The sequence below is a fragment of the Nyctereutes procyonoides genome, unplaced genomic scaffold (genome assembly GCF_905146905.1).
Source record: "Nyctereutes procyonoides isolate TBG_1078 unplaced genomic scaffold, NYPRO_anot_genome, whole genome shotgun sequence".
NCBI lineage: Eukaryota > Metazoa > Chordata > Mammalia > Carnivora > Canidae > Nyctereutes > Nyctereutes procyonoides.
Genome location: NW_026575125.1, coordinates 1601070 through 1673158, shown reverse-complemented (window position 1 = coordinate 1673158; position 72089 = coordinate 1601070). Strand labels below are relative to the sequence as shown.

Below are 72089 nucleotides of genomic sequence, written 5' to 3'. Positions count from 1 at the left end.
TTCGCGGTGTCACCTACCAGAATCGCACATCTGTCAACCTTCTCTACATAACCACCTGATATTCACCTTGGAAAGCCAGAGCCACAGCCCTACCCTGATAAGCCACTTGCAATCGCACCCAGTGCAAAGCAGACAACTCCATAGAGACAAGACAGGTCTCGTCTTGCAGGCTCTGACATTGATCACGTTTGCGTTAAAAAAAAAAAAAAAAAAAAAAAAAGTCCTGTTTGTTCTCAAACGGTCCAACGGTTGCAAATCATGTGTATCATACTCCACAGAAACGCATTTCGGAAGTTTATCACTTGCCTTCCTAAAAGCCGCAGGCAGGCCGGCCGTGAGGTGAGGTCTGTTTGGAAGGAAATCTGCTCTCTGCTGGACGTCATCGCTGTCGCTGGTGTGGGAAACGCAGATGCTCCTTATCATGAACCGGGATCAGGTGGGGGCGGGTGAGGTGGGGGTGGCAGTCATGCATTTCCCAATCCCTCCACGAAAAGTAAATTGAAGCCTCCCCAAGGTTCCTTCCGCTAGACTTAAATGCAAACAGATGTGCGGATGCCAGTAAGCAAAGGAGATAAATCAGCAGAAAAATATGAAAAGCAAAGGCCAGTTCTGCGTGGCCGTGCGCTTCAAGGTTTCTGCTCATAGTGTTGAATTCCAGGAATCCCGAAATGTTTTTATTAGAACCTCATTAGACAGAGCCAACCCGTGTGTCTCTCTCATACACACACACACACACACACACACACACACACACGAACAAAAATAGAACAGGTTTTGCTGTGACGAACCCCAAGGTGGTAAGCCGCCTCCAAGAGCTACGATCCATTGGTTCTAAGACAGGCTGGGTGTAAGAGGGACCCAACGTGCCATCAGAGGGAACCATTTCTGGTAGATCCCCCTCACTTCTGACACCAGCTGCAGGTTGGGAGGCTCCTGAGGTCACCCTCAGTCTTGGTAATTCACTAGAGGGACCCCAGGACTCCCTGACAGCTGTCGTACTCGTGGTTTCAGTGCATATACCTCGAGCACAGGACAAAAGAGGCAGATTAAAATCAGCCCCAGGAAGAGGAGCATGGACCTGGGTCTGGGAAAGTCCCAAAGGCAGAGCTCCTGTGGACCCGTCCACGTGGAGCGGGGATAGTAGGAGCTCCCCAGCAATGACGTGTGACCAGGTGCATGAAGCACAGCCAACCAGAGAAGCTCCCCTCCACCCATGTCTCTACCGGGTGACTCCACGGTCAACCACTTGAGTGGTGGACCTCAGTCTCCAGCCCTTTCTGAGGCCTGAGCTGCTGCCGCACAAGCCAAAGCCCCCACGCAACATCGCTGCATCTAGCGTGCACAGCCGCCACCCGAAAACTGTCTGCTATGACCAGCCAGCCAGTCCCCCCACCCAAAATCACATTTAAAGATCCAGTGGTCCAAGTCCCCAGCCAGAAAAAAGATACTCCTATCAGGCAGGACTTTGCACAGGTGTAGAGGTCACCTCACCAGAGTGAGGGCAGAGGTCAGGCCTCTCGTTAAACAGGTGAGGGTCCTAACTGACAAAGCAGGGCTCACGGCACACAGGGCTTGTGCACTTTATGGGAAAAGACTTCTGATCCCCGAGCACTGTGTGTATATGTGTGTGCAATTAAAAATCATGTGCTTCGGCTGTTGGATTTACTCATTTATACCACCTGAAGCTTTGTGCCAACATGGTTGCGTCTCCCACTTTATCCTAGCTGAGCCCTGGCCACCACGCTCAGTTAGAAAAATAAAAAAAATAATACATATGTATGTACATGTGTTACAATCGCATGTATAGGTTCATATGTTATATTTATATATACACATATGTATATAGTAAGTTTTAGCTCATTTAAAATATATGTTTTTGGGCAGCCCTGGTGGCGCAGCGGTTTGGCGCCGCCTGCAGCCTGGGGTGTGATCCTGGAGACCGGGGATCAAGTCCCACATCGGGCTCCCTGCGTGGAGCCTGCTTCTCCCTCTCCCTGTGTCTCTGCCTCTCTCTCTCTGTGTCTATGAATAAATAAATAAAATATTTTTAAAAAATAAAATAAAATAAAATATGTTTTTATATGAATACAAGTTTATACACATAATAATCATGAACATATATGCATATATGTGTATATATATAACTAGTTAAAATTATATCCGTGTACATGCATAGATATTACATTATATATGTATGCATTATACATGTGTATACGTGTGCACATCTGTATATTATGCACCTGTTTAAATATTATATATAAATATATATCTACCCATATATGTCAAATATTTTGATACAATTAGCAAACTGTGGTTAATATAATGTATATTATATGTCATACACATTAAAGTCTATATATTCAAAATTATATATGCATATGGGCATGTGTGTATATGTGCAAATACATGTGTATATGTATACACATATACCTAGACACATATAATATACAACCAGGGAAGCTATATAATATATAATATGCAATTCTATATATAATTATACATGTATAAAATTATATATACACATATGTTTATATGTTCATGCATATATATAACATTAAGTCAGCCGTGGCATCCAAAAATCCAATTTCATGCAATATTATAATAAGACAAATGCCCCTCAAAATCCATGATGAGCAAACTATCATATTTTTTTTAAAGATTTTATTTATTTATTCATGAGACACACACGAGAGAGAGAGAGGCAGAGACACAGGCAGAGGGAGAAACAGGCTCCATGAAGGAAGCCCGACGTGGGATGCGATTGCGGGTCTCCAGGATCATGCCCTGGGCTGCAGGTGGCCCTAAACCGCTGAGCCACCCAGGCTGCCCTATCATAATTTTTGGTAGAGAGAAGTTCCCTTGTTCTGAAGGAGGCTATTTTCATGCCTACCCTGAAGGCTCGATCAATACCTACAGTGCCCGGAAACTGACATACCTTTCCCCTGGATGGCCTCAGGACCGTCACTGGGCTTGGACACAAGGAACCTGTAATTGGATTAATACACTGAGTACTTAAGAAAGGCTTCAGTTGGGTCCAACTGCACAGAAAACCAGGGTGAGCTGGCATTGAAACGACCACATTAATTTCCACTTTCCATGGCCACTTACAGATACCGTGAACATGGATACCACCAGGACCATTGTCTGGGGTTCACTTCCTGCAGAAAGCCAGTGTCTAGTGTGCAGTCCACGGGAGTTGGTTGAGTCACACCAACCCAGGAAGGGACGCTACTTTGGGAGCCAAGTTTGCAGAGATAAGATCAGACAGTGGGGAAGCATGCATCTCCCATTAGGAGTCTTGGAAATAAAAAATCTCTCTGGGAGCTTCACGAATGAATCCAGAGAAACCACCAACGGCCGCCATGTTCCCCAGAAAGCTTCCAGGAGGGTCATGTAAATGAAAAACCACGGGGAACAGCAGAACTAAGCAGATGGCCACTTGTAAGTCCTCGCAATTTAAGAATGTGGGGGAAATTAGCCTGTTTCGGCAGGCGGTGTGTTAGAATTTTGCCAACCGAGTCTTCTGCTCAGAAACTTCGGACAGACCAATGCCATGTGTCTACGTTGTGTGTGCAAATGTATAGTTTGTATGCTGAGATTTACTTGGGAGTGTGTGACGTCCTTGCACATGATCTGTGACAGGAACCCACCACAGAGACACTTCACAGCAGGACATAGACCATAATGAGATCCCTGCAGTTCCCCCCCCAACCAAAGGGGCACCACGAAAAGACCCCATATGCACACAGTACCCCCATCTCCTTCCATTGACCATTTTCATGGAAACGAGAGGAGGAGGAAGAGTGGAAGGAAGGCACTCCAGGCAAAAGAAGAGAACGTCCTGCTGTCAGGTGGCCTCTATAGGGAGGGCCGACCCCATATTTTCAGTGGCCAAGTGGATACCACCCTTGTTCATGGATCGGTACAAGGGCACCTGTGCTGTAAGCCTCACCCCATGACATGGCCAACACCGTGCAGGCAGGCTCTCCTTCCTTTGCAGAAACAACAATTTCTCAGTTACTGTGAAGTACCTGGCAATAGTCCTGAGTTTGAATAATTAATTCCCCAAAAGAATTCTAAAAAAAGAACACAGCAGAATATCTGTCCTCTAGTACCCTTTCCAGTAAATTCTTACAGCCTACCGGGCTTTTCAGTTGGCAAATAGCAACCACATGGAAATCTCTCTGCCAAAGGGAACTCTCTTTGAGAATATGTGTTTACTTATTTGTGGTTCTTTTTATTTAATAAACTACGAGAAAGCCAAGTTTTTTTTCCCCCAACCACAACCTAATGCACTCTGAACAGTCATGTTTAATTATGAACGCCATTTATAAAGGTATCCCATTCACCTCTTGCCTTTAAAAAAAAAAATCAACCAAAAGCCAATATTTACAGAAATCTAATGCATCACTTTGAGTTTGATCCATTGGTTTGGCTCCTAATGATACCCAGGAGTGATTCTTAGGTAATTTTTAAAAATGCATAATGGCTCGTCTTTGGGTCTTATGCAATTTTGCTCAGAAGGCTGAGTCACTGACTGTATTGTTCGCTTGAATACAGACAACACGGGTTATGCCCACAGAACGAGGCTACTGGTTAATGACGGTGCGGTCTACGAAGAGTTGACCTTCGGGAGGACAAACCCCTCAGCCTCCTGGGAGGACAAGATGGTACCCAGGCGAGGAAATCTGAGATGTCTCCTTCGCCCTCTGAATGGACGAACAGCGGGATTTCTTAGGCATCTATTCACGGCCAACTGACCATCTTTCAGCTTTGAAGCCACATCCATGCTTATTTTACAGAAAGCGAACAGACTTTTTTGTTTAAAAAGTATTTGTGGGAGGAAAAAAAAAAAAAAAACTTTTCTGGCCGGTTTTGTTACTTTGCTCTGAAATGCTCCCCCGAGCCATCAACCACCAGTAAAATCCCCACAAATAATTGATCCAATGGAAGCGTCCTTGTTGAGTTCAGAGCTCTGGGGGGTGGAAAAAAAAACAAAACAAAACACGTGCAGTGTGCATGTGAGCTGCTGCATGGAGATGGAAGGCTCTCTGCATCGGCTGAATCTGGGAGGTTCAAACAGAAGGGGCAACCACCCACTCGGGCTACCTTGTCACCCCGAGTCCCTGCGTTAATACAAAAGAGGTGGAATTTTGAATCCCGTGCTCTTGTCCTCTGAAAACAAAACAAAATGAAACTCTCTAGAGGGATCCACATGGGCATCTGGTTTCAATCGACCCAAACATAAGTGTAAGTTTTTGCATTGACCTTTTTTTCTTCTTCTTTTTTTTTTTTTTTTTTTTTTTTTTTGGCCATTGCAAGGCTAGGGCCCCTATAAAAACAGCCTTGGGCATGTGGTTATGGCTCCTTCCTCCATATATGTATTTTAAATTTTGATCGAAAATTGATATGAACCCCAAAGATAAGCAAGAGGTCTGAAGTATGGATCTGTAGGATAGTCCCCAAAAGAGGGAGTTTACTCAAATAGCCACGAATGATTATCTAAATACAGAGGGGGGGAAATGCCAGCCACTGGCATTTCACATTGTCTGTTTTGTGTTTCCTGTTCTCCTTTCTCCCGTGGGGGAAACAACTATAAAAAGGATGACCACAAAGGCACTTCTAACAGTTCTGTGGGCGCCATGTTTTCCGAGCACTGAATGTTTTCGGCTCTGGGCTTCCAGGCACACGGCGTGAGTCCCCCTGTAGCTGAGAGGGGGCCCTGCTGCAAATTCTGATCCGCCTGCTGTGAGCCAGGAGCATGAAGCTCATAAGCACTGGTGTGAGGCAGCCGGGAGCTTCTTTTCCCTTTTGGTGAGGGGTCTGCCAAGGACGAAGAAGGAAACGTTCTATCAGATGCAACTGGAAGTGACTCCTGTGAGCAAGAACCCCTGGAGATACTCCATGGGCACTGGGGGGCATGAGGGAAATGAACCTTTGCTGGCTTACACGTTGGCATTTGGGGGATTTTGTCACTTAACCCGTCTGGGTGGACATGGCTGGTCATGAGACAGGTGTTTCCATCTTGACCTGAGAAGATATCAAAGCTCCAAGAGCCAAAATGACTTAACGTAGGTCACAAACCCAGTGTTGATAGAGACAGAAATCAAACTCCGTTGGTTTCTGATACACCCTTTACGTGATTATGTAGTTTTATCTTCTGTGACCAGGGTCCGTGACGAGGGCAGGGTCAGACCAGGGAATGTGTTTTCCTTGCGCTCAACAACATGCCTGCCCCGCTCAGGTGGAGACGGTGATCTTCCTCTTGCAGGGAGTGAGCAGCGATTGAATGTAGATGCAAATCTCCCTGGCGCTAGAAACACACGGGCTCAAGTTCAAATGCACCCAGTCCTTGTTGGAAAGCAGAGTCTCCACCAGGGAGGTGCGGAGGGCGCCACAAGATTTGGATAGAGGTCAGAGCCCATCATGCTCCACTTGCTTTCGGGACAAAGTGTTATGTGAGTTGTGTAGACCGTTCATTCCAGACTGCAATTCCATGTGGAAGACACTTGAGGGTGAGCAAGGATGGTGAATGTACACAGTGTGGCACGAGCCAAAGACCTCTCTCCTCCGTCTCAAGGCAGCTAATCCTACAGACCAAATATTTTTCCTTAACTGACTGAACATACGAGAATTGAAGACATGTCTCGACAATGGCAGGAGGATACAGAAAATATTTCATATCCTAATAAGGAACCATATTAAAATTTTAACTTGGGATATTTTTAATAGATTATCTCTCTCTCAATCTCTTTCTCTGTCTATCAAGCAGCTGATCTATTGATCTATCTCTCCATCCATCCATCCATCCATATATCCATCATCTATCTATCCATCATCCATCCATCCATCATCCATCTATCCATCCATCATCCATCCATCCATCCATCCATTCATCCATCATCCATCCAACCATCATCCATCCATCATCCATACATCCATCATCTATCTATCCATCATCCATCCATCCATCCATCTATCCATCCATCCATCCATCCATCCATCTATCCATCCATCCATCCATCAATCATCCATCTATCCACTCATCCATCATCCATCCAAGCATCATCCATACATCATCTATACATCCATCAATCATCCACCTATCCATCATCCATCCATACATCCATACATCCATCATCTATCTATCCATTATCCATCCATCATCCATCTATCCATCGTCTATCCATCCATCAGGCATCCATCATTTATCTCTTCTATCTACCTTACACCCATATACTCTCCCATCATCTATCTATTTACGTATCTAATTATCTCTCATCCACATATCATCTATGTTTCTTATCTATCTATCATCTTACTATCAATTCATTTACCATCTGGGACAACCTGCTTTGTGTCCCCTGCATACCTTGTTGAAATGAATAAAGTAATTTTGAAAGCTCAGTTGTGCATCAATGTATAGAATCATCTAAAGATTATACATATATATGTAAATATGCATTATCTAAATATATAAAAATACATATTATATATCCAAATACATTTACGTATCTGAATATATATTTATTTACATATATAAATACATTTAAAGGTTGTATACACACATATATATTATCATAAACACATATACACATGTTGTCTATATTGCTAATATATTGTTTGGCATTCAATTCATCCCAACATACATGTCTAATTTTTTCCCACTTAGAGAGTTTATTCCCCAAAGCAAGAGGGGAAAAGAAAAAAAAATAGATTATCCCTCCCTCATCCTTTTATTTAACCATTTGCTTCCCAAATTTTTTTCTTTATAACCAATTTTGTGTTTTTTTTAAATAATAAATTTATTTTTTATTGGTGTTCAATTTGCCAACATACAGAATAACACCCAGCGCTCATCCCGTCAAGTGCCCCCCTCAGTGCCCGTCACCCATTCACCCCCACCCCCCGCCCTCCTCCCCTTCCACTACCCCTAGTTCCTTTCCCAGAGTTAGGAGTCTTTATAACCAATTTTGAAAGTCTATTTGATCTTACTCTTTCCGGAAGCCCACCTCCCTCAACAGTATCAAAATCCTGTTGCACACGACATCTTCCCACAAGTTCACAGAGGTGGGGAAAGCACAGAGAAGATTCATCTAGAGAAAAGCATTATCTTATGTTTTTCAAACTCATCCTATATGAGTAATTTTAGAAAATATTCTGGGGCAGCCGTAGCACGGTGCATGAATGTCATTTAGACAATTGGACAAAAGTAACTTTTGTTTCCTGTAGTTAAACAGCCATTGCTGCAAACCTGATATGCAACCCCGGGTCGGGCAATTCCAAACCAGTGGCTTCTTGTATTCTAGTCTATTCTAGTCGAGGCTCAGGCTTCATGAGTGAGTTTCCTTAACTGAGTTGCAAATCAAACGCCAGTTCCAGAGGTCAGCCCTAAAAACGCAAGAGCCCAGGCTCTGTAAATGGGCTTAGCATTCCGCACTATGACTGTATTATCCCTACAGGACGTTTAATCAATGGCAGCAGAGCGCGGGCTTTCCCGCATCCTGCCTCCACTGTTCTCAACAATGCGGCTACCAGTTAGCTACCGTAAAATTCACTGAAGTGTATGAGTTAATGATTTTTTTTTAGTGAGTTTACCAAGTTCTGCCCTTGTTAACCAATTTTACATTTCCATCCCGCCTGTCAACCCCCCTGAGTTCACTTAGAGTTAAGGCCTCCCCACCAGCTCGGCCCCAGGCACCCTGCTGTCCCCGTGGATCTGCCTTCGCTGAGCACTCCATACCGTGGAATCTGCAGTGTGTGGTCCCCCCTCTCTGTCCGCAGAAGGACATGCACAACCTCCCCCTGTTATCAGCATCCCCGCCAGAGGCGATGACGAACCTGCGACTGACGAACCTGACGAACACCTGACGAACCTCCATCCACACATCATCAACACCCAGGTGCCTAACTTAATGTCATTACAGTTGGGCTTTTTTAGGATTTTATTTATTTATTCATGAGAAACATAGGCAGAGGGAAAAGCAGGCTTCCTGTGGAGAGCCCGATGTGGGACTTGACCCCAGGACCCCGGGATCACTACCTGAGCTGAAGGCAGATGCTCAACCACTGAGCCACCCAGGTGCCCCTGTACACTAGTGTTTATCCTTGAGGGCACACCTGTATGGGTTTGGGCAAATACACAATGACGTGTATGCATCATTATGGCGTCATACAGAGTAGAATCACTACCCTAAAAACCCTCCACGCCGCATCTGTTCATCCCTCCCTCCCCCAACCCCATGCAACCCTCAACCTTTTTAGCATCTCTGTAGTTTTGCATTTTCCAGAGTATCCTAGAGCTGGAATCATAGGGTATGAAACCTTTTTAGATTATCTTCTTCCACTTAGTGGCATGCATTTAAGTTTCTTCCACATCTTTTCATGGTGTGATCACTCGGTTATTCCTAACACTGAGTAATACGGCATCATCTGGGTGGATTGCAGTTTATTTATGCATTCACCTGCTGAAGGATTTCACGGCTGCCTCTCGTGCATTCCCGGTGTTTGCTGTGCACACCTGCCCTCTGCTTACACACCATATCAGGTATGCCTACTCACCCAACAAGCCCCTAGTGCTTGTTGCACATGGTCTGTGGCCCTCACATCTGCAGCAAGCTCAGGACATGCCTCAAGTGAAAATTTCATTCTCTGTAGCACCGTGTCTGCATGTCAGGAATCACTTTTAACCCTGTGGCCTTTTTATCCCGAGCCATCTTTCCTCCTTCCTGCTGGCTTGGGACACAGGGAAGCAGATTGCAGCCAGAGTATCACAACACAGCCGGTGCCATGGAAACCTTGGGGACCTACTGGTTTTTTCCTAATTCCTCCTTAAGGGTCTGGCGGACAGAACCCAATGGAGCCTGCCCCCACATCAAAGCCCTTCCGCTCGGTGTAATCCTGTCTCCCCGACCCTCCTCCTCTGTGGCTTTTGCGATCCCTTCGACATTGCCTTTTGTTTCTCCCCAAGTATACAAAGCAACTGTCATCACCCCGCCTGCCCCTTGGGACCACTTGCTCAGCCCTCTGAGCTGTGTGATCGCTGGAGCTCTCAGGGGGCCAGGCCCACTTGTGGGATTTTAAGATACTGGGCAGGAAACTCCCATTCTAAACAAACTGAGCCCAAGTGAATTCCTTTGCAACCATATCAGCGCTTTGTTGCTGGTGATCTCACTGACTTTAAGAGTGAGACATTCCCAAGAGATCATGCAGGCTATAGGAGGGGAACGTTTGCTTCCACGGGGGAGGAGATGGCGATTTACCTCTCCAGGGGAGCCCCTCCAACCGGCCACCTCTCCTTCCACATCTCCTCTGCATCTCCGTAAGGGCTAGGGAGTGGCTTGTTCTATTGTTGAAGGTGGGATCATATGGAGCATGCCCCTGCTCGTTCTGCATGGCCTCCAGGAAAGGGCATGCACTTCCCCCCTCTGCATTAATCCCCTTCACCACCAGGTCTGTGGCTTCACAGGGCAGCCCACAGCAGAGACAAGCACACCCAAGCTGGTGGTGTGTGCAAGGTTGCTCTGAAGTCCACTATGAGACCATCCTCAGCGTGCAAAGAACACCCATGAAAGAAAACACCACACAGTCCACGTATCAGCTTCCTCATCCAAAAACACAGAATAAGGAAGACCATCTTGACAGCGCAGACACAGTGAGCATCTCACATGGGCAGGTAGGTGCCAGAAGGATGTCCTTTGGGGGCCACAAGCTTGCAGGAGGCGGGACTACTGGACCCCCCAGAGCACGTTTGACATTGTCTCTACTCAGCTTTTCCCAAGAGCCCACTCTGCCAGGAAATCTTGAGCCTCATAGACAGAGATGCATTCTTGGACCAGAGACAAATGTAGAAAATCCTACACTCCACACCCCTGTTTTAATAAAACTTTGAATAAGATGATTACAACCCACCATCTTGGTCATTGAGTGTTTCCCCTGGACAGAGACAATCACAGAGAGACAATCAGAGGTCACCATCTTGGTCATAGATTGTTTTCCCTAGACATAGGTGATCAGGAGTATGACCTATCAGTCATAGATTTTTCTCTCTGAACAGATGATCACATCCACATCCACCACCAATCAGTCGTAGTCTGTTCTCCATGGACACAAGTGACCATGACCACCACCCATCAGTCATAGACTGTCCTCCTTGGACAGAGATGGTCACATCCACCACTAATCAATCACAGCTTATTCTTCCAACAGATGGCCACAGAAATCACCAAGGGATAGACTGTCTTCCCTAAACAGATGACCACAACCACCAGGAGTGTCAGCATTTAGGATCAAATGAGCATTCATATGCTTATTTGTTCTTCTGGAAGTTGTACTGTGGGCAAAGTACATGTGTTACTTGCAAAGGAAATGTTGCAAGAGAGAAAATGTAAACCGTAATAAATCAGAGCAGAAAGAGGTAGAGATCTTCACTGCGAGGAGACAGAGTGACTCATAGAGCACAGCCAGACTTGAAGGAAGGTATGAACACACCCAGAAAGACAGAATGTGTCATCCAAAGAGTCTAGTGAAATGGAAGAAAGAAGAAGCAATCTGTCAAGGCCTGGTCGGTGGTTCATGCAAAATCCTGACCAGAGGAGGGCACAGCCTGCCCACTGAGGTCAAGTCTATGCCTCCAAGGGTGTGCACTACTTTTTTATAGAGTTTGGCTCTATCCCTGTTGCCTCTTGCTTCAGGAAGCATTCAAATCGCTTCAGGTTTATAACACAGGGAACACTCGTTACGAACCATCACACCACTTCTCCAGGTGTTCACGTGTCAGGCACGTTACCGTGCAAAAGTCTTGAAGACTTACATTCATTGGTCAAACCAAGGACGGAACGGTTGCTGGAATCACCTGCTAGGGTAAACAGCGAGGGGGCAGAGGCAGATATCATGCCATGACTCAGTTTAAGGGACAGAGGAGGAACAGACAACACAACTACCAAAATGGACCTCTTAAAAGTGTCCCTTCTCCAAGAGCCTTTGGATGTCCTTGTACTGATGTTCTGGGTGAAATGGCAATGTGGTGAGGGACAAACGCGAATTTCAACCTCATGAAAAATTACTCCATCAGACGAGGGCAGATAGGTTAAAAAAAGAAGAAGAAGAACAATAATGAATACTTGGCAGGTGTATGAAATATTCCTATTTCTATTTTTCCTATCTTCCCTCAATAATGACTTTGGAATGGAGCAATTAGCAGCTATTGAAGATAACACCTACTGTCATATTTCAAGGCAAGAATGAGGTCAGGCCACAGGGTAATTGGGGCCAAGATAAAGTCACAGGAGTAAAGAGATAATAATTCATAAAATATGGAATATATTAGAATATTTCTCATTCCTTTTATTCATTAACACAGATCAAGCCAAGCCAGCAGCCGAGCCGGAATTGTGTCTTATTTATTTATGGCCAGAGGCTCGATTTGGGGAAGAGCCCATGTTACGTGACATATGTTTAAAATTCCTGGCCCTTTGCACCTAAGTCATTATTGATCATTAACAAGTTAACGTCTTAAAAAAAAAAAAAAAGTTAACGTCTTGAGTTTGAGTCAGTGGTTCAAAAGGGTCACTTGAGTTCCCAGACTGGATTTCATTATTCCATTAGCAGATCTGTTTCATTGGTTATAACGTTATTCAAGGTTACCTCTTTCTGTCTCTTTTCAAATTTACACCTGTTTCTACCTCGGTAATCTTATTTTGATTTATAACCTGCCATTTCTCATTCAAGACTTGCATTTAGTAGGCATTTTGTCTGTAAAACACACTCCAGCTCTTACTCCTTTCTTAAAAGGTAGTGACCACGGAGTCATCCAACATTTCTCAAAAGTGAATCATCCTTTCTGGTATTGGAGTAAAAATTCACCTTGGATAACCCGTGGAATGACCACATCCCATTCCCAAAAGTTTTATTGGAACCAAGGAATGCAAATGAGGAAAATAAATTAATAAAAAGAGGTTTGAGGAATTTGTCTTGCTCCTTCTTTTGTAGGACTCAGAGAAGTTCACAATGGATGTTGGAGATGATCCAGTTCAACCTTGTTTTGAAGCTAAAGAGGCTGGAATCCCGAGAGATGAGCTGATCTGTGCAGTGTCACATGACAAAGGATGCACACATGGTTTCTATTTGTTGCTCCATGTCCTAAAATTCACCTCTCCACAGGTGCACTCCCACTCTCATTTTCCTGGTCAGATACAGGTGAGATAGGATCGCAGGTGCATTTCCACAGGATTGATCTTGGGAAGAAATAGATGGGATCCTTGAAACCGTATTCTTTACTGACATACACATTGTCCTCCACCTACCATGAGCTTATGTCCCAATAAACCCACTGTAAGTTGAAAATGGGATTCCTAAGTGAAAATGCATTTAAAACTTGGACATCATAGCCTAGCCCAGCCTGACTGACACGGGCTCCGAACACTCATGGTAGCCACAGTTGGGCAATGTCATCTCACACAAAGACTGAGGGCAGCCCGGGTGGCTCGGCAGTTAAGTGCCGCCTTCAGCCCAGGGCCTGATCCTGGGGTCCCGGGATAGAGTCCCTCATAAATGCCTGCTTCTCCCTCTGCCTGTTTCAAAATCTTAAAAAAAAAAAAAAAACTGTCTGATAAGAAAGTGCGGACGATCTCATGCAATGCACTGAATCCCCTACTGAAAGGAACAAGTGGAGTGGTTGTGTGGGGGCAGATTACGATTGTGTGTCTGCTAAGAGCAGTGACTCTGTGTCCAACATCGCAAGAGAAGACAGTACCACATGTCCCTAGCCCCAGAAAACATCCAAATTCAAAATTCCACGTGCGGTTTCTACCAAATGCCAATGGCTTTTGGACCAGCATAGACTCGAACCATTGTAAATTGAACCCTTGTAAATCAGGGACCGATTGAATTACTCTCAAAGCCCCCTCCTCATTAATGTATTGGCTCTCTGGACCTGTTAAACAGCATCCTCCTTCTCCAGTTGATTTGGAGCCTAAGGATGCATTTGCCATCGGGTCCAAAAGTTAGATGTGTTTTGTAGAGGAAGGAAGGAGGAAAGAGGAAAGGAAAGGAAAGGAAAGGAGGAAGGAAGGAAGGAAGGAAGGGAGGAAGGAAGGGAGGGAGGGAGGAAAGGGAGGGAGGGAGGGAGGGAGGAGGAAGGGAGGGAGGAAAGGGAGGGAGGGAGGGAGGGAGGGAGGAAGGTAATGAGAAAGGAAAGAAGAGAGAGGGAGGAAGGAAGGTAATGAGAAAGGAAAGAAAAGGAATGAAGGAAGGAAAGGAAGGGAAGGAGGGAAGGAAGGAAGGAAGGAAGGAAGGAAGGAAGGAAGGAAGGAAGAGAGAGAAGAAGTAGCTACATTCACGAGTGTATATACCATTTTAAGGAAACCCTGTTTCCCTCTTGGGCTCTGAGCGGTGCTAAATTGTGGTAAATCGACTAGGATTTATAAGGGAAGCTAATGGAAGATGGACAAGGATCTATAAGGGAGTTTTTTTTGTTAAGGGTTTTTTTTTTTCCCAAGTTCTTGGTAAGTTTCTTTAGGGCACCTCATCTAAGTGCCTGTCCACAGCTGCCCTGACAAGGCTCACACTGCTCTTCCTGGCACAGGACAGTGGGGACACCTTCCCAAAGGGAAAGTATGCCCTGCTTTCAGGCAGATAAGGGCAGAACAGAACCTTCCCGCTGCCTCCAGGTCAGAATACTTTTGTTAAAACCTATCTCAGCGTGACGTGGATGCCCTTCCTCGAGGTCCATTTGTCCATGTGCATGTCGATTACCCACTTCGAACCATTCCTGCTCAAACCCCATCTGACGTCCTGTGGTGGTTGTGAGTCTGACCCGTTCACCCCTCACACTGCTTTTCTCAAGCTCATGGGACAAGTTGCCCTTATGTAATTCAATGCAAAGCTTATCAATATATATATATATATATCAATATATATATAAAGATAAAAAGATATATATAAATACATAAAGATATTATATGTGTTTTAAAGATTTTATTTAATTATTCATGAGACACACACACACACACACACAGAGAGGTAGAGACTCAGGCAGAGGGAGAAGCAGGCTCTATGCAGGGAGCCCGATGTGGGACTTGATCCACAGTCTCCAGGATCCCACCCTGGGCCGAGGGCGGCGCTAAACCGCTGAGCCATCTGGGCTGCCCTCTTTATATATATTTTAGAAGATTTTATTCATTTATTCATGCAAGACACAGAGAAAGAGGCAGAGGAAGAAGCAGGCTCCCTGCAGGGAACCTAATGCAAGACTTGATCCCAGGACCCTGGGAATATGCCCTGAGCGGAAGCAGAGGCTCCACCACTGAGCCACGCAGGTGCCCTCCATGTCTTTTATTTTAATGAAAGCATCCCTCTTTGGTGTCTGGGGACCGAGGTAGACAAAAGCCACCAGCGTTTCCTGCTGAGAAGGGTCTGCTCTGAATTGAACCTCTCTTCTTAGCATTGAGATGCAGCCCACACAGCAAGAGAGAGAGAGAGAGAGAGACATGTGTCAGGATACACTGCAGTAACTCAGGTGGGGGACACCACCCCGCAACAGGGAAGAAGCAGGGCACCCTAATACAAATGCCACCCAACATTCAGGTGAGTGATCTTGCAACAAACACGCTGTTTTTAGCATTACTCCTCTGACATTATTTGCCCTTTATCTGCAAGTTCACTTCACACTGACAAACCCAACACTGGGGAAATCAGAGGCCAGCAACCCACGCCCACCCCAGCGCCTCCTGCAGCCTGTCTCTGCAGGGCCCTTGAAATGATGGTTTGTATATTTGGAAATGGTTGCAGGGAGTACAGAGGAAATCTAAAGCTAAACTATCTCGTGAACGTGTGAAGATGACAGGAAACTCAAATTTGCATGTCTATAAAGCTTTATTAGAACACAGTCATTCGTTCCGCACTATGTACAGCGCAAGCATAACATAAGCATTTGTGCAAGGGGGAGCTGAAAGTCAGTGTCTGGATTCAATCTCCCACATGTCAATACTTTTAGCAGAGTAGTTATTATTAGCTCAACAGTATAATCAGTTAAAATAGCATCAGAAAAGGATACAGCTTTTCTGAATTATGCATTCCATATGGCCGTATGGTCGTGCAGTATCACACACACACACGCTATCTATGTACACATGTGTATATACACATGCATATACATGTATATATACAAAAATATGTACAATATACAATATATTTATACAATATACAAAATATATACAATAGACACAATATACATGCAATGTCTAAAACATATACATGATATATATATATGATATATATAAAATATATATGATATATATAAAATATATATGATATATAATATGTACAATATACTACACATACAATATACCTATACAATATACAAAATACATATATTACATATACAACATACAAAACATATACAATGTACAATATATTTGTACAATACGCAAAATATATACAATATACAAAATACGTACAATGTATATGCAATATACAAAATATATATCATATATACAATAAGCAAAATGTATAGAATGTACAATACATACACAATATACTATATATACAATATACAAAATATATACAATAGACAAACAATATATTTGTATAATATACAAAATATATACTCTATATACAAGACACAAAATATATAAGATATATAAATTATGTACTATATATACAATACACAAAATATATGCCATATATACAATGTGCAAAATATATAGGATATACAACATATACACACAGAATACTATACATACAATATACAAAATATATACAATAAACAATATATTTGGGTTTGTTTTATTTTTTAAGATTTTATTTATTCATGAGAGACACAGAGAGAGAGAGAGGCAGAGACACAGGCAGAGGGAGAAGCAGGCTCCACGCAGGGAGCCCGACGTGGGGCTCGATCCTGGGTCTCCAAGATCAGGCCCTGAGCTGAAGGCAGCGCTAAACCGCTGAGCCACCCGGGCTGCCCAATATATTTGTATAATATACAAAATGTATACTCTATATACAAGATACAAAATATATACGATATATAAATTATGTACTATATGTACAATATACAAAATATATGCCACATACACAATGTGCAAAATATATGTAGAATATACAACATATACACCCAAAATACTATATATACAACATACAAATTATGTACCATATATACAATATACAAAATATATACTATACATACCATATGCAAAATGTATACAATAAACAATATATTTGTGCAATATACAAAATATATACTATATATGCAATATACAAATATATGCAACGTGCAAAATATGTTGAATATACAATATATGTACATAATATACTATATATATACTATACATACAATATACGAAATATTTAGAGTACACGATCTATATACACAATATGTGATGTATATACAATGTATAATATATACAATATACAAAATATATACTCTATATACAAGATACAAAATATATACAATATATAAATTATGTACAATATATATACAATATACAAAATATATGCCACATATACAATGTGCAAAATATATATAGAATATACAATATATACACACAAAATACTATATATACAATATACAAAATATATACCATATGTACAATATGCAAAATGTATACAATAAGCAGTATGTTTGTGCACTATACGAAGTATATACTATATATATACAATATACAAATATATACAACATGCAAAATATGTCGAGTATACAATATATGTACATAATATACTAAATATACTATACTTACAATATACAAAATATATAGAGTACACAATCTATATACACAATATGTGATGTATATACAATGTATAATATATACAATATACAAATTATATACTATATATACAATACACTAAATATATACAGTAAACAATATATTTGTACAATATAGAAAATACATAGTATTTCTATAGCCTGGGGGAAGCATCTTATTTGCACCTGCAGGGAGGTGATGGATGAGATGCATTTAAAAAAAATAAATGCATTCTAAATTAAATAGAGATGCGTCTGTTTCTTTATAACACACTGCTTCTTGTACAGATGTCAAGAAAATACATAGTATTTTCTATATTGTACAAATTCATAGTATACAGTATACAAATATGTACAATATGCAAAATATATAGGACATACGATACATGTACACAATACACTGTATATACACAATATACTCAATCTATATTTGTGTATGAATGCGTGTGTGTGTGTGTCTGTGCACAGGAGAAATATCACCAAGAATAGAAGGAGCAGAGCCCCCAGAGTTTACAACCTCCTCCAAGCTGGCAGGACCCCGCTGCTCAACAAGTGTAGGATTTGTTCGCGCAGCACCGAGTGCTCGTGCATAGCCCAGGGCAGTGCGAGACACACACTGACAGGACATGGCCCAGCAAGGGCAGATTTCACAGGCCTTACTCCCGGTGCCGGGAGCCAGATGCGGAAGACAGTCGGTGACAGTCTGCGTGGGTGAGATCCACGTCTGTGTCCTCTGTGGTGACCAGAGTCCACCTTCCTGGGTGACGACGCCCCACGAGGGCATTGGTCACCATCGGGTTCCTTTTGGGGGGAACGGGAGGCAGGTAGGTTCACGGAACAATCCTCTCGTGCACCTGCTGGTTTCAAGTGCCTGCAGCTCCCAATAATCAATACACCAAACACGCCCGTCCTGGGGCCTGGGGCGGGTCCCCAAACTCCCTCATTCCCCTGAAACTGCAGGAACGAACAATGTCAGGATGTGTAGGGAGCAAGCACAGCGCTCCCAACACACCTGCCAGGGCCAGGCTGACAGCTGCCTCCGGAGGGAAGTGGACCCTCTTAGGGTCCCCGTCTGGATGGGAAAGTGAACCCGACAAGGAGCAGGAGCAGGACGGGCGCCTCCGGATGTGCAGAGTGTGCAGAGTGTGCCTTCTACACACACGGGAGGCTGTGTGTGGAAACCAAGACACACGGGTGTGGTGCCGGGCTTGGGGAGCGGCCGGTGGACAGCTCAAGGGGTGTGAGTGACAGGGGGCACACGGGGCAACCTAGCACAGCCTGCGCTTTGGGATTTGGTGTCTATGACCCCCACCTGGGGGCTAAGGGTGCTCTTGTCTGGCTTCCTTAAAGCACATTGTGCACCCGCTGCGCACTCCACGGCCCACTCCTAAGTGCGCGGTGCCTATCAGGGTAGGTTCTTAATAGGTCACAGGCTCCCTACAAACCGTCTTGTTTGCTCATGGTAAGTCGCAGGGTCCCTTGCTTATGGCCCCTGGAGCGTCTGCAGGGCTCTTCGGGTGCGGAGCAGCGTGAACGACCTCCACCCTCTGTATCTTTATAACACACTGATTCTTGTACAGATGCCAAGAAAGCAAATTCATTTTTTTTTTTCAAATGTTTAGCATCAAACCATCCAGAATCGTCAATCAATTCTGCCCGGATCCTCTGCATCACTCGCCTCCAATCGAGGCGTTCAGTGGGCACGGGTCAGAGTGGACCTACCTCCGTACAGCACATTGGCCCCAAACCCACACAACCTACAGCATCCGGAGCATCTGCCCGTATGAGGGGCGCCTGTCTCTTCCCAATAATGTATCACCCTGGCCTCATTAATGGTCACGAATGTGTCCCATTAATTCCAGATGTTCACAGTTGTGCAAGCTGTGGGGCTGGGTGGGTACAGGAAACCCTCCGACTTCCCGCTTATGTTCCCTGTAAACCGAAAACCACTCTAAAAATAAAGTCTATCATCTAAATAAATTAAAAAAAAAAGAAAAAAAAAACGGAGTGACTTTTCTTTGAATATTTGTATCTGGGTTTATTTATTTGTTTTATTGATACTTGTATCTTTGCTAGAAAATGTAGCTGACCTTGGAAAAGTACAGATGCTGAGTTCCCTTGCTCGCTGTGGCTAGGAAATGTGTATTCTTTGCTTAGATATAGTTTTATTTATTATAAAAAAAATTTTTTTAAGTAGGCTCCATGCCCGGCTACAGCCCAATGCTTGGATATATTTTTAGATGCATCTCATGCATCACCTCCCTGCAGGTGCAAATAAGATGCTTCCCCCAGGCCTTGCAGGCTGCAGGATTGTGAGGGGGGGGAGGCGGGGGGTCAAGGCCCCGATGCTTCTCTTCCTGCCTGCCAAAGGGTCTGCCTGGGAGGTCCCCACCAGGGTCAGCTGCAAGAAACCAGCTCCCAAACTGGGTGCTTTTCTGCACCTTCTGCAGCATCCCCGGGAGGTCACCTCCATCACGGGGCAGGAGCTCCTTCCTGCAGGTTGACTGACATTCATGGATGCAGAAAGACCCTTCCAGAACAAGACTCTACTCCTCATGAAAAGACTTGTGGGCTGCATCCGGGAGTTGACTGACCCCCGCGTGGGGAGCAGAAAGCTGGCTCCCGGAAATCTCCAGCCACGTGCCCCTCCTCCCCATCTGCGCCTCAGGCTCTTCTCTTGCAAAATAAGGACAAGACTAAGGAAATCCCCCTTCCCAGAGTTGTGTGGCCTAAGGGCAAGACTCTCAGAGTCTGTTTTTTTTTTTTTTTTTTTTTTCTGGAAACCTGAGCCTGCCGGGAGAATTTAACTAAGGAACTGTAGGCTAATCCTCCCAGTAGGATTCTTTGTTATGGGGTCAGCACAGGGATTTACAAGTGCTCACCTTCCAGTAACAAGGAATAATTCCTTGTTTTTAGATGCAGAGATGTTTTTCATAAATGGGTTAGCACAAGCATTCATGCATGCTAACTTTTTTTTTTAAGATTTTACTTAATTTTTTGTTTGACACAGAGAGAGCACGAGGAGGACGGGGAGAGGCAGAGGGGGAGGGAAAGGCAGGCTCCCCAGTGAGGAGGGAGCCCTACTCCATCCCAAGACCCTGAAATCACGACCTGAGCCAAAGGCAGACTCTTAACCAACTGAGCTGTCCAGGTGCCCCCCATGCTAACTTTTCCTTGGAAGTAATAATTCTCGTTATTTTGACGTAGAGAGATATTTTTGTAAGGAGGTCAGCACAGTCGTTAATGCATGGCAACTTTTCATTAAAAGTAACAATTCATTATTTTTAGATACAGAGAGAGAGAAATCTATGAGGTATACACACACATCTTCCTATTATACGCATACCAACATGTCCTATGGGGTTTATATGTACATAGACACGGACATATGTATATACATCATATTGGTTACATTTATATTTATATGCAGACACATGCACATATGGTAGTCGTTCTATTTAATGTTTATTACTAATATATGCACATACCATATAACATACAACTTATATATATAAATACACATGCATATAGACCTTATTGTGACTTTACACATAAACAAATTTATACACGTGCATATACACCCTATTAGTTATATTTATTGATGTTTATAATCTCATACACATACTACATAGAATTACTTAAATTGGGATCCCTGGGTGGCGCAGCGGTTTGGCGCCTGCCTTTGGCCCGGGGCGCGATCCTGGAGACCCGGGATCGAATCCCACGTCGGGCTCCCGGTGCATGGAGCCTGTTTCTCCCTCTGCCTGTGTCTCTGCCTCTCTCTCTCTCTCTGTGTGACTATCGTAAATAAATAAAAATTTAAAAAAAAATTAAAAAAAGAATTACTTAAATTTATATAAATGTACATATATAAACACACATATATATACCCTATTCATTATATTTAATATTTTAAGCAATATATATGCATACTCTAGTTACACATGTACCTTTACATATAAATATATAAATAGACACATATATACCCTATTAGTTACATGTATGATCATAACTAATATATACACCTACCATATATATAAATGTGTAACTTCTATCTATATTTTTTGACTTTTTTTAACATATCTATATAAGTGCATATGCATATACAACTTATTGTAACTTTATACTGAAGCATGCACGCACATACACCCTGTTGTAAGTTTATATATAAATACACATGCACATACACCCTGTTGTAACTTTATATATAAGTACACATGCATATATACCTTGTTGTAACTTTATATATAAGCACAGGTGCATATACACCCTGTGGTAACTTATATATAAACACACATACATATAAACCGCATTGTAACTTATATATAAGTACAAGTGCATATACATCCTGTTGTGATTTTATATATAAGCACACATACATATACACCCTGTTGTAACTTTATGTATAAGTACACATGCATATACATCCTGTTGTAACTTCTAAGTAAGAACACATGCATTAACACCCTGTTGTGACTTTATTTTTATTTATTTATTTTTTTAAGATTTTATTTATTTATTCATGAGAGACAGAGAGAGAGAGAGACAGACAGACAGAGAGAGAGAAGCAGAGACACAGGCAGAGGGAGAAGCAGGCTCCATGCAGGGAGCCCGACGCGGAACTCGATCCCGGGTCTCCAGGATCACACCCTGGGCCGAAGGGGGCGCTAAACCACTGAGTCCCCCGGGCTGCCCTTGTAACTTTATACATAAGCACACATGCAAATACACTATGTTGTAACTTATATATAAGTGCATGTGCCTATACACCCTGTTGTAACTCATATGTAAGTACACACACAGTTAGTGATGAGTCTCCCTCAATGGGTCGTTCTCCGCAGTCTGAGGATGAATTTGTAGGATACACCTTCCCTTGCCCCGCTCTGTTCCAGTGCCCTCCCCCCATCTCCATGTCCTGTATTGAGCATGAACATCTACAATCAGTTGAGTTTTAATAAAGTACATTATTCTCCATATGGTGGGTGGGCCTGCTGCAATCAGTTGAAGGCCTTAAGAGAAAAAGAAAAAGACCAAAGTGGGCTCTCCCCAGGAAAAGGAAATTGTGCCGGGGGTCCCAACCTGCTGCCCTGCAGAATCTTGACTCTGGAAGACAGAATCAACCCCTACCTGGAAGGCTGCGGCCCTACAGATCAGTCTTGCCAGGCCTATAATTCCATGAGCCAATTCCTTAAGATACACCTACAAATGCCTTAACACCCTATTAACTCTGTTTCTCTGGAGAATGCTGACAAACACAAAGGGAAACAGAGGCAACTAGCCATCACCAATATTCCAGGCGTTCCCCTGTGTAAGGAGGAAGTACACTGTGCAAAATGCAATTCAAGCAATGCCCAAGGAAGTGCCTCTAAAGGATGTATGGGATCAGGGCTGGGTTCTGAGGCTTTCCTGGGCACACCTGTCACCCTGAATAGGTGGGGTTGGACCCATGACTGCACACCCTGGGTGTGGGTGTGGATCCTGATGAAAAAATTCATGGGGGTGCATATCTAGGGGACAGGTGCAAATATGGCTTCACTGCTGTCATGCTCAGGGGGCTAATATACCCTGTGGGAAAGTACCTACACTGGACCCAGCCCTCCAGGTGAGGCCACTGTGCCGTGTATATACTAGTCTATGTGCAGCCCCAGCCCTCCAGGTGAGGTGGACTCTCCCGTGTATATTTTACTATATATACCTTTGTCCTGTTCCCCATTTTGCAACAAAATTACTGAAGGTGCCTGGGCTTCATCCATCTTCTCACAAGGAGTTGGTTGTTTTGTAATGATCTATTTAATTCATTTAGTTAAAATTGCCAAAATGATTCATCATCCCTAAAATTGTTATTTCTTATTGTTTCTTTATTTAATAGCACCCTTGAGGGTTTTAACAATTAAATCGTGACTGCCTTTCCTCACAACTGAATAATCACATTTTGCAATCTTTGCTGAGCATGGCCTTTTCCAAATCTCAGTCCAATTTTAGTGTAAGTCATCTGTCTTCCTGATTCACTTCTGAAGGACCCACTCATCCCTGTGGGATGTACTCTAAGTGCATGTTTAGAGCTCCAATTCCTTTTGGCTTTGATGTTGACATTTTCACATTTTTCGCAAATTCCTGTGTCCACATTTCACCCCCATCTTGCCCCCCACCCAACCCCCCATTTATTTAAAAGCCAGTTCTGGGAAAATCATATATTACCTCATTATGTGTTAGAGATCCTTGTTCTGCAAAAAACAAATTAAAAAAAAAACACAGAAAAGCGATGCCTGAGCTCAAGGTGTCTGGGCTTTATCTGGTGCTGACAAGACGGGAGTGAATTTCTCATTCATCAGCCTGGTGAGGTGAGCCACAGAGCTCGAGGCTTCACTATGAGGACACAAAAGATAGGGAATCCTGTTATCCTATGTCATGGAGACCAGTTTTCCCTACGTATTCCTTTCATGGTGGTGGGTGTTTCTTGCTCACACTTTCTATAGATGGAGTTGAGAAAACCCATGAAAGATGCAGAAGCGAGGCCTTAGTTATGTGTAGGCACAAAACACGCTGTGCCTCTTGTCACATAGTCACTCGTAAGAAAGATATGGTTACTAAGGGATGGGGTTGACCAAAGGAGCCCCACCCGCAAGGGCATGGACCCACTCCTGGATCTCTATTTTGATGCTTTGTGTCCTTTTCTGAAATTTATCCACTTTTTTACCCCCCAGAACACATTTGACTGGCAAGCCTGAGGATGAGTCAGAAAGTGATGAATCGTCCTTGAAGCCAACCAGCCTTGATTCACAGCTAATAATATTTTGAATCAATATTCTTTTTTTTCATTTATTTTTAAATTTTATTTATTTAGTCTTTAAAGACTGTATTTATTTGAGGGGGGGGTGTGCAGAACAGGAGGGAGAGGGAGAACCTGACTCCACGCTGCGCACAGAGCCCCATGCAGAAGTCTGTCTCAGGACCTTGAGACCATGACTTGAGCCAAAACCAAGGGTCGGAAGGTTAAAAAAAATAATAATAATAAAAATAAAAAATAAAAAAAATAAAAAAACAAAAGAGTCGGAAGGTTAACGACTGAGCCACCCGGGCTCCCCTTTTTCATTTTATTTTTTAAGTTGACTCCACCCTCAGTGCGGAGCCCAATGCAAGGCTCAAATTCAAGACCCTGAGCTTAGGACGTGAGCTGACATCAAGAGTCAGATGCTCCACCCACGGAGCCACCCAGGGGCCCCGCATCCATATTCTGCGGGTTGTCCCATCAATCCCCCATCATTGGCCCATCAGTGCACTGATGCCCCTGAACGCACACCTGAACTCGGCTCCTCCCCCCCTACCCCCATCCCGGCTGCGGATTGTGATATTTGCACACGTCCCTCTTCATATTTTTTTTCTCCCGTTTTGCCTGGGTGTGAGCTCCGGCTGACCCGGTCCTTGGTCCTTTCATGTGCATAGGTCGGCCAGCTCTCCGTGCAGAATTTCTCTGCACTTCTCCAGCTTCTCGGGCTCAGCTGCGCCTTCCAACCCAGCCCTGTGCGCTCACAGTGCGCGTCTTTGTTCTGCGCGTCCTGAGCAAAGGCACCCCAAACTCTCGCTCGCTTGTTCACAACGAGGTATTTCAGGCTTTGAGACCACTAAAAGCTTCCAGAAACAGCCAGTTTGCAAGTCTATAGAAGGGTAAAAAGCACACCCACGATCGCGACACATGGTTTTCATCTAAAGGACGAAAATAATTCAAAAGAGGTCAGCATTTTTAAGATTAATTAGTGTTCTGCTTCTTGGTGAAAAACCAGAGAGTCGTCTGTTGTGAAGCAAACTGAGGTCACGATTTCTTTTTCTTTCTGGTTTTTTTTTTTTTTTTTTTTTTTTTTTTTTTGGTGTTTGTTTTTCTTTTTCGTTTGTTTTTCTTTTTTTTTTTTCTATCGCAGCAGATGGTTTGCATTAAAAACGATACTGGCTAAGAGGATTTCAGCCTTCGGGGAGATTCCAACAAGTGGCGGGTCATGAGATGCTCCTGCAATGTAATGTAAGAGAGCACCGGCGCTGGGCCCTGCCCAGGGCAAGGCACACGCGGCTTCATCTTTGCTCTCCTGCATCATCCTGGTGACAAGCATGCATGATGCCACCAACTGGCAGCCTCCATCCCCCGACGGGCTCAGCTCTATAACCGCCAGACGAGTACATTGAACCCATTCGGTGTCACCGACGTCTGCCCCCTGAAAGGCACGCGTATTGCTGGTTTTATCGTCACGCACTGTATATACCCCATCATGACACATGTCACCACACCTGCGATGTGAAGTATTCCCTTCAACGCTATCCACGGGATAACTAGCCTTGCCAGATGGTCGTATCTTCAGGAAGCTGCTTTGAGCCTTGGGCACAGAGCTCCCGAAGCGAATTGTGCCCTAAACTGCCTCATTTGTTACACACGTCAGGTACACAGGGTAGAAGAACACCGGCCAGATTCTTGGAGGGGATGGTTCTCAGCGTCCCACGAGCCACCACAGGCGGCGTCAGCGGCCCCGGGTGACCCTTCAGTACATGCACACCTGCACACATACAGGTGCGTCTATGAATCTGAGAATCCAGTGAGCCCCACGGCTCAGGACTGGAGCTCTGCATGCCCATCACAGCCTGAGCTTCCTAACGCTTGGGGTTTGGTTGGCTTCACACTCACCTGCACCCGTACAAATGTCTCCCAGGAAGTGGAGCCTCATACTTCGGGAGCGGATGTAGTAGCATCACTTCCAGAACCATGACAGAGGAGAGGCCACCGAACGTGACCGTGGGTTCTCACGGGAGATGCATCCACCAGCCGGCGTCCCACTGATGTCTTTGTCCATGTGTCTGTCTCCGTAGTGTGTTTCTATACATTTTTTTAAGTGATCTCTATCCTCAACATGGGACTCGAACTCAGAACCCTGAGATCAAGAGTAGCGCGCTCCACGGAGGGAGACCGCCAGGCTCCCCTGCTTCTCATTCTGACTTACCATTCACTGCCTGCATATAGACCATAGCCCTGGAGTCTACACAGCCTGTTTTTTTTTTTTTGTTGTTGTTGTTTTAAAGATTTTATTTATTTATTCATGAGAGAGACAGAGGGAGAGGAAGGCAGAGACACAGGCAGAGGGAGAAGTAGGTTCCATACAAGGAGCCTGACAGACTCGATCCCGGGTCCCCAAGATCATGCCTGGGCTGCAGGCGGCGCTAAACCGCTGAGCCACTGGGACTGCCCAGTATATATAGTTAATACAAATATTTAATATATAAAAATAATTTATAATTATGCATTTCTTTTGAATTAATTAATACAAATATAAATATATATAAAATAAATATATGTGGTTTTTTTTAAGTATAAGGAGAAAATTACTACATGCTTGAACAATACACATGCTCTGAAAAGGCACAGCAACTCTTTTCTCACACGTCGCCTCTGCCCAGATCCTACTTTGCAGATGGCGGGAAAAGCAAGCTGCTCAAGGAGCGGCTCCTGTAAACCGGGTCCGGTGACAGCGTGGTGACCTCTTCCCACACAGCTCACCCGGGTCCAGCTCACGAATCACAAGCAAGGCCTAACTGTAGCCAACAGGTGCTGGGCATCAACGAGTCACCAGGGAGAAAGACACGGCACCCGCGGTGAGGGACCACCACACACCTGTTAGGGCGGGTTGTCATGGAGAAGACGAGTAACGCCACGTGTTGGCAGGAATGTCCACACAAAGCCGCCTGAGCCACAAAGTCCGCTGTTGAAGATTATTTGACTTGCGGGCGCCATGCTCATGCTGTGCACTTAGGAAAGGACGGTGCTCATGCTGCTTGGGGAGCGGTCAAGCCCCTGACTGAAGGGAGGAAAACATGCCCATGCTTGGGATCACTCTCCAATGCCTGGCTTCCCTTGTCGGATTGGAGTTTATTGTTTATTATTTATTTTCCCTTGTCTTATCCCTCAGTGGCCTTATCTTGTCCCTCTTAAACTCCATGGCCCAACACTTGGATTCCCCAGTTTGTGACTCTGTGACCCACTGTCCATCCAAACACCTAACTGGAAAATGGCTGCCGTTGGGTAACCCCAAGGACCAGAGACTCCACTTTACCCAGGAGATCCTTCCCTACCAGAACTGGCATAGTGGGGGCCCCAGCCTCAAACCAGAACCTCAAAGCACCCACCTTCCCACTGTGGTTTGAACTTTCGGTTCTCCTGAAACACCAGACCCAACCACGTATGAACCTCCTGTTCTCCTGAAACACCAGACCCAAGTGGTTATGAACCTCCTGTTCTCCTGAAACACCAGACCCAAGTGGTTATGAACCTCCTGTTCTCCTGAAACACCAGACCCAAGTGGTTATGAACCTCCCGTTCTCCTGAAACAGCAGATCCAAGTGGTTATAAACCTCCCGTTCTCCTGTAACACCAGATCCAAGTGGTTATGAACATCCTGTTCTCCTGAACACGATCCAAGTGGTTATGAACCTCCCGTTCTCCTGAAACACCAGATCCAAGTGGTTATGAACCTCCCGTTCTCCTGAAACAGCAGATCCAAGTGGTTATGAACCTCCCGTTCTCCTGAAACACCAGATCCAAGTGGTTATGAACCTCCCGTTCTCCTGAAACACCAGATCCAAGTGGTTATGAACTCCTGTTCTCCTAAAACACCAGACCCAACCGGTTATGAACCTCCCGCTCTCCTAAAACATCAAGCTCCTCTTCTGCCAACCCCCTCCCAACACACGTAATAAGTAACCTCACCACATAGTTCCAAGAAAGGCAAACACCCATCACCGGGAAAATCAGCCCACTTCCTGCTCCCACACCCACTGACCTACTGGTACCTCCTTCCCATCTTCTCACAGATGATGGAAGGCATGCCCTTGCATGCTGCTGTGCGTTCAACAGTGTCCGCCTCCTGAAAATGCATGTCCACCTGGAATGTCAGAACGTGACTTTAAAAAAAAAAAATTAAAAAAAAAATTAAAAAAAAAAAAAAAGAACGTGACTTTATTTGGAAATAGGATCATTGCAGGTTAAGATGAGGTCGTAGTAGGGTAAAGTACACCCTTGATCCAATGGCTGGTGTCCTCAAAGAAGAGGAGAGGACACAGATCTAGAACTGAAGTCCCTTGTGAAAACAGAGGCAGAGACTGGGTATCACGTATGTGGTTGTGTGCAGTTGTGTGTGGTGGTGTGCTTTTGTGTCTATATATGCATGGTGTGTGCACTTGGGTGTAGTTGTGTGTGTGGGGAGTCTCATTTTTGGATGGTGTGTGTGTGGTATGTGTGGTTGTGTGTAGTTGTGTGTCTGTGTGTCCATATATATACATGGTACGTGTGGCTGGGTGTAGGTGTGTGTGTGTCTATGTGCATGGCATGCGTGCATTTGTTCTTTGAATAGTTGTGTATATCTGTATATGTGCATACTGTGTAGTTATGCATAATTGAATGTGTGTACATGCATGATGCATGTGGTTGTGTGTGTGTATGCATGGTGCGTGTGGTTGTGTGTGTTTCAGCGTGTCTACACCTGTGTACAGTGTGTGGTCGTGTGTAGTTGTGTGTGTGCCTGTGTGTCTGCATCTGTGCACGGTGTGTGATTGTGTATAGTTGTGTATGTCTGCTCCTGTGCACGGTGTGTGTTCATGTGTGCTCGTGTGTGTGTGCATCTGTGCCTGGCGCGGCTGCTTTTACGTGTGTCTTGATCAGAGCCCACAGCTTCATGCCCTTGGAGGGACGTGTGAACACAACTCCCGCACGCTTGTCCCGCCACCGGCCTCAGACACCTTTCCCTCCTTCCCTTCCAGGAGCCTCGACTAGTCTTGTTGTGATGACAGCAGACACATCAGCATGAGGAAAGAGAAATAAATTGTTACTCTGTGCACACAGGGCTCAGAGACACGGGGGCCCCACGGACGTGAGCGAAGCTGGCAGCGCCTGTCCCCGTCAGGCGGAAAAACAGTGGCTTGGTCAGGAATTCATAGGAAAAAGAGGCTGGGCTGGGGCAGCAAATTGGCAAGAGTCACACAAGTGCTATGTGCATAGAGCCTCGTGGGCACCCGGGTCCCTGGGTCTGGACCCCCAGATGCCCCCCCTGGCCCAGGTGCCAGCCAGCCATGGTCCCCAGCACACATTTCTCCCCCGCTTCCAGGCCACACAGCGAGGGGGGGGACATTGTGTCCTTCTTGCACAGACGGTGTCTTAACCAATTTTAATTCAGTGGTGGCACATTTGGGGGCGGCCTGCCCGAACCCCCAGCAGCCTCACAACTTGGATGGAGAAAAGTAAAAAGCCGAGCATCTTTGCAAACAAACGGACGTATCTGCCATTTGCACCGTCGTTGAGAAAAACCACAGCCGGTGATGCTCTGGAGCTTCCAAGCCGCACCCAGAGCGAAGAAGCCAGTGCGGGGGCGGGGGGGGGTTTCTAATGCTGGGAGAGGGTGAACCGCCACATGGGACGGAGAAGTCAGGCGCCCCGGGTCCCATAAAATCATGCAAATAACTCTAAAGAGGGTCTGTACGCCTCAATCATGGGATCTAGAAGGCCCTAGGGTTTGGGAGTGTCCAGCTCTGCAAAGGGGACACTTATTGCAAACATCCCAGGCAGAGAGGACGCATCATTTGTTCAGATTCATCCTGAACAAAGCAAAAATTCTCAAATCAACGCATTCTTTGCACTTTGGAAAATCGTCCCAGCGCTCACGCCGCCCACACCATCCCGGTGGATGCGCGGCGGCAAAGTAGAAAAGCACCCTGCTCCTCCGCCCCCGACCTGAGCAACACGGACGCTCAGCGGGAAAAAGTGCTAAGGAAGGAGTCCAGGGTGCTTCCTTCCAGAAGAAGAATGGGGTGGCCCCGCTGGCAGCCTGGCGCCGGGCTCCTGGCAGGCTGGACAAGTCCATGCAGGGGGGACCAGGTTTCCGGGGACACCGTTTGATTCCCTGGGCACAAAAACAGGACGCAAGACATGGCTTCATGGACACAGACGGCAGATGGCCGCAGCCATTCTTACCAGCTCCATCCTGAGTAACACTCAGCTCCCCCTCCTTCCCCTCCCCTCACCCCCCTGTGGGTGGCCTTTCTCCCTGTGGGTTGGGTCACGGATCTTTATCTCCCTGCCCTGCAGCTGGCTGGATGCCATCACTCCAGGGGACCCGTGGGGGTCTTTGTGTAAATAAATGCAACCCCTCCCGAACTTCCATTTAGGTGCAGGGAACATAGGCTCAGCTCTGTTGTGTCCCTGGCCCCAAATGGGTGGGGGTCACACCCAAGGCCAGGTGCCAACCACCCTGCTGAGCAGCAGAGATCCTGTCTGTATGTTTAATAGCCAGCGAGAGACACACATCATAAACGGACACACAGAGGGGGAGACAGGGAGGTCCCACTCCGTGGGCAGTGACATTTAAAAACCCAACACACCCCTGGCCTCGAGAAAGAGAGAAAATAAATCCCTATATTCGGATAACTAGATGGTCTCCGTTGCCCAGGAGAGCAAATGGAAAGCCCCGAATTATTTTTCTTGGTTCTGACTCATCGGGGAAATTCCTCCTACGTCGTGGCAGTAATGGGCGTGCCCGTCCTAATTTAGGGCCCAGGCAAACTCTGGGTGTTCCTCCCTGATTTTCTGGGAGAGCTGGACGTGGACATGGGTGGGCAGCATCATGGGGTGCCAGCGAGCTGGTTTTTAAGGGGAGGCCTCTTGCCACAGGAGCCTGGCATTCATACTCAGGTGCTGGGCACCAGCGGGTGGCTTTGCTTGATGCTCTTTTTATCTTCATTTTGATGCTTTTTGATGCTTTTATCTGCATTTTGCACATTTTGAGCCTGAAAAGGGGCATTTTGTGAATAACTTGTCCCTCCTCCGGGGGCCTCAAAGCTGTCAAGGACCCCTTGAGGAGGATCTGGAAACGTGAGGTTCTTTCTTGCTGTTTTCAGAAATCATTCATGCCTGCCCATCACTTTCAGGGGGAGTGTCCTGGGGCTTTGCATGAGGTGCAAACCGTGCAATCCTCATCCATGATGAGGAGCATCACTCCCCTACTATGCACTACAGTCCAGAAGCCCACATTGAAAAACCTTGAAAAATGATCTGCGCTTCCAACCGTACTCGATTTTACACCTAAAGCCAGTCTGCAAACACATAGAGGAAGATTTACTGCAAACCTACATGTGGTTCACAAGGATGGATGCCAGAGAGGACAATGTCACCTTAAAAATAATTGATGATACATAGAAACGTTAGCTGATCTTTGAAACTCTCCAAATTGCTTAATGCTGATAAAATATTTCTACACCCACCTCTCCCCCCGACACGGATGAAACGTTGTAGCCAACTTTCAAAAAGTTCATTCCAGCCATTTTAGCAGCTGATGGTCTGATTCAATATCCAGAAATCCTTAGTCCAAGGCTCTACAAATCAGTAAGTACTGCTTTCAGAATTATTAATAAAGTTAAGAGTGTGTCCTTGGATGACAGTCCTTTATGCACCATAGAATAGGATAGATCTCCAGAAAAAGTGGCTCTCAGACTTTTTTTATGACTTGACATGTCTGTATAATTCTTGACTCAAAGAAAACAAAATCGAATGATTAACCAATAAAATATCTTCACATGTATCTATATATCATTTATCTTTCTTTCATCTATTACCTATCAATCACATCTGTCTGTCCATCCACCCATTTCTCTGTCCGTCTATGCTATCAACTACCTACGTACCTACCCATCCATCCATGCATCCATGCATCCATCCATCCATCCACCATCTATCATACCTATCTATCCATCCATCAGTCCACCTATCATATCTGTCTATCCAGCTATCATATCTATCTACCCAATCATCCATCTACCCATCCATCCATTAGCTGTCATATCTGTCCATCCCTCTATCATCTATCATATCTATCCATCCATCCAACTACCATCCATCTATACATCCATTCATCTATTATCTATCATATATATCTATACATCCATCCATCATATCTACTTATCCATCCATCATTTATCATATGTACCTATCCATCTATCTATCCATCCATCATCTGTCATATCCATCTATCTTTCCATCCAATCATTCATCCATTCATCAATCATATCTATGTATCTATCCATCCATCCATGTATCTATCAAATCTATCATCTATCTATCCATCTATCATATCTGTCTATCCATCCATTCATTCACGCATCCAACTATCCTATCTATCTATCTATCTATCTATCTATCTATCTATCTATCCATCTCTCACCTACTTATGCGTGTGCACAGTTCCATCCCTTTCCCGAGAACCGTATGGACATAATGCTGTGAAATCAAGCAGTCACCACATTTTCAACAGCATGTGCTGTGTAGGAGGCATTTGCAAAGAGTTCACATTCCTTTCTCTGCAGGAAGTGATCAGAGCCCTCTGGCAGTGAAGCCAGCTAAGCTGTGATTCCATTTGGATTTAATAAATGATTCCATGTAACTCGGCAAAAACAACAAGCGAGTCTAGATTTCATGCACGGCGACAAGATCTGGGATATGCATTAACGAGAGAGAGGCCATGATGAACTTAACATTTGTCTGGTATAAATAAGATTTGCCGTAGGTGTGTGTGTGTGTGTGTGTGTGTGTGTGTGTGTGTGTTGTGACCCAATTATAGTTTCAACATCAATTTTTAAAATTACTCTCTCTGCTTTTGTTAAGGGTCAGTGATGCCTTATGGTTTATGGTATATCCATCTGTTCAGAATTTTTCCAACATTTTAACAATTTCCGTTAATATTTCAACTCCACGAGTCATGTTTAGAAAGCTAAACAGTTTAGACTCTGGGTTGATCCCACCGTTTCAAAAGCACCAGTTGGGCTTATACTATTTGAAGTGGAAGAATTTTTTTTTTTTCTCATGGGAGTGGAATTTCCACATGGCATTTAAAAAAGCACCTATGACCCATGAAGGGCACAATAAAATACTTCCCCTAGAATTGCAGTTGGGTGTTTACCAAGCATTTGCAAACCCAGACAGGCACAATAAACAAGGGTGTTTATTTAATTTTGCTGATAAGCAGAACTGGCAGGCATAGGCTTGTTTCTTTGTTTCCTGAGTTTTAAAAAAAGATTTTATTTATTTGAGAGACAGAGAGCATGAGCATGGGTGAGGAGGGGCAGAGGGAGAAGCAGACTCTGCACTTAGCAAGGAGCCCGACATGGGGCTCGATCCCAGGACCCCGGGATCATAACCTGAACCGAAGGCAGACACTTAACCAATTGAGCCACCCAGGCGCCCCTAGCTTGTTTCCTTATACACAAAAATCATTGCGCCTGCATGAAGCGTGAGTCCTCATGTGCCTTCTGGGCTCAGATGTTTGCACAGCTCAGGTTAACATGACTATAACACAAGGCATTTCAAAGAAACATTTCAGAGTTTCTCCCACTAGAATAGTCATTTTATACACTCAGCTACTCTTATGCTGCCAATATCAATCAATTTTCCCCAAATCTTAGAATTCTTTCCTTTGTAAAAGAAGAAGAAGAAGAAGAAGAAGAAGAAGAAGAAGAAGAAGAAGAAGAAAGAAAGAAAAGAAAAGAAAAGAAAAGAAAAGAAAAGAAAAGAAAAGAAAAGAAAAGAAAAGAAAAGAAAAGAACTTTCCTTTAGGTCAGAACCAGCAAGGTTTGTTTTTAATGAAATGAAATCTTGAAAGTCACTCTGCCTTCATTTTTCTACCCCTTTCCAACCAGCTACTTTTTCCATTGACGTCGACGTGTACATGGAATTCTGCTCCCTCGGAAATTATATTTCTCTTGCTGGTTCTGAAGCGTAAAAGGTGTCTGGTGAGCTGGCAGGAGGTAGTGAGGTTTTAACAACTTTTGACTTTTCCTCAAATTCATCCAAGACTCAAACCAAATCGGTAACAGTCGATTCCCTGCTATTTATGATAAAGATCCATTAAAGCAAACGTAGAGAGTTTTCAATTCTGCTAAAACACCCAAGTGGTAGGCCAGGAATAACAGTTTGTGACTGATTACCTTTCAACCCTCAGAAACACACAGAAACCCAGTATAATCCACTGGCCACTGGGCAGACACCTAATATGGAAACTTCTGTGGGTTGAATGGTAACTCCCAAAATATATGTCCTCCAATTGTTCACCCCAGAGCCTTTCAAAGTGATCTTATTTGGAAAAAAAATATTATTTGTGTATTGATTTAGTTTTTTACAAATGGAAAGAAGTGAAGAATCTGAGATGAGGTCATCGTGGATCAGGGTGGCCTGAGATCCAATGAGCTCCTTGTAAGAGACAGAAGAGAAGATGCACACACAGAGGCCCTAAATCCAAGAGGTGCTTGTAAGACGCAGAAGAGGAGATGCACACACAGAGGAGAAGCCACGTGAAGAGACACAGGCAGAGATGAGAGGAATGCGGCCACCAGCCCAGGGACACCTAGAGCCCCAGAAGCTGGAGGAGGCAGGAAGGACCCTCCCTTGAAGACTCTGCCATGTATATAAGCTTTTAGCAACACCCATTTCCTTGGTGTCTTTATGCAGGAATCACGCCTAGACTAAAGACTGGGCACCTGTTTGGAAATGTGGCTGTGAGTGTCCGGCCTCTCAAAGGTGTGTGGGTGTCCAACTGAGTCTTGGTTTCCTGGCATTAGAAAATCGTTCCTCACAGCTGTTTCCATCTCTGCCGCATCCTGCCTGTCTTGCCATCTCTGGCTGCAGAGAAAGCCATGGAATCGCACACAGCCAGGAATGGAGATGAAACATCGCTTTCCACCTGCCAGAGATGCTTCTGTACACAATTAAAGAGCCAGAGTACATAGAACGTCTTCCTTTTACCAGAAAGAAGGAAACAGACCCATAAGTAAAGGTGGATTCAGAGGTAGTCAGTACTACTTGTTCAATATAAGAGCGTTTCCCAAGAGCGCGTTGAGCATGTGAACTTAAAGATTCAAACCACTTGCCATCACAACCAGGGAAAGACTGGCCTTCAATCCGGGGCCAGGTATGACTTTGAGATGATTTCATTAACACCAGCAGACTCTTTCTTTTGTTCCTGCTCTTGGTGGGCAACATGGGCAAGCCGATCTGCAAATCCAAGTTTGGGAGGGACCCCCACGTGGTCTCTCCTGGGCTCACATACAAAGCAGACGAGTCTATGCCACGTAGGATGGGAACACGTCTCTCTCTTTCTTTGCTCTTGGCTGTATGAGGGGTCCAGAGAGATGTGGCCCAAACCCATGTTTTTTTTCTTGGTTCTTGGTTCTACAAGATGAGCAGAGAAACATGCCCAAACCCAACGGCCCATGGATATGATGAAGGAACAATTCCTTTGTCTCTCCTTATACTTTTATTCTTCCCCATAAAGACAACAGATGGATAGACCCAAACGTTGAGTAGCCATAAGACCCCATGTACCGGGGGATCCCTGGGTGACTCAGTGGTTCAGCGCCTGCCTTTGGCCTAGGGCATGATCCTGGGGTCCCAGGATCGAGCCCCATGTTGGGCTCCCGGCATGGAGCCTGCTTCTCCCTCTGCCTGTGTGTCTGCCTCTCTCTCTCTCTCTCTCTCTCTCTCTCTCTGTCTATCATGAATAAATAAATAAAATCTCAAAAAAAAAAAAAACAACCGTGTACCGAACATCTTCAAAATGTAGCTTTGGGGATGTTCAAATGACTAACGTGCAGGTTGGAGGTATAAAAATCGACACGACTTTCAGGACCGCGTCAGTTTCCGGTAGACTTCTATTCAATTTCTGGTCAAGTGTGGATGCCTACCTTCAAGGATGAGTCTGGTTGGGAGACGGTAAAGTGGGCAGCAAAGGAAAGAGGTGGTGAACATCAACGTGGAGAAAGAATTAACCCGAGTGAGTGGTTATGCGTAGCTGAAAAGTGAAGTCCAGGCATGTGACCGGGTCATGGCTTTCACCTGCAAGGAGCTAAAAGGTCACCTTAGTGTTGACCTTAGTGTTGCTCCTCTCCATAGACATTAAAGGCTGCAATGAGAGGAACATGAATTATATTAGAAGCACACAACATCCTATGGAGGTGCATGGGTGATCTCTTCCATCAAAAGAGATGAGGGAGCTCTTCCCAACCTACATTTCCATCAAGCTGCCTCAAGGCACGAAACCAGCTACAGACACCATCCTCCAGAGCCCAGTCAGCCGTGCATTACAGGAACCAACAGCAGTCCCCGAGTTCATTTTTGGAAAAGAAATATGGTCCGAATTACACAAACTACCAGTCTGAATTGCATTCTGTGTAAACCCCCACGTCCTAGGACCAATTCCTTCTTTATTCCTCCATTAGAACATAAGATGAAGACAAGGATGATGTCCGCATCCGTAACAGAACTCATACCTGGATTGTCCGCTCATGACGTGCTTGCCAGATGAAATAGAAAGCATTAAAAATTCTGCTTCAAAGCAGATTTTAACTCAAGAGGTAAAATAACTACGTTGAAAGCAATATGGGTGGTTCTTGATTTTCCTCGGTTACGTGTCATCCCCTTGTAGGTAATAATTCATCAGCACAGACAACATGACATTGAACTCTTCTGTTCTTAAAAGGAGTGTCTGTTGGCATTCTTGGAGCATCAGATAAGAAGCAAAGAGCAAAATTTGTTGAGACCATGCTCTTGGGGGGCAGGAACTCATTCAAAGCAGCAGGAAATATATGATTTATGTGATAAGGAGCTGGTGTCCTCTAAGTGCCTCCTTCTCATTCCTGAACCAATGGTGCCTCTCATCCAGTCCTCACCATTTCCCACCTCTTTGGTATTCCCACCTGGATATTTGGCATCCCCATCTCAAACTCAGGGTTTTCCACCTATGGATTCCTCACTGTGGCCGCCATCATTGCAAATGGTGGCAGCATCCCTCTAGTGGCTTAAACAAAGCAGCAGGAAGTCATCAGCAATAAGCATCCTTTCTCTCCTTTGCATCCCTTCCCCACAACCAACTAGCAGCAAGTCCAGTTCCTTCTACCGGTGGATGCGTGTTGGAAGTCCAGGTGTCCTTTGCCATTTCTAATGCTGCTCTTGTGAACGAGGCCGCCATCGTAAGCCACACAGCTGGATGCCACCATCTCCTCTCCTGTCCCTGTATCCTGTGTATTACTTCCTACCAGTCAGTGCTCGACCCCTACAGCAGCTGGAGTGATGGCCAAAAAAGACACAGTGTCCTTAACACCCACTGATACCTTTCCTGACCATTAGGTACATCTTATAAGCTCCTGTGTGAGACCCCAACCACCCTTCCCCATTTCACGCAGGCCAGCAGGGAGCTGCGAGAAGCCACTCAGTGTTGGTCATAAAGCTTAGTTTTATGCCTTTCCTCCAGCCCTGGATCCTTGCAGTGTCAGCTCCTTCTCACCTTTCAGTGTCAGCCTAAAGATAGCTCTTATCTTAACCATCAGGAGCGTAGGTACAGGTTTATGCGCATCCAGTCCCACCTAAAATTTCAGAGATGCTTCTGATAAGGACCGAAGGTCTTCCAAGAATGCCAGCGCATATCCTGGAAGAGACTCATGGGGGAATCACCTGCAAGCAGGGCCGGTTTCCTGATGTGAACCCTGGAGTGTCACACAGAAGCTTCTCTTCCAAGTGACGGCCACACCTGGCTAAATGCTCTGCTGTCCTCATCCCCACATCCTCAAGGATTTCGAAAGAAAGAGCCCAGGGTTTTCATTCTGCACTGGCGCCCCTCAAATTACACAGCCCATCCTGACCACGGAAGAGGGGGACCCCAGACTGAACTTGGTCTGTGGTTATTGCTCAGACAGAGAACACACAACGGTAGGATTAGAAGCACAAAGCCTGTCTTTGCAAATACGTGAATTGTGCACATTCCTTACAATTATGTTTTTCGAACGGTTCATCAGGCAGAGACCTCAGTTTGGCTTTCGGGGTGACAGGGCATCTGCATCACTGATTAAAATCCTGCTGAAAAGTAACAGGGATTTCTTTAGAGTGAAGGAAGGATACAAGTGAGGGAGGTATGAGAGGATGTTTGCATTTTCCTATTCGACGTTTTGCTTGCCTTTTATCTCAATGTAATAGAAAATTGAGTAGAACATCCCTGGGGAGGCGGCAACAAGCTTTCTGAGTCAGAAATCCATATGTTCCATCCCGATGCCCATCCTACAAAATGCCACCGGAAAACATCCATTGTTCATTGCCACCATCCAGAGGTGGCTGGACAACTGCCCTTCACCCCAAATCCTCCTCCCCAAGGAATCCAGACAACCTACGCCCGTTGCCCTTCTTGAATACTTGGGCTGTTTCTGGAAAACCCACTGTGTTCTGGATGTTCACTCTGGCCGGAGGCTGGGTTTCAATACCAGAGGTCACGTAACACTAGCCCTTGCGGGTCTTTCCCATCTATCAATCCATCCAAGTTGGGATCTCCTCATGAAACCCACTGGCATCTAGAGTCACATTTCATGAGAGATTTGGATTTTAAAATGTCATTCCAGGTAGATGCACTCCTTAGACACGTTACATCCAGGTAGTAAGAGTAGCTGCTAAGGGCAACAAAACACTCTGAACAACTACTTGTGTTGCATATCCCACCTGGAGTTATCATAGTTTCCCCAACCCCTTGAACAAGACAGTCTCAAGACAGGAGAAAGGATGCGTCTCTGCTCCACATTTGTCTGGATTCTTCTAGGTGTCCGATTAATGCTTCACCTTAGTCATGAGCAAAACACATCACAAATACTACTTGTAATCAATATATTATTGGTTAGAAAAATCCAGATGATAAATTATGCACGTTGGGTATTTTCTCTCTGACTGTGTCTCTTTAGTTTTTGCTCTCTGCTATTCCTACCAGAAAATTTAGGTCATATCCGACTCCCCACCCTGCGCCAATCCCATCAATTGGAGGGATGCGTGTGACATAATTACCCCATAAGACGCAGAAAGCAAATGGGGGCAAATTTCTTGATCCAGTTGGAGCAGATACATTGAAAAGGGTGTGAGTCCCTTGCAAATTTGTTTTTCAGGAATGGAGTTTAAACTTATGCTACCTTTACAAAAGAGAGAGAGAGAAAGGATGGATGGATGGATGGAAGAAAGGGAGGAAGGAAGGAAGGAAGGAAGGAAGGAAGGAAGGAAGGAAGGAAGGAAGGAAGGAAGAATATACATTTAGAAAGTTGTTTCTTAGGGATTTTGAGTCAGGGATGCCCACAGCTATATTCGTGTGCCCTCTAGTGGTATAATGAATCTAGTGATTAAAACTCAATAAAACAGATTATTAGCTATCGAGGATGGTGGAAAAGAAAAAAATTAATCTATAAAATTTTATTTAGGAGTGTTTGGATAGCTCAGTTGGTTGAGCGTCTGCTTTCAGCTCAGGTCATGTTCTCGGGGTCCTGGGATCGAGCCCCGCGTTGGGTTCCCTGTTCAATGGGGAGCCTTCCTCTCCCTCTGCTACCCCCCTGCTTCTGCTCTCTTGGTCTCTCTCCCTCTGTCAAATAAATACATAGAATCTTCAAAAAAATTTAGAGCATTTTAGGTTCACAGCAATATTGAAAAGAAGGTATGGTCTCCACAAACCAACTTGGAAAAAAGACACTTTTAAGTCCCTAAAAAATCTAGAATTTTGTTTTATTTTATTTTTTTAAAGATTTATTTATTTATTTATTTATTTATTTATTTAATTTATTTAGTTGAGAGAGGGAAAGGAAGAGAATCTCTAGCAGACTCCCTGCTGAGCAGGGGGCTCAACCTGGGGAATGATCCCAGGACCCCAGGATCATGAGCTGAGCCAAAACCAAGAATCAGATGCTGAATTGATGAAGTCACCCAAGCATCTCTGTAGAGAGAATTTTATGATTGATAACTCCATTTTGGGACAATGGTTAATCCATGGCCCTTTGGACTAATGGCCAAGGTGTGTGCCATTTTGATCTATGACATACCTCACGTTTTAAAGATTTTATTTATTTATTTCAGAGAGAGCTCAAGCACGAGCAGCAGGAAGGGCAGAAGGAGAGAGAGAAGCAGACTCCCCATTAAGCAGGGAACCCAACGCGGGACTCGATCCCAGGATCCTGAGATCCTTACCTGAGCCAAAGGCAGATGCTTAACCAACTGAGCCACCCAGGTGCCCCAGACATGGCTTATATTTTAACTTAAAAGTTTAAAGGTATCTTCAAAACAGCTCACAGAAAAGCAAATATTGATCTAGCACTGTGCATGGGGCCATGTGCTAAGTCTTTTATAGGAATTATCTCCATGAATCTTCACGAAAGTCCTGTGGTGTAGGTACGGTCGTTATTGGCATTCTGCAAATGGAACCACTCAGCAGGAAGTGGCCCAAGGACACGTGGCTGGGGAGGAGCACAGTTGGCTCTACAGATACCACTGGGTAGAATGGAAAGTGTGTCCTCGGCTGTACACGGCTTCCTTCCTCCTACAGCCTTCAGTTCACAATGTATGACTTGGAACAGAGAAGGGACGGAGCTGGGATGAGAGAGGACTTCTGAATCAGGGGTTACCAACCTGTGGTGTAGAGTGGACCATCTTTGGTCGATCCCCTTAATCATTGCACACTCTGTCTCCTTCCCCACAAAATAAGGGGATTTAGTGATAAGGTCTTGGAAGATCTTTCTCAGGCTAAAATTCTCAGATCATCTTCTGTGACATCCTAAATTCAAAATGAAACTTCTCACAAGATGTCTCATAAAATAAGGATGTTCTGGGAACTGTAGGAAAAGGAGTGGTGGAGACATCAAACAGCCTTTGTCAATAATCCTTTTATGGACACATAAGGTCCGACATGATCGCCCAGGATCACTTAGAGAAACGAAAACTTTGTTCAATATCCAGTATGAATATGGTTATTTGTGTTTGATAATTATATCAAGTTATCAAATTATTGATATCAAATTATCAATTATCAAATTATATTATTATATCAAATTATATGGGGACTTGGGCTTAGCACAGCCAGGAATCTAGTATTAGTCCAACAACACAAGCCATGTTCTCCTGAGCAAGTTACACAACAATTTCCAAGGCCCTTATACTTTATTGTTACATAGGAGTGTAGTGGATTGAATGGTCTTCCCCAAAAAAACATATGTTGGCATCCTAAACCCTGGTACCTGTGAATGTTTCCTATTCAGAAATAGGATCTTTGCGGATGTTGGGATGATGTCCTACAAATCCAATGACGGGTGTCCTTCTAAGGAGACTGAAATTTGGAGGTGGGCCCACGGAGAGGGAAGAAGGTTACAAGAAGATGGACAGAGGGACTGGAGTGGTTGGTGTGTCTACAAGCCAACAGACACCAAGGATAGGCAGCCACCAGCTGGGACACACCCACGCAGTGAAGGTTTCTACCCAGAGCTTCAGAGGGATGCTTTGATTTTGGACAGTCGGCTTCCAGCACTGAGACAGAATGAATCTCTGTGTTTGAAGCCACCACGCTGGCGGCGACCTGTTAGGGCAGCCCTCCCAAACTCATGTAAGGAGTCGTACCCAAATCACAGCGGTGCAGTACGAAGAAGAGCCTCCATCAAAGTTCTGGCACAACCTCAGGGCAAAATCAACACAGTTTCTGATGGACTACTCTCAACTCGGTTTCATCTGTGGATGAGAATCAATCCTTTCTGTCGGCTTAATGACTACTTTAGGCTACTTCCTTCCATTGCGTCATGGTTTAACCCATTATTATTTTGTCAACTATTCAGTTACCCAGATGGCAATTATTCAATTCACGTTCAATCGTAATTTCAGTTATGATGCTTTAATAGTGGCTATTTTTCCGTTCCCCATCAACCAGTTAGATGCACACACACAGGACCTTACAGAGAGAGTTTGCTTTGGAGAGCAGCAGAGACAATGGCACAAATGGATGCCATCGCGTGTTTTCTAGCACCGAAAGACATGTTTAGATACACACCTATCACCAAAAGCAGAAAAGAAGTTAACGATCGCGTCACAACCAATGGGCATTTAGTCATCCTGCAATGGTAGACGAACCCACTGGCTCTCCAGTTCCTTCCTGAAATTTTGCAGGTGCCATGTTGGCTAACATTGACTGCTCGATCTCAGTTATTTCTTCCCCTTATGCCTGCACAGTGGAGGTGCCTCCCTCCATGTCACACAGGCAAAATGGGAACACTCCACAGCAGGGTTTCAGCCACGGGCTGTCATAATTCAATTCGGACAACTGCTGCTGGACGGGAAGGATGCTTTTCCTGTGTTCCTTCACGGCGTTGGCCACGGTCTGGATCACGACATCGTACAAGGGCTCTGTGTCCTGGGTCAGAGGTGTGGACTCGGAGGGATCCCTGGTGAGGTCAAAGAGCAGAGGAGGGTCGTGGTAGGTGACCAGTTTGCCGGAACATCGGCAGAAGAGGGTCTCAAAGCAGGCGTGAGCTCCTGGCGGCTGGAACACGGGTGTCACGTAGTGAACCTTCCACACTGCATCACCTGGACAAGAAGAGCCACGTCAGAGACAGCCAACCCACATGCCAACCGACCTTGTGTTCTTCCACCATCTCAAGCATGTGTCCTGATCTTTCTCTGGGCCCACAGGTTAATGCTAAATATCATTCAGTCCTTACAATTCAGTACTAAGAAATCAGAATCCCCTAGTAGAACTTTCTGTACGCTTGGAAGCAGCCGTTCATTATGCTTCTCAAAATAGATCATTTCTTCAAGATATCCTCCCCCCCCCCCCCCCCCCGTCTAAAGAGTGTGGCTCTTGGAAAGTTTTCCAAGACGGTATTTTCAGCGGTCACCCCAGAATCGAAGGACTGGTCTGGAGGTGGGGGAGGGGGAGAAAGGAACAAAGTTTTGAGAACGGACTTGAGCGACATTAATCTTGGCATCCACAAGGAGCAGGGGCTCGTGTACTCACTGTCCTTGGGGTGCCAGCGCACGGCGTGAAGGAACGCGCCACAGTAGTGGTAAAGGAACTCATGCTCTGACCGCTGGACTTCACCCTGAAGCAGGGGCATGAGGTTCCGGCCGTCAATCACCCTGCAGACACACACAAAGGACATCAGGCAAAGGAGGTTGGCCAGGTGGCTGTTGGGAGGATGGTCAGTGCATTCCATGACATTTCCCAGGCCCGGAGAGCACCGTGCTGACTTTTCTGGAAATCTGTGCACAGTGTCATGGACGCTACATTGTCATGGGAAATCCAGAAAAAAAAATCTAAGCTTTTACAGTGAAAAATCAGGAAAGTGGGACACGTGGGTGGCTCAGCAGTAGAGCATCTTCCCTTTGACTCAGGGCATGATCCTGGAGTCCTGGGATTGAGTCCCACGTCGGGCTCCCTGCATGGAGCCTGCTTCTCCCTCTGCCTGTGTCTCTGCCTCTCTCTCTGTGCCTCTCATGAATAGATAAATGAAGTCTTAAAAAAAAAAAAAAAAAGGAAAATCAAGACAGAGGAGTGTGTCAATGCAGGTCCATCTAAAGAGCACTGCAGCTCTCAAAAAGCTCAGTTTTCTGGAAAACTTTACAAACCAAAATTTCATCTGCGATTGCCTTGCTCCCCTGAAAGGGGGTCTTACAGAACTTCTAAGGGGTGCCCGGTGGCTCAGTCGGTTAAGCGTCCGACTCTCAATTTCAGCTTAGGTCATGATCTCAGGGCTGTGAGATTGAGCTCCACATCGGGCCCAATCTCTGCTTGAGATTCTCTCTCCTTCTTCCTCTACCCTCCCCCGACTGGTGCACACCCTCTCTAAATAAATAAATAAATAACATATATTTTTTGAAATTTTTATTTATTTATGATAGTCACAGAGAGAGAGAGAGAGGCAGAGACACAGGCAGAGGGAGAAGCAGGCTCCATGCACCGGGAGCCCGATGTGGGACTCAATCCCGGGTCTCCAGGATCGCGCCCTGAGCCAAAGGCAGGCGCCAAACCGCTGCGCCACCCAGGGATCCCAAATAACACATTTTTAAAAAAGAACCTTGGGATGCCTGGGTGGCTCAGCGGGTTGAGCATCTGCCTTTGGCTCAGGACATGATCCCAGATTCCTGGGATTGAGTCCCACATTGGGTTCCTTGCATGAAGCCTGCTTCTCCTCCCTCTGCCTGTGTCTCTGCCCCTCTCTCTGTGTGTCTCTCATGAATAAATAAATAAAATCTTTAAAACAAACAAAATAAAATAAAATAAAATAAAAAAGAACCTCTAAAAAATCTTATGCTTTCTAAGTTATATTAGAAAATAGACCTTCTATCATATCAGAAAAAAATAAAACCAACATTGCAATAAAAAATACAGTAAGTGTCACATGATCCTAAAAATGATGGTAAAAGAAGTGGCGCTGTGTTTATTCTCAGATACAATGCTTGCCTGTGTTGGTAATCCCTTAGAAAGCTGGTGGAACTAAGTTAGGCAAGGTTACCGGTATAGAATTTTTTTGGTTAGAATTTTATTTCTTAAAACAAAAAAGAATTTTATTTCTATATCTCAGCAATGAACAATTGGGAGTTCCATTTTTTAAAAGACCATTTACTACAGCATCATAAGACATGAGATATGGAGGGATATCTTAAAAAAAAAAAAGATTTTATTTATTTGAGAGAGAGAGAGAGCACCAGTGGGGGCAGAGCCAGAGGGAGAAGCTTAGTCGCTGAGCAATGAGCCCAACTCAATCCTGGGACTCCAAGATCATGACCTGAGCCAAAGGCAGGCGCTTAACTGACTGAGCCACCCAGGCTGGGCACCTAGGATATATATTTTTTGTAATACCAAAATTTTGTGTGCTGCACCTACAAAACACGTGATAACAGAACTCAAAGAAGAGATAAACAATGTTCATAGATTGAAAGACTCAAAATTGTTCAGATCTTGATTTTTAACAAACCGATCTATAGATTTAATGCAATCTCGGCCAAGATCCCAGAACGGTCTGGTAGAAAGTGAGAAACGTTTTTTTTTTTTTCTATAATAGACAACATCGTTAGTCACGAGGGAAACACAAATTTCCACCACCATGAGATTCGACTACACAGTTATTATAATGGTTACCATGGAAAAGAATGACCATACCAAATATGGTGGGAATGCCAAATGGGGCAACCATTTTGAAAGTCAATAGGACAAGTTTCTCATAAACATATATCAACCCATATTGATAATAGAGCAGATTCCCCACTCTTGGGCATTTACTGGCGAGAAATACAACATTGATGTCTACACAAAGACCTCTATGCAAATATGCAATGCAACGTTCATCGCAAGAGCCGAGTTTGCTTTTAGAATCTCACAGAGTCCTTCACCTCGGTTTTCCATTAAAGACTAAAAAAGTGCCGGTAGCAATGATAGGGCATTTTTAGAGCTAATTCTGGAAAAAAAAAAAAAAACAGATTGATTATATGAAGGAAAACCTTAGAGCTCAGAGGACATTATTTCTTGAGACTGTAATTCTGCACGACCTTTTATGAGTCCAATATACAGACTATAGCAACATCCCAAAGTCCATAGACTCTACTGAGATCGAGGAAAGTTACTTTTATGACTATGATTGGCTTGGTTGAAAAAAACTACATTTCCGCTAACATAACTATTTTTTTAAAAAATGGATCATTAGCCAAAATTGATAAATATACTTCTTAGCATAGGGGACTTGTATTTTGTTATTATTTCATATAAATTCTCAATAAATCCTATTATTGGCTAAAACAAAGGTTAAAAAAAAAAAAGAGGAGATCGTTCTTTGCTGCTGTTTCTAATTTGCTTTGGGCTCCATTCTGTTTTGGTTCAGAAACACTTCAGAAAGTTCCATTGCATGAAGAAGGAAACATTAGAATAAGTCTTTGGGCTTACAAGGGACAAGTGGCGTTGGGCTGGAGCCGCTGCAATAAACTATCAGAAAGTCACCCGCAAGACTGCCTTGGTTGGTTGTTCCCAGGGACTGGGACTCTGCCATATGAAGGCTGTCCTCCTGCTGGAATTCAAAATAGTCACAACAGAATTCCAAGTAGCCCTGGAATGCCTTACCTTCCTGTCAGCCTTCCCAAACTTGCACAGTCCAGTCCAAGGAATCGTTATTCTCTTACATGGATGAGCATTTTACCAGCCACATCCTCATCCCCAAACCTCCCTGTGTCCACTTTTCTCCCCAGTGAAGGCCATAGAGTATCTAGGATGTGCCACGTAGTCATATAGGACCAATAATGCTCAATACACGAAGCTAGAGTTTTGTGGCTTTTGTCCCAAATGCTCTGAGAACAAAGATGATGTGAACAGGGGTTACAATTATCACCTGTCCTGAGGGACTGAGCTTCCTGATACGGCCGCTAGCGTAGGGAAAATATCCATTAAACTGGTAGGTTCCTCAATCACTTTCCCAGCTGGCAATCTTCCCGGCCAGCGGATGAGTCCCGGAACACGGATTCCACCTTCCCAGCCGGCCATGCCTTTCCCACCTACGAGGTGAGGCAACAGAGGGCCAGTTAGAATCGTCGCGGTGGCAAGACTGCTTAAAAAAAAAAAAACAAAAAAATGTACAGTAGCATCAATACAGACAACATGTTCAGGGCCGACCCTGTACAGAGTCCTGATGCGGTCAGCAGTACACGTCCATGGAATTACTATTTCTTGGGCTGCTGACGGGTGTTTAACCGAATAACTCATTGTATTTGAGATGGGGCATGTGCACTGGCTACACTGTCTGCCCCCAATGCTGTTATCCTGCATATACAGCTGCTTCATCCCCCAACCACATTCACACCATTTGTCCAAAGTTCTCCGTCAGCCTTTAAAATGAAAGCCGTGCCCTAGAAGGTTTTCTGATCTCTTGGAAGATTTACTATCTTCCAACGTATCATAGAATTGACCTACTCTTCTGTTTTTCTTGCTGTGCCTCCCTCCACTAAAATGTAAGTTCCACGAAGGCAGTGATTCTTTGGTTTTGTTCACTGCTGAGTCCAGCGCCCTGAAAATGAACTTAATGGAATCGTGTGGTTCTACACGAACTGATGACCGCAAACCAGGCCATTACAGAGCATGAACCCAAGAGTCAACGATGACCGCAGGACATCAGGCATAGGCCAGGGTCCCCTTGAGTGAAGCAGGAGGAATGGCCATCCTACAGGGTTAATGGAAACTTATTACTTCATTAGATGGCTCCAACTGGAGTGTCAGTCACACCAGATGGAGAAATGGAGATTCTTTTTTTTTTTTTTTTGAAATGTCCTCATAGGTAAAAATAGAGTTTCAGTAATAACGCTTTCCCTTATAGCACATACTTGCTTTCCTAAGCATGCACTTTACTTGTGCCAGCCCTAAGAGAGCAGACACCCACACTCTGCCTCCAGAATGAAGCAAAGATGATCCCATTCACACAAAAATCATTATTCCCTGCTGAATCTGTATTATCATTCATGCAAATACAGGCTCGGTTGTTTCGCATTCAGTGGGAAAGCACAAATATTATATTTTCCTCTGGAAGGAAAGTTTGAAATCTCTTTCAGTGGATATGACAAGATGCACTGAACACTTTCCAGATGATTTTCTTATCTGGAAACACGTCAAGATACACGCCATGGGTCTGGCCAATGTGGTGGCTAACGGGACATGTTTTCATGGACTAAATGTTGCACCAGGATACGGGGCTGGTATCTGTGCATTCAATTATGAAACCAAAGACAGGGTTGCTACTTTGTGTGCTAAGTCATATCTTGACAAGAGAGCACCAACACTTCCTTAGTCACCAAGGAGCCTCTGGTTTTTGACGTCTTGGCTCTGGCTGCCACATCAGATCTTCTACCAACAGCCTTGTACATGTGTAATCAATGACTTGGTACATATCCAATTCATTGGCAGAGTCCCATAAAGGCATGTGGTTTCATTAATGCTTTATCATCTCATGGGGTTGCCAGGGCAGCTAGCTTCTCTCATAATGTTGGCAGGTTTAGGCCCATTTCATTGGTTATCAGACCCCTGCTTTATTTCACCCAGACTCAAGTCAAATGCACTTGTTCACCTTTCCCTGCATTCATCTGTTCACTTCATGGATTACCATTATCGCGAGCCCAGGAGAGCTGACTTACAACCAGACCCCACCCACGATCCCCACTCCTCACCTCTGTATATTCCGTTCCACCCGCCACGCTGGGAGTGGCCCACCCGTGACTCCAAATGCCCCCCGTGGTCTGATGTAAAGTAGACAAGCGTGCGGTTCTTCAGATGAAAATCGTCGATAGCATCGAGAATTTTGCCTGAAATAGTTAAAAAAAGGGGGGGGGACACATGTAATGAAAGTCATTATGAGCTTTGGGCTATGACGCTAGTCCAACTTGCAGCACGTTTGTACGGGAGTCACTGCAGAACTGTTTCTCATCGACGACGCACCTGCTGACGGTGGGTGGTGCGTGAGCTCAAGAAGAGCGATGTTTTCTGAATTCCTCAAGAGCATCTTGTGTTGGACAGATGATTATGCTAAATTAGGAGTGGAAATGGATTTATCCTTTACTATTTTACTATTATCCCTTGTTACATCATTATTGCATAACAATATTTTTTTTATTATTTTATGATGCAGACACCAACATTCACACTTTTAACTTCTAAGTTATGTTTAGCTCTTGTTGGTTTTTCTTTTGGGGGCTTCGCTGTTTCTGTTCTTGGTTTATACAGACTCCTGTATTAAGGTATGAAAACATGTCACATCGTTGGCAATAGTTCCTCCTTTGGCAAGGAGCGTGCCTCGTCTTTTGCAATCACATTTGTCCCATGGCGTTAGGACCCACCCTAAGACCTCACCATAACTCGATTCCATCTGCAAAGGCTCTATTTCCAAATACCAACACATTCAGAGATTCCAGAAGTTAGTACATGGACCTTTTTTTTGGAGGATACAAAGCCACGCCCAACACCGACTTTACCCAATATATTCCATCCGTGCCACTCTGACTTGGTTTCCCTCCTTGGATCTTCTCCTCACTGGACCATCTCCATGGTCATCTATTTCTGCTTCCCTGATCTAACATCGAAACTTGTGCGTGTAGTTCAGTGTCGTAAGTTTTATTTTTGATAGCACTTTCTTTGCAACCATAAAAGTGTGTCTGGATCCTTTCTCTTAACTGGCCTCCCATCAGATGTCTTTGGGCAATTTCGTTTCTTATCACTTTCTTTCCCCGTGTGTACTTCATCGTCATCCTACTAAGGAGCACTCCCCAAGTAAGAGTAATTAATATTTTCATTAGAATCACCTTAAGCGTCGATATTAATTTTGGAATCATGAATATTTCATGAGTCACCATTCCCATCCAGGATCTGGTATATTTCCACTTACTAAGGTTTTCTCTTATGAGCTACTTGGATTCAACAAGATCACTTACTTTTTGAACATATTTCTCTATATTGGTTGTTGATATTGGACCTGCTACGAATGATACCTATCACCTACTGTATCTTAAAATGGGTTATTTTTAATATAGAGGAAAAGTCTTTTGGTGCATATTTCTAACAGAGAAATATTTTAACATGGACATGTATGTACATAGATATTAGAGTATACACAAGTATAATTATTTTATGCTTATTCTATACTAGGGGTATACTTAGTAATTATCACAATAACTTATATATTATTTCAATGCCTATATTATTATTTATATTATTACTATACTATGTATTAAGATAGTATACTAGCAACAATATCATATGCTGATATATGCACATGTTTTATTATATAGAACATGATATACTATTACTAAAGACATATGTATACGTTATAGTATATTATTATAGTTTATATTATATATTATATATGTGAAGTATATATTTAGGCTGATGCTGGCAAGCATCTAAGTATTGTCATGGTTAGTACCTGATTAATAATTTTTTTAAAATATTTTATTTATTTTTTCATGAGAGACTCACACAGAGAGAGAGGCAGAGACACAGGCAGAGGGAGAAGCAGGCTCCATGCAGAGAGCCCGACGTGGGACTCGATCCCAGGACTCCAGGATCAGGCCCTGGGCTGAAGGCGGCGCTAAACTGCTGAGCCACCCGGGCTGTCCTAATTAATAACTGTTTTAAAAATCTCTCAAAACATTGAGAAGAGAGCCAGTTAAAAGCATTGATCAATATCATGCTTAAAGTTACAATATTGAAACTATTTCATTAATATAAGTTATAAAAGAAGACTTTTTCTGTCATTATTATTATTACTCATTTTTAAGATTATTTGATTAATTAAATTAACAGAAAACCTAAATACATGTGTACTTAGAATAAGACCTGAAGTTGAGGGATCCCTGGGTGGCGCAGCGGTTTGGCGCCTGCCTTTGGCTCAGGGCGCGATCCTGGAGACCCCGGATCGAATCCCACGTCGGGCTCCCTGCGTGGAGCCTGCTTCTCCCTCTGCCTGTGTCTCTGCCTCTCTCTCTCTGTCTGTGACTATCGTAAATAAATTAAAAAAAAAAAAGACCTGAAGTTGATATTGTTAATGGACATAATTGTCTATCTCGAGAAACCTAGAAAGTGTAATAAAACTATTATTATATGTATATACTATGTAATGTGCCTTATTAATTATAATACTGTATATAATCTATAATTACATAACACAATATATGAAAATATACTAATAGTTATATATTGATAATATATTAATAATATAATACATTACCAATAATGTAACTATATTATATATTATACATAATATAATTGTAATTATGCAATATGTACACGAATATTTGTTTTATTAGACGACAGTTTTCAGCATAGATAATCATATATTTTATTGTTACGAAGTAAGTTTCAGATGTTTCTATTCTTAGTATTTCAAGAGATTTAAAAAAATAATAATTACATAGTGGTCATGGAAATGCATAACACCTTTATATAAAAATGAATTTATGTTATAAATGTAATACGTTTCTTTCTAGCAGCAACTGAAAAAGATCATATAAAAATGTATAGATATGAATGTATTTATACAGTCATCGGATTTATATCATACAAATTTATATATTTATTATATGGTATATATAATATATTATCATTGTTTATTATATTATATAGTATAGATATCACATAAGACAAATATACACAAATATTATAGAGACTGTATAGTACAAGTATATATATACACATATACACTTCTCAGTTGCTGCTAGACGGGTGCTAATCATTTCCATGGGCACTACCTAATTATTTTTTAAAGATTTTATTTATTTATTCATAAAAGACACAGAGAAAGAGAGAGGCAGAGACACAGGCAGAGGGAGAAGCAGGCTCCACGCAGGGAGCCCGACGTGGGACTCGATTCCAGGACTCCTCCAAGATCACGCCCTGGGCTGAAGGCAGCGCTAAACCGCTGAGCCACCTGGGCTTCCCATTACCTAATTATTTTTTAAACTTCTCTCAAAGTTACTTGACAATTGTAAAGAATAGAACTATGTTGGAAACCCTAGAGATTTCTGTGATGCTGGAAATAGACGTATCATATTTAACATTTTATATATGCATTTCATACACGTGTCTTGGTATTTGCGTGTACAGGTAACTTTCTCAGACAGTTTGGCCGTCTCCTAGGCTCCTGCAGCCCTGTCCAGGGGAGCCGCCGAGTGCACCTGCACAACCTCGCACACAAGCAGCCCAGAATCCCAATCCTAGACATCATCACTTTTGTGCAAACAGGTCCAGCCAAGCCTCTCCTCCTGCTGCCTTGGCTTATCTGTCTGCCTCACCTTGGACACTCACCCTCTCCTCCCAATCTGGAGGAACCTGCTCTGAGCTACTGAATTCACCAAGACTCCTGTCGGATGCATGACTAATTAGGCCCCAGAGGATTTCCCCTGGGTCAGGTAGGGAATGTCATTTGCATTGGAAGCCTCCATCTGGGTTTGAGGAAGCAGGAAGCCAGGTGGAGGGTGGGTAGGTGGGAGTTTCCGAAGCTTTCCCAACACCTGTGAAATGACAGCCTGTAGGAGTCTGAGGGGTTATGGAATGCTTCAGAAGAACCTAGCCATGTTTCCTCGTTTCTGTCCATCTCTGTCAGACCCTCCACCAGCACCACTGAGCTAGGGAATAGGAGTGAGTGGGTCTGATTCTGGCTCCTCGGGGCATGACCTATAACCTGGAGCCAGCCCACAATATCTCATGCTTTTCTTTCCTCATCTTCCAAGGGGAATAACAAGGATGAGTATGATCCCCATCTCCTAGAATGTTTACGGGGATCAATCCAGAACACACCGGAGCAGTGCATGTCATAGGAGTCAAGCCGTTTATTCGATCAATAGATCCCCCTGTTTAACCATTAAGAGTGCACTTTAACAAATGTATTAGTATGATATCCCAACCAGGACCTTATTTCATGTATTTCTGAAATTACATGTCGAAACAGATGATTATTTGTCCTGAAAGCTCAGTTCTGCCTGGACAGACAAACATACCCAACCCATGGGTCCCAATGGCTTATGAATTTCAGGCACATTCTTTGAAAATATGGCTTTCAAATACCCGGCATGTCTGCAAAGCTTCAGCGCACCCATGGGGAGGTGTGTCATCACCTGAGGACCACGGAAAAAAATCCCATGGGGATCAAACCCCACCTGGAATACCTTACTTGCTGCATTAATGCCACATCATTTGTTATATTAACTTAGCTTGCTAACTTTGTCTTGATTTAAAATTTTAAAGCAAATAGGATTCGTTTGTGGTCTTTGTCTGTTTTTAGTGATGACATCCTGACTTGGCGTTCTTTACATACTTCACACACCCAGACACACACACACACGTGCTTACAGAAACATAGACATATGTGCCTATGTTTAGTCAAATAGTATTTATATTTTAAATAATTTTTAGGAACACCTGGATGGCTCAGGTGGTAAAGCATCTGCCGTCGGCTTAGGTCACGATCCTGGGATCCTGGGATGGAGCCCCACATCAGGCTCCCTGCTCAGTGGGGGTATCTGCTTCTCCTTCCCCCAGTTCTTCTTTTCTCTCTCCCTCAGTCTTAAAGAAATAACGAAAATCCTTTTTAAAATTTTTAAAAAATAATTTTTAAATGTTTTCTATATTTTTAAGACTGTGAATTGACAATATTTTTTGGCTTCCCTTTGCTCACGCTTGAATTCTCTCTTTCTAAAAAGATCCTACTTATTTGTTCAAGAGACAGAGTGAGAGAGCAGAGGGAGGAGCAGAGGGAGAGGGAGAAGCAGACTCTTGTGCTGAGCACAGAGCTCAAGACAGGGTTCAATCCCAGGATCCAGAGATCACGACCAGAGCTGAAACCAAGAGTCAGGTGCTCAACCGACTGAATCAGCCAGGTGCCTCGGTCAGTCTTATTTCTCTGATTACTAAAATCTATTTCATGCCAACATCCCACATTTGGAGGTTGTTATAACCAAAAGCTTCTGTCCTGCCAACACACGAGGCCAGCCCCATGAGCTTTTCAGCCATCCTGTCGCAAAACTGGAGCCTGACTTGCTCACTAATATACGTACCATAGAAACACTGGGAGCTCCATGGAGAGGGCAAGCATTGAGTGTACTTTTGCGCTGACTTTGCTTAGGACTTCCACTTGCGACATCGTTGGGGCAGCCCTGGGGGCCGTGTCTGGGTGTCCTGAACTATCAAAACATGGAGTTCCCATCTCTGTAGGTCCTGCCACTTACCCACCATGGAGTCCATCTCCTGCACGTTGTCCCCGTATAAGCCATGCTTGCTGGTGCCAATGAACTCGGTTGTTGTGGGGAGAGGCACATGTACGTGCAGAAAGGTAAAAACAAGGAGGAAAGGTCCTTCACGGTTCCTGGAGGGACATCAATCACTTAGCATATGAGTTTGCAAAGTGTGGGGAAGTAGATCACATCATTTTTTTGTCACACAGTGTCCGTCTGTCCCCAATGCACCCCAAGAGAGCAGATGCACACATGAAGCAGAAACCCTCCAGGCTGGGGTGGATCTCAGGATCCCCTAGCATTTGGACTGCTCCCCAAGGACACATGTGGGACAGCTAGATTCCTGAGTAGCCCCACCTGGCACGATGGAGCTCATAAGCCCATCCAGCTCTGCTTGGCACACCTTCCCATGGCTAATAGTCTCTCAGGCCACAGTAACACCTGACAGACCCAAAGGGGATGGTGGCTCGGGAGTGGTTTCTTAGATATGCCAACTCTTTCACAACCCCCAAGCAAGCATGGACAGAAACATCTTGGCAGCATGTCTCCACACCTTCAGATATCCTGTGAGGACATAGGAAATGAGGTTGGCCCACTTTGAGCTGTGATGATCCACAGGGAATGTAGGTCAGCAGCTAACCAGAGCAGCACATGGCACAAATGAGTCTTTGGGAAATTTCTACTCTGATGATATATCATGGTGTAAAGAATGACGGAAAAAATGAAAAAAGAAAGTTGCGCTATGGAGAGCTGGGTTGAATCGCATCTTTCCACAACTGATGTCCACCAGAAAGCTCAGAAAATTTCTGCTGAGTTAAGCCTCTCGGTTTTTGGCACTTTTTAATGGCATCACTATGAAGCTGACACACGTCGTACTGAGGATTGAGATGATACCTATGTTGCTTTATGTAGCAAAAGGTAATCTGCAGATGGGATTAGGTTCAGGATCTTGAGATGGGGAGATAAGTTCAAATTCTTCTGAATCACAAAGGTCCTTGAAAGCGGGACCCCAATATGGTCAAAATCGGGCAAAAATAGTGTGGATAAGTGATAACCGAAGTAGAGATGCAACCAATCAGCTATACACCAAGGAAATACTGCAGCTTCTCCAATCTGGGATGAGAAACAGACTTCCCCTGAACCTCCAGAATGGGCTAGTGCTGCCAATGCCTCGATTTTAGCCCTGTAATGTGAGATTCGGATTCTTGACCTCCAGTTCCATAAAGTAATACATTTGTGTTGCTTTAAGCCACTCTCATTTTCAGAAACCTGTTCCAGCAGCCATAGGAGACTCACACACTCAGAATCCAGATAAAAGCAATTTCTAGCATCTGTGAACCTACGCCACATGCTCATGGCCACATTATTAATCAGTGGAGTGAGCAAGTTTTGGTGATGGAAGTACATTTTTCACACCCCAGTATTTGTTCATGATGTACTAATGTAAACAGTAAGCAACGCCCTGTGCGGGTGTCTTCAGACTTAAAGGGGCTCACAGAATGGAATAGAATCTCTCATCTTGAGCTCTTGGTGTGACAAATGCCACCTCACAACATGCTAATGTGTCCCTTTGCAAAACATCTGTGCTTCTGCGCATATGGAAGGTAGCAGGGAATAAAGAGCTTGCCGTGAATGAAACCAGCCATTCCATTGCATCTACAATGCAAAGATGGTTTAATCTCTCACAGACTCTAAATTTGTATTGTGTCCACCTTGACTATAAGGTAAGGACCAAGCTAGATACAAGTTGCCCAAGAGCCTTTACACCACCAAACAGTGCTATGTGCCAAACACACCAGCTTACAGATCCCTACCTCAGGATGATCTCAACCTCAATGATGACTCCTCCACAGACCTTATTCCCAAGATCACCTGCTGAGTTTCTAGGTAGACATGAATTCTGGAGGGATGCCATTTAACCCAGATCATCATGATACAACTTCTTAAACATTCATTTTCCCCTTTCTTGACATTGTGATATTTATCAGAGCACAAATTTTTCAGAGTGGCATTTGCATTATGTGCTGCCCTCATTAGCTGAGGGCCTATCTTGCTTGTGCTTCAGCTTCATGCAGTAATGCCTGGCCGCTTCTTCATGTCATCCTTGTTCACCTTTGAACATTCAGTCAACATATCTTCTCAAGTATGGCTTTCCTGATATCTTGGAAAATCCCTACAGTTTGGACTGATACCACCCTGGATTTATGCCCACTAGCTTATTTCTTATCATGGGCTTGTACATATGTGATCATCAATGATATCAACTTGTCCCTGACATCCAGACCCCAGGATGGCGATCGTTAAAGATAAAGCTTCAGTCAGTGTTGCAATGGCCAATAGAAAATGTGTTCACATTCTCTCTCTCTCTCTTTTTTTTAATATTCAAAAAGTGAAGGCCCATAAATGTGGCTCCTTTGGAAAGTTTCCAGAGACTTTGTTCTGCATGCATTGGGCTTTATAATGATCACCACTGACCTCACCTGAATAATACCCTTTACATATCTCATGCTCAATGATAAGCCCTCTGATTTTAACTTCTCAAAGAGAATTTTTGCCTAACAGGAAAACAGCACAGTGACCAACCTACTCTACTATCTAGTTTCCTGGTAAATGCATTTCCCACTGTGCATTAATATGCAGACAATATAATTATTAATATTATTAACCATAAATTAATAAACCAGATTTCTAAGTGTGAGTCTACCTGCTTTGGTCTGACCAAATATGAATTTGAAGGCCAATGGAGAAATTGTGATTTTAATAACAAAAGTTCAAATGAGATGGCCCCCCTTAGGTACTACCTAAAGAGTCTAACTGGCATCCAAAATATACAGTATTGTATTGTCTAGTCCTAAGTAGTAATATTCCATTTCTTTTCTCGGTATTGTTCAAAGCATGACCTCTTATTTTTAAAAAATACTAGTTCTGTTAACTCTGTCTTAAACCCCTTAAAATACATGGACTTTTAAAATTATCTTTACCTTTCCATAAATGAAATCGCCTCCTTCACCATGATGGAGCCAGCTCGCTCTGCCTTCATGGGCTGTTCGGTGATATCGTGCTCCCGCATGAGGAGGCAATCCCAGTACAGAGGAGATTTGTAACTGGAGAACCAAAAGTAGCCCAGCAGAAAAATAAAAAGAATCATACAGAAGATGAGGGACCAGCGAAGAGAGATCAAGCGACTCAGTTTCCCCAGGGCAAGCGTGAGTGCAGCAACAGCGACCAGCTGCACACAAAGCCATATTTTGCTCCCGATGGCTAATTCTGTGTCACGAGAGGGGTCTGGCCAGCAGGGGTCAATCAGAGTGAATGGCATGCCATAGTAGTAATCAAACCCATAATGATACGGATGATGGCACTGGTCATATCGGGACTGGCAGTTTAAGCCTTGATGCCATTTGCCTGAAATTACAAACAGACAAATTAAGCATAGTATGCTCACACACCATGAAGATCACATGAGCACTCTTCATTCAAAACAGACGACTCATGCACAAAAATGGAGCAGCAAATAGTTATCTTTTGCTTAAAAATCTGATTTCAGGACCTGATTCACCTTTTGCTCTCTTTTGCTTCACAGAAATTTGTGTTAAGAACTCATGGTGAGTGACAAGATAAGATGAAAAATAAAGGGAGGGAAATACAGTTGTGAGTTTGTAGCAAGGATGTGAACTGGGCAGTTTCTCCTCAACAGAAAGAAAAAAAAGTCATAGGCACAAAGATGAATACATGACAGAGACAGGATAGATTATAGCTGGTGGATAAACTGGTGAGTAGGTAGGTAGATAATCGATATAGATAATGAGATAGATATGATATAAGGTGGATGGACAACAGGGAAGATGGATGGATGGATGGATAGATAGATAGATAGATAGATAGATAGATAGATAGATAGATAGATAGTAGATGGGTGGATAGATGTAAATTATACCTACAAAGATAGATAAATGCTAGAGATAAGATAAATGATGAATAGATAATGAATGGGTGGAGATGATAGATGATAGATAGATGATAGATAGATAGATGATAGATAGATAGATAGATAGATAGATAGATAGATAGATAGATAGATGATAGAATGGAAGATAGATGGGGCATGTGTACACATATGCATAGGTGGATAGATTGATAGATGAGGATGGATAGATGGGTACACTGATAACATATAGATATAGATATAGATATAGATATAGATATAGATATAGATATAGATAGATGATAGATGATAGATATAGATAGATAGATAGATAGATAGATAGATAGATAGATAGATAGATATAGATGAATGATGGAGGATGGACCAAGCATGGATAATGGATGGTTGGATAGCTCGCTGGATGGAAACCCCAGGTCTACCACTGAAGTTCACTGAACTTTATTTGACAAAACTTGCCATGCCTTGAATGGTAACAAAAAGATCCATGGGCATCCTGTTGGGATGTGGACTCAAAGAGACTATGGGCATGTGTAGCCACTAAAATGTTAATAGTTCTCCGCATGGAGTAAGGGCCACATGGCAGATGGACATACTCACATCTCTGAACACCTGAGAAGGTAAGCAGATGAGAGGCAAGGCTAGGGCCGAGGTTTTTCTGTCCTGACCTCCATTAAGACTGTCCTCTCTTATCAATGTCAAATTGGTTACAAAAATTGATTAAAAATAGCATGTTATTTTCATGCCAGTTGAAACCCAGGCTCTCAAATAGGGACAGTAGGTTTAGCTTCAAATTAGTCATCATCGGTTGAAGTCTATCATCTTTGGCAGTGAGAAAAAAGACATCCGTACAACATCGATGGTTCCATTTCAATGATAATGAGGTGAGCACGAGGACGTATACTGAGAAAATATACACGCAGAGACAGGCTGACAAATTTGATCGTATTGTGCAACATTTGCATTAAAACATCTCCTGTGTCTCTCATCCTTGGGAAGAAGCAATTACCTTATCTTTGAAGTTAGGGGGGATGGGTTATTCCCAGACATCCCTTCTGCCTGTAAGTTATCAATGATTCTGTCAATATGCAATGCAATTAACTAGAGATCATGATTCTTACCATCCCATTGCAGTGCAATTAGGAGACTAACTGGGGGGTAGCCCCGGTGGCGCAGTGGTTTAGTGCCGCCTGCAGCCCGGGGTGTGGTCCTGGAGACCCGGCATCGAGTCCCACATCGGGCTCCCTGCATGGAGCCTGCTTCTCCCTCTGCCTGTGTTTCTGCCTCTCTCTTCACTCTCTCTGAATGAATAAATAAATAAATCTTTTTAAAAAAAAAAAAAAGGAGACTAACTGGGGATTCAATCATTGCCAAAAGAGAGCACCATTATCGTCTCCTCTACATTGACTCTCTCAAGCTGTAGGAGTGGTGCAAGGGGGAGCTAACCCAGGGAGACAGACTGGAAGGGGCCAGTGGAAACTTTCTGGGACAACCGAAATGCCCCTTATCTTGATTTGGGTGACACATACAGGGTGTGTTTTTTCTATTTGGGTGATGGGTATAGGGTGTAGACATTTATACGGAGTCAAAAGTTGACTTTTCATAAGAAATGCATAAGGCTGTTTGTGTGTTCTTGACAGGGCTCGTCACAGTTCTTAAATCATACGTGGTGAATGATATGAAGGATTTCAGAGCCTGCAGAGAATAATATGGAAAGACCACCAGAGTATAGTGTGGCCCGCATTGGGCTCCGTGCTCAGTGCAGAGTCTGCTTCAGATTCCCTCTCCCTTTTCCTCCGCCCCTCCCACTCATGCTCTCACTCTCTCTCTCTCTCTCAAATAAATAAATCTGTAAAAAAGAATAGAACAACACATATTATTTCGTGAAAGTAAATACGTCACGCCTGTGGCTGCTTCTCACCTATCAGTGCCGTGCTATACCCTTGCTTCTTCAGTAAGGCTGCAAACGTCGTCTCATTATGAGGGAGTCCCGCGGGGGCTCCAAGTGTGATGATGACACGATCCACTGCGTTAGAAACCATTCCTGAGTGGGATGAAAAAACAAAACCAAAAAACAACACATCACACACACACACACACACACAGTGAGTAGGAGCCTGTCAGCTAAAGAGGAAGTGAGTCACGGATGGTTCAGGAGCTGACATTGGGGTATCTGAGAAGACCTGACGCATAGTTTTTGAACCTCTGCATTCCTTCCCCAAAATAGAGCAATAAGCGAAGAAAACTGCTCACCCATGGACATCACTAATGGCAAAACTAGGTGACAGGTACATGGGGACATGTCAACCATAAGCCCAAGACCTACATTTTACAGGACAGGAAAGCAAACCAGTTTCTGAAGGACCCAGTAACCAAAGAACCAACCAGAATAGCCAACAGGTGTTCCCTGGAGAGGACTGAAAACAGAGGGACATTTCCCAGCCCCACTGCCAGAGTTCCAAGGGCGCTGGGTGTATTGAAAACGTTGCAGCTATCCAGCCTGAAGAACTCCCTAAACCAACCCATCCTGGCTTCCTTCCAAAATGGCAGCCCAACCCTGAAGCAATACCTGGGAGCAGACAGAAAATTGAATAAGACAAAACAAAGTAGGTGAAAAGGAAGAGAAATTCCAGATAAAATCAGGAGAGACAAGTCAGGTGGAGACTTTCCGAGAGGGACCTCCCGTCATTTAAATACCATATACAAGGAGGTGAGAGAAATGTCTTCCAAGTTAGATTTGCTGACCATGCCCTCTACAGGAAACCATCTTCTTCTGAGTAGTTTTACATAACGTGTGCAGCGCGGAGCAAAAGAAAAGAGTCAGATCGCCTATAAGTTTACCGTAAGAGGGAAAAAAAAAAAAGGATAAAGAACTTATCGTTTATTGGACCCAGCTCACCTTAGCACCAGCTAAGCAAGACATCGTCAAACTCATGGGATCCGCGAGGTTATGTGACACCCTCGGGAGCTGGACGAGGGGCATTTCCGCCTTGACGGAGAATGGGACACAGATCCTGACCTGCGAATTGTATGCTCTGCTTCCTCTTAACTACAGAATCTGTGCCCATAAAACATGACCGGTCTCATCACCTTTGAAAATATAACCATACGGTCCCAGCCATTCCACCCCTTGGTGTGTATCCAAAGGAATTAAAAATACGTGTTGAGTCAAAAACATGTATGCGCAGGTACAGAGCAGAACTATTCATAGGAGCCTAAAGCCAGAAACAGCCCAATGGCTGGTCAATTGAGGGATGGAGAAACCAAACGGCTAAAATGTGCGATAAACGATTGAGACATTCTGGTAAGTCCTCCTCATGACACCCGATTAGTGGAGACGCGTCCAGTCAATTAGTTCCTTCCAAGACAGCTTCTCACTCTCGCCCTGGGATGGCAAGTCCTGCCTAAGCCAGATCGCAGGATGCACAGGGTGAATGGACATAGCCACGCACGGCGGGCTCGAGTCAAGTGGAGGAACCGTGGTTTCCACGCGGGCATCGATAGCTGTGTATGCAACCATGTGTGTACGCGTGTGCGTGTTTGAACTATTTTGGAGCAAACTTTTCAAAATGGACTAGCTACGTATCATTTCGTTGAATCCTAGGGTCTCTACAGAGACTTCCCCGTCTACACACCTGATCGGATGGGGTATCTCCCCGTGAGGAAGGCAGCCCGGCTTGGGGTGCACATGGAGGCTGCGGCGATGTGATGGTTTAGCTGCACCCCTTCCCCGGCTAGGCGGTCGATGTTAGGCGTCCTGGATTGAGAGACAGAAAGGGAATTGCAGAGAGGAGGCGGGGAGACACAGACAGAGGCGGAAACCAACACCTCCGTTTACGACGATTCCCCAAGCTCAGAACGGGAGAAAAAAGTAACTGCACACGGCGCCCTATTTCCTTTTTCTCCCCACATCATGGAAAAAATACGGCTGAGGCTTTAGGCAGTCGTTGTCTATTGCAGGGTTGATATAATTTGGTTCTGCAATATGGTGTCTACTGAGTATACGGCCCTGCCTTCTAAAATATATATATAAATACGCGTCTGTGGACTGATTAATTAAGGCTAATGACTCACAGATCTTGGTTATGCCTAGCTGCTACTTACGGACACGAGAACGCGATCGATGCACGTGTTCTATAGACTCACGTCCCTGCTCTAGACAAATGTTGCAACCGCTGCCTTGCCATTCCCTATAAAGATCCCTGCAGGTTGGAGACCATCAGAGAGACTTCCACAGAAGAGAAATAGTCACTGGCTGGATGCAAATAAATTGTAATGAGCTTTCTTAATGAGAGATATGATAGAACAAAGTGGAATTTTGTCCTGCCAAGACATGCTCCCAAGCTGTGATGTTTTCAAGACTCCCATAAATGGCTTCTGTTGAGCCTACCGCAAAGCTCGGGCTTGGTTTCATGTATGTTCTTTTCTTCTTTCAGAGTGCCCGTTCTTAAAATAGAAGGCTATCACCTTAAAAGCGTTCCGAAATTAGGAAGCATAAAGTGACCAAGTTCCATCGCGTAAAAAGTATGCGTAAAAATGATCGCTCCTCAGGGGCGCCTGGGTGGCTCAGTCTTTTGAGTGAGTGGCTCTTGATTTCAGCTCAGGTCATGAGCTTGGGGTCATGGGATCAAGCCCCGAGTTGCGGAGTCTGCTTGGGATTCTCTCTCTGTCCTTCCCCCATTCTCTCTCTCCCAATAAATTCATGCATCTTTGAAAAAAAGCATCAGTCATCATAATATTGCGTATCACAGAGGGCTCACTATGTGGCAGGTAACTACTCTAAATGCTTTGCACATACGAACGCACACCTGTATACTCCCCACCTGTGTGCTCAGCCAACAAGAAGGATAAGCAAGGCACACAGAAGTAACTTGCTCAAGATTTCACCGCCAGTAAGTGCAGACCCAAGATTCAAATCCAAACTGTCCTCATTTTAATATTCTTTTATTTCTTTTTAAGATTGTATTTATTTATTCATGAGAGACACACAGAGAGAGGCAGAGACCCAGGCAGAGGGAGAAGCAGGCTCCCCGCGGAGAGCCCGATGCAAAACTCAATCCCAGGACCCCAGGATTACTCCCTGAGCCCAAGACAGATGCTCAACTGCTGAGCCACCCAGGTGTCCCTTATTTTCTTCTTTTAAAGACAAATTCCAACCCATGGATTTGGTTTTCCACGTGATGTAGCCATAAAACTTTATCAAGCTCCCAAGCCCAGACAACAGATGAAATAGCGCAACTCAACTCGAAGCCATACCTGATTGTGTCATTGCCAAAGCAGCCCAAGTCACCGATCCCAAGGTCATCCACCATCATCAGGACTATATTAGGCTTATCATCATGTACCTCTTGGGACTGGCATGGGTTTAAGAGTACACACATCCAAGACAGAGCGACGAAGAGGCTCCTGAAAAGCAAGCACAGATGTTGCACGGATGATTTAAGGAGCTGCGTCCCATTGCACTGTCCCCTTCTCATGAAAGCAACAGGACTCATGAGAGACCAGGCACATCTCCCTTGAGGAACAAGTGAGCCTCTCGGATTTCTCTCCCTAAGCATTGGCTGCTGCTGTGGAATGGGGCCCATGATGCTCACAGGGAGCCTCTCCTGGGTCTCCAGCTCACATACACCAAACGCTCTTCCAGAAGATGAAATCTGAAATTGTTTGCTTAGAGACAAAGCGTTTCTTAGGCCAGAGGCAATAAGACTCCTGAGGTCACGTCCTTGGGAGATGGAGCCAGCTGACTTTCCTTCACGGCAAACAGAATTCAAACGCGGGTGGGCGTAGAGCTTTGCCAAAGGGACATTTGGTTGAAGGGAATGAAAACAGCCAGAAAAACAAGGAAAAAGTAATCCCAGGGTAAAGGGGAATGGAGAATGTCGGCGAAGAACTAAATTCTGAAAAAAGGAGCAGCCCGGACTCTGAAGACCAGTCTAATCTCCTTCACAATGCTGTTCAATCCCAGTAAAAGTCCCATTTTCTCAAAGAAATATATGATTCCCTTCCCACTGGATCCCTCTTTGATTATTAGGTAACGAATATTGGACACTTGAACTATTAGTTGCATCTCCATCTTGTCTTTATCCACATTTCAAAACCCACCTCAAATATTTCCTCTGGGAGGGGGGAGACAAGTGGTCGCTGACCCTCCTCTGTGCTCCCAGAACCCTTCGTAAATGCTCAGAAGCAACGCTGACCGCGTGAGTTGCAACATTTTGCTTTTACCCAAACCTATTCCCCAAGACTGGGACCTGTGTGCCCGGGACTTTTCCCGTTGTCAGATCACAATAGTCAACATGCGTGTTTTCATCTACCCAAAGTGGGTTGAAGTGCTCTTCTCACGTCCTGGTCTTACAAAATCTCATTTGTTGTTATTTTTATCGTTGAAGTGTAGTGAGCGCACAGTGTCACGTTCATTTCTGGGGCACAGCGCCGTGATTTGATAGTTGGACAAGTCTATATGTTATGCTATGCTCGCCACACCCAGAGCCCTGCAACACCTGTCACCATGCAATGCTAGTAAAACATCTGCAGTATCTTAAAATAATACGGCTGTGTTGGAAATCCGCAGTTCACATGTATCAGCTGCCAAAATATCTCCCATTTCATTATGGACTTACCGACGTCAGAATATCACCGTACATGTTTACACCCAACCATATCTAGGAAACACAACATCGAATGCCAGTTATCTGTAAAGCTGAATTCACGGGTGTTCCCAGATTGTCAGTTACACTCAATGCATTTGCAAAATAGCTCATTACTTCCCTCACCTGAGCTTCATCACAAGGCGCTGAGTGCCTTCTTATTTCCCTTGGCCAGAGATAAAAAACGTGCTGAAAAACACAAACATGGGTTATCTCCGTGTTAATTACATTAGTCTCCATTGTGAAATCCTCACAAGATCACAAAGCCCTATTTCCACTTCCAACATTTAAAACTGGTTTTTGCAAAATCTGTCAGGACACGAACCTTCCACCATCAAGGACTCTGCTGCTCTCACTTTCTTTGCTTTCAAGGAACTCGGGTTGTACCGGGTCTGGGGTCCACCTGCTTCTTTGTGTCTCTTGAGTTAACTGACTCAGTCCCCAAACCTACCCTAATATACGTCTGCATGACAGCATAGTCTTGAGGAGCTGCTGAACCTAACAGCTTCTACTCAGAACGTCTGCATGGGATGAATTTAGGTCACCTTAAAAGGCGTAGTTGCTTAAATGTATCTACTGCTTTGGTTTTGTGTTAGCGCAAATCCACAGCACTCTATGGTGATTTTAGGATAGCTCATCGTCGTATCCCATGAGGGGGGACAGGGATGGGCACAGGATATTACAGTGAGATTCATTTCCATGAAAGACAACAAGCATTCATCTTCCACCTGCAAGCTGTTACTCATATTTATAATTAAAATAATATTGGGAACATAATACGAACCACCTCCTTCATCAGTCTGTCTTACCCAAAGCAAGATGCCACAGACCACAAGAGAAGGAGCTATTGGCTAAGATATGGAAACGAAGGAAGGAGAGAGAAAGGAGAGAAGCTTATTCAAACAAACATTGGTTTATAATCAACCTCTCAATGCCTAAGCTGATCCACTGGGTTCTAGAAAATAGTCACCCGGGACGCCTGGGTGCCTCAGCAGTTGAGCATCTGCCTTTGGCTCAGGGCGTGATCCTGGGGTCTGGGATCGAGTCCCACTTCGGGCTCCCCGTAGGGAGCCTGCTTCTCCCTCTGCCTGTGTCTCTGCCTCTCTCTCTGTGTGTGTCTCTCATGATTAAATAAACGTTTCTCAAAGGAAGGAAAGGAAATAGTTAGCCAAGGAGGCTTCCGAAATCCCAAGTCTGCCCATGACAACAGAAACAAATCAAGAAGCAAGAAGAATCAAGAAGCTCCATCCTAATAAGGATTCCTCAACTCACCTGTCAAGTGATGTGGTCTACCTGATGTCCAGGAGAAAAGAAGAGAGTCTTGAACTCTTGCTCCTCCTCAACAGCCACCTGGACTCGTTAGCCAAATGTCACCCTGCAGGTACCACCTCCCTCTGCAACGAGGAGGCTGGTCCACCCTCTGCCCACCCAGATGCTTCACATTTGTGAGACACAAATGAGGCATCCTGATTTGCCTCCCTGATTTGCATCTCCTTGTACAAGCCCAGGGTGTGTGGCGGTGGGGGGGGAATCCTAGTCAGCAAAAGCCTTGCAACCTTCCCTGCAGTAACTGAGACTTTTTATCTGTGACTACCACCAAAATGATTCATCAAGCCCAAGAAGGCTGGCTCTCCTACAGGGGAATGATCGCTTGATCCTGTCCATTGGATTCTGATGACTTCAGGAACTCCAGCGTTGCCTCGAGGCAACCTGTGTACCCAACTAGAGGAAGGAAAATACAATCTCTCCCCAACCCCCAGCATTATTTCTCCATTCTGTTCAGGAAGATGAACTATGAGGAATAATTTGGGGGCTCATGGACATACTATTTCTCAGCACGATGCCCCAAGTGGATTACCATCAAGCAGCAAGTGAAGCATAGCGAGACAGAGACAATCTCCCATATGATGAAAGGATCTGGGCGTAGAAGAACCAAGGCATTGTTATCCTACACATGAAGAAAAGCTCATGAACACCCAGTTAAACAAACCAGAGCAGTTTGGGGATTAGCTGAACAGATTCTCATTAAAAAGCCCTCTTCCACCAGAACATAGTTCTCTATATTTGTCTCTTTCTCTCTCTCTCTCTCTCTCTTTTTTTTTTTTTTTTTTTTTTTGAGGGGGGAAATAGGATGTCTCATTCCAGGTGCCACTATCTGGTTCTACCATAGAAACCAGATCCTGGACCATCGGACGCAATACACGGATTATCCCCAGGTCATCTTTGTTCCCCGGGGAACTCTGCATGGGAATGGTATAAAAACACCAAAAAGCATGCATTAAGACGTTCTGAACCCATTCTGTGGAATGAGCACCACAAAGGGTACACCAAGTTTTCATCCTGAACAATAAAATAAAAGGCATAAAAGTGTTTCCAGATACAGATTCCCACGGCAGCTCCATAATCAGCGGATTTAAAGTCTCGCCGGTATGTTCATTCGACAGCCCTTCTCCTTCCACGTTCTGGGGGCTGTTATTATGCATCCCGTTTCTCTTTGTGTTGTGGGGTGAGATTCTCAGGGAGTTGCACGGGGCCCTTAGCCATCGTAGCATAAAAGGTTTTCCACACTTGCACACTTGCACTCCGCGCCAGTAATTTGTTTTCATAGGATTTGCACATCTTGATATGTTCGGCGCTTGCTGGCTGCCCCTTTATGTTAATAAATGCGACTAAGTGGCCATTATGTGTCCCGTTTCAAGTGTTGATTAATGCTACTTAATCAGTCATCCTTATATAATGCAATGCCACTATTATAAGCAACCATCCTAAAAGTCCAGAAACAAAACCATCAGAAGACAAGATGCAAGACGTCAGCCAGACTGGCCTCACGTTTCTTGAGTTGTATTCATCAGATACGATCCTATTAATGACGACGATTTGAAATCAACCCCATCCCCAGATTGAGTGCTTTATGGGAATGAGTTGGAAAACCCTGATTTTACCTAAATAGGTATGATTTGACACCTGGCTAGTCTCCTTGAAAGAAACGCACGAATCTTAAGAGGTAAACCTTAACAGATGCTTGAACAGGACTTTGAGGACGTGCAGACATTTGTGATCATGTTTTGGGCGTGGTGTCCCTGGTCACCGTCTTCCAAGAAAAATTGATAAGATGCCTGCTTTGTCGAGGTTTGCAGGTTTCTGAGAGTGCAGGCTCTGCCCATGGAACAGGGCGTTGCCTCCAATAGGAGGTGGAGTTAGATCGTAAACACGCACCTGTTTACCACGGATGGTGGAGAACTTTGCTAAGCTCCTTAGACTCTCAAGTTCACGTTCCTAATGGATGGAATCATATGTTCATAGTCGTTGCTGTTAAGGTAACCCGCTCAAGGACCATCCGTGGCTGCAGCCACTGATAATTTGAGGTGCCCCCTGGAAAGGGAGTCATCATCCTCATCCTTCACAATGGTCAGATGCTGAGGATTGGATAGACCACACCAAGTGACACGGAATCAGATTCTCCTACCCTCCCTATAGATGAAAAGACGTATGAGCCCAATAACAAGCACAAACCCTATCCTCCCTTTCTGACGTAAAAACATTGCCTGCCAATAATCCAGTGTCGGGGAGGCAGCAACACATAACTCATTTTTGCAATGAGTAACACACTGAGAATATCCTTTATGGAAAAGTGGCCAAGGGCGCTTGAGTGCCTCAGTCCATTAAGCATCTGCCCTGGGCTCAGGTCACGACCTCAGAGTCCTGAGATGGAGCCTGGCGCCGGGCTTCCTGCTCAGCCGGGCGTCTGCTTCTCCCTCCGTTCCTCCACCCACCTCGCGTTCCATCGCTTACTCTCTCTCAAATAAATGAGATTTTTTAAAAAGAAAATGACCAGAGTCCCACCCGACGTTGGAGAACTAACTCTTCTGCCTCCAAGCAAAATCGCATTCGTTCATTGCGACACCGGGGAAGCTGTTCGGTATCTGCGGCAGACATCACAGCCATAAGGCTGAGGCGGAATGGCTTGTTGCTCGACAGACGGTCTTCAATTCCAGGACAGGAAGAAATGTGGAAATAACCAAGTTGAATGAAAGGCCACAGAGGAACAGCTGTACGCGTGCATCCTCGGTCGAAACGAGGGCGCAGATGAGAACGTGGAAAAAAATTCTACTTGCGGTGCTCACAGGGGGATCTTGGCAAAGAGAACTCTTGGACTTGTCAAGTCCTGCCAAGGTGCATTTAGGGCAGGTCAAGAAGGTGAGGGTTTGCCGAGCGAAATCCACATAACACAGGAGGAAATAAATCTTGAGATGCTGGGAACCTTGACTTCACCACCTGGAAGTTGGATTGTAGTTGACAGCAGCGGAGAGCTGCTCAATGATTTATGACGGATTGTTGAAGTTGCAACGATTACGTTTGAGGAAAAGGAAAGCATCGATGGCAAAGAAAATGTGATGATCGGATGTCATGGTTCCCTCAAGGCTACAGGGTAGGACAGCATGCGCATGTGTCATGGTCCCGGACAAGTGTGTGATTCCTCCTCAAAGGCACAAGATGCCTCCGGGACACGCTGAACCATGCGGGGCTGAGTCCTGGTCCCAAACACAGGAGCTGGGGCCAGGACGTCTGTGATCCCCAAATACTGCCCCACCTCCTGTTGCTGTAGCCCCAGCTCCGGCTTCCCGACACACCTGTCTTACAAGAGCACACGGAGCTGTGTCTCCTGCAGCCATCACGCTCCAGGTCAGCCCCGTCCACGCAGGCTCCCCAGGGCCACCAAAGAGATGGTTCCCTAGCCCACGAGCTGAATCCCACTCTCGCGGGGCTGTCAGATGGAGCCGATAAATGCCCCCCGGCTCACTCTGAATTTCAGTGACACGAGCCACGTTCGTTTTAGGGCGAGCATGTTCCCACGTACTACACGGGGGCCTCACATGGGGACTAGCCCTTGTTGCTTCTCCAAATCCAAGTCTAACTGGGGCGTTTGGTGTCGAGCCTGGCAACCCCCCAGCCCGCGAGCTGCGGCCCTGCACACAGAGCAATTTGCAGGATGGCGACGCTGGTTAATGTAACCCCTAACCTCACCAGGAGCAAATACACAAAGTCAGCAGAGGCATCCTCCTCCAAATCAAGGCAGGGATGCAGCATCCACCTCTGTGTCCACTAATACTAAACTCTAGTATCGGAAGCTCTGCCCAGTGAACATAAGAATCACAACAAAGAAAGGATGGGGTCATGCTATTATTTAAAAAAGAAATCTTCAGCCTGGAAAACCAACAGTCCATGAAAATCTGATAAAACTAATCAACCAAAAGCCTGTAGATTCCTAAATCTACACCAAAGTGTTGAGGCGCAGACTCATAGCCAAGTACATGGCGTGAAGCAGAGGAGGGATGGTCCCCAGTTCCGAGGGAGGAGGATGGACAATGTGGGGGCGCAGAGCTGCCTGGGATGTTGGATCATCACAGCAAAAAGGAAACAAAAAGCAACTTGGGTGCCATAAAGCATGGATGCACAGTCATGGGTTGGGATGGTGAGTTCCGCCTTAGCCCGTGTGCCGCTCGCCAATGGGACCTGTCTACATCTACAGGGAGGAGGATGCGAGGCAGGCAGGGGGAGGGACCACATGCTCAGGTGACATCCAAGCCACTCTGGGGAACATCCGAGGGTCCCCACTCTCCAGGAACCCAACCTGTCAGCACCTCCTTCAGGATGGACCCAATTTACTCCAACACACCCAGGCAATTAGGGTTTCAGCATGTGGTTTAGGAGTGGGGGACCCCACTCAACCCACAACACGCCCTCAACCCCGGCCTGTTGCCTGCTCCCCAGACACAGACACACGTCGTTCACTTACCTCCTCTCCGACACTGTACGGGGGGCCATCCCTCCTTGACCACCCCTCCTGCTTTGGCTCCTTCCTGGATCCCTGCCTGCAAACCCCATCCCTGGGAGCTTCTCCTGATGACCGCTTGTGCCCCATTCGAATGTCATCTGCATTCCCAGCCCACAGTAGACCTCCCTAAACAAACCCAGGTTCCCAGCCTGGAACTTCAAGATGGAACCACGGAGCCAGGTCCCAATCTATGACCTCTCGCCGCGACTCAGCTGACTCCCCTTTTGTACTTAAAAGAAGACCAACAAAGACCCTAAAGTGTTGCAGTTCATTTGAGCAAACAAGGGTCTGTCTACAGCGGGCACCTGCACACCTCATATCGTCCTGAGCACGGTAGGGACAGGAGCTCGGGAAAGGGTTTTATAGGGCGCTCACAGCTGGACGGCTGTTTGTGCTTGGTCCTTCCCCAAATTTCATTTCCGTGGGGACAAGTGCATTTGCTGGTTTCGGTTTGCTGTGTTCGCTATCGACGTATCAGAGCCACCCCATTCCAGCGCGCTTCTTGTTTAATTTATTACAGGAAAACACGACCTTGTGGCCTCTTGACACGTCTGCTGTGGTCACACATTTTGACGTCACGATGAGGACCTCCATCCACCTCTGTGTGGGTCACCTGAAGCAAGCGCAGCCATGTCTCAGCCAGCAGCCTCGTTTTACCCGTTGCCCACTGCATTCTCCTTTCTGCGTCTTCCTTATGTATTTTCAGGTGACAGGTGTCAAGTACCCCGTCATGCCCTTGTTGGGAGATGATTCAAATACAACCAAATAAGCTTCATGCAGATACATAAAGCATAAAGAGGAAATGACGGACACTTAATAAATTATCAACGTGCCATGGATTGACGTCCAAGGGTGATCCCACCAGAACAGCATCCCTCGGAGCCTGTTCAAGCCTTCCTTCAGCTTCGGATCTACTCCTGTTGAGAAATACTGAGCTAGAGACGGAAGGTGGAAAGTCTTTGCAGGGAATAAAATGGGATGATCGGTTGGAGACGTGATGCACGCAGAGCACCTGTAGGTTCCAGAACAGGAAAGACGGGCAGGCCCCGGGATAGGTAGCCCCGAGAGTGCTCTTCCTTGTGCCCGCAGCTGGGAAGGTCACAGTTCTCACAGCCGGGGTGTGAGCGTCAACATGCCTAAGGTTTGGGACGGCATAGGGTCATCACAGAAGGCAGCTGTACCGTCTTCACATCTAACGTCAGGCACCAAATCCGTGATTAAGTGCTAGTGTCAAGTATTCGGGAGCACTGAACGTTCATTCTGTTGCGCAACCAGCAATGCAATAGGTTTCCATGCTGACAGGTCAAAAGCTCTTCTCAAATGAGAGGTCCGTGCAA

The 72089-nt window shown here is 44.7% G+C and overlaps 1 protein-coding gene across 1 annotated transcript; it reads right to left on the bottom strand.

The window, feature by feature from the left end:
- Positions 1–42452: 42452 nt before the first annotated feature.
- On the bottom strand, positions 42453–66351 carry ARSF (arylsulfatase F). The gene is made up of 11 exons (XM_055338541.1): positions 66189–66351; positions 65043–65105; positions 63526–63675; positions 61905–62026; positions 60191–60313; positions 57308–57731; positions 54321–54457; positions 48774–48908; positions 46952–47114; positions 43591–43712; positions 42453–43160 (listed from the first exon to the last, which is right to left on the bottom strand). The coding sequence occupies exons 2-11, from the start codon at positions 65051–65053 to the stop codon at positions 42793–42795; spliced, it is 1755 nt and encodes a 584-aa protein (XP_055194516.1). The 5' UTR covers positions 65054–65105; positions 66189–66351; the 3' UTR covers positions 42453–42792.
- Between the last annotated feature and the right edge of the window lie 5738 nt (positions 66352–72089).

Bases quoted from the DNA above. Each gene is read 5' to 3' on its own strand.
- ARSF (XM_055338541.1), bottom strand. The intron at 62,027-63,525 runs GTATGGCTTCGA...CTCTCAATCCAG, and splicing joins TTTGGCAATGACACAATCAG to GACGCCTAACATCGACCGCC. The intron at 48,909-54,320 runs GTAAGTGGCAGG...TAACTATTTCAG, and splicing joins GGAGATGGACTCCATGGTGG to GCAAAATTCTCGATGCTATC.